Source organism: Hyperolius riggenbachi, chromosome 1, assembly GCF_040937935.1.
Source record: "Hyperolius riggenbachi isolate aHypRig1 chromosome 1, aHypRig1.pri, whole genome shotgun sequence".
Lineage (NCBI taxonomy): Eukaryota > Metazoa > Chordata > Amphibia > Anura > Hyperoliidae > Hyperolius > Hyperolius riggenbachi.
This window is the reverse complement of record NC_090646.1, coordinates 440042341-440114429: the sequence shown is the minus strand read 5'-3', so window position 1 is coordinate 440114429 and position 72089 is coordinate 440042341. Positions and strand designations below refer to the sequence as shown.

At 42.5% G+C, this 72089-nt stretch overlaps 1 protein-coding gene across 1 annotated transcript; it reads left to right on the top strand.

Annotated features, from left to right (window-relative positions):
- Positions 1–13466: 13466 nt before the first annotated feature.
- Positions 13467–69421, top strand: DIRAS2 (DIRAS family GTPase 2). Its single transcript, XM_068237898.1, has 2 exons — positions 13467–13696; positions 59533–69421. Exon 2 carries the CDS (start codon positions 59570–59572, stop codon positions 60167–60169), a length of 600 nt encoding a protein of 199 aa, XP_068093999.1. The 5' UTR covers positions 13467–13696; positions 59533–59569; the 3' UTR covers positions 60170–69421.
- Positions 69422–72089: the final 2668 nt, after the last annotated feature.

Here is a 72089-nt window from a genome sequence, read left to right as displayed (position 1 = left end):
TGGTGGTGCAGAAGTTCTTGCGCACCTACCAGGGGATGGGCGAACTGCTGGAAACGGCAAGGAACGTTGTGCGTCACTTCCGGCGCTCGGCTGCAGCCTATGCGAGCCTGGAAGACGTGCAAAAGGAGCTGGATCTGCCACGCCATCGGCTGATCCTTGACGTTCAGACTCGCTGGAACTCCACCCTGGCGATGTTGGAGCGTCTGGTTGAACAGAAGCAGGCTGTCAAACAGTACCTTGCCCTGGCCACTGTTTCCGCCGCTCAGAGAAGGGACAAGACCAGCAACATCCCGTCCATCGTCCCCGATGATGACTGGAGGCACATGCAGCAGGTGTGCTTAGTGCTGGCTCCCTTTCTGCAGGCCACTAACATAGTGAGCAGGGACCATGCTATGGTCTGCGAGTGGGTGCCCCTGGTTTGTCTGCTGAACAGGGCCCTCGATGCTTTGCTGGAACAGGGAGTGGCAGCCTTGGACCAGCAGGAGCGGCAAGCAGCTGCACAGTCCACCTCTGAGGGGGAGGAGGAGGAGGACTTGGTGGAGGTCCCTGACCTTGCTGCTGATGAGGGGGAGCAGCACAGTGCAGCTGAGTTGGTGCGGGGGTGGAGAGAGGATGAGGCTGACGAGGCAGAGGAGGAGGATGAGGACAGCAGCACTGCCGTCGATGTGCCAGCAGGCGTGGCCCGCCTCTTCCCAATGGCAGCGCACATGCTGACGTGCCTGCGCAGGGACCCCAGGGTGATCCAGATGAAGCAGAGGGAGGACATCTGGATCAGCATGATGTTGGACCCACGCCTCAAGGGGAAGTTGAGCCAGTTCCTGCCGCCTGCAGGAGGAGACCCAGCGCAACAAATAAGGAGCTTGCAGCAGGCCCTTGTTGAGCGCTTGGAGGAAGCCTTCCCCCAGCCTTCCACCCCCACTGTCCAGCAGCCAGCACAGAGGCAGCAGCAGGTGCCTGCATCCAGCAGCAAGCGCCCCACAGACCTGCTGTCTCTCAGCCACGAGCTCTACAGGACTGTAGAGGCTCCGGCAGCAGTGACTAGAGAGGAGGTGCATGCAGCAGCATCCTCCACCGGTCACAGCCAGCGCCTGACCCGCATGGTGGCTGACTACATGGGGTCCTACAGCGGGCTTGACAGCGATGCCCCTGTTGATCCCATGGAGTATTGGGTCAAGCGCCTGGAGATCTGGAGCGAGCTGGCGCAGTACGCCCTGGAAGTGCTGTCCTGCCCCCCTTCCAGCGTGCTGTCCGAGCGCTGCTTCAGTGCAGCTGGTGGTGTGGTCACCGAGAAACGCTCACGTCTGTCTCACAAGTCTGTGGACAGACTGACGTTTCTCAAGATGAACCAGGCGTGGGTGGAAGGCGAGTTCCTGGCCCCTGTTGTCGGCGAGAGGGGGACATGAACTGGCTAAGAAGCATCGTTAATGTGCCTTACCACCCTTTACCACCTCCTGGCTCCTGCTCACTAAGCCAGCCTGGTTCACTATGACTATTACGTCGCCTGCAGCCACACATTTTACACCTACAGTGGGCTGCTGTGTACTGCCCTTCTGCTGTCTGTCTGCGTTTCCCACTGCCAGGGTACACAGATTTACCTTCTGCTGCCACTCTGCCACCAGCTATTACGTCAAACAATAGCTATATATCTGTGTAATTTGTTTTACAAACAAAACCAAAAAACCATTAAAAAAAAAAAGGTTTAATTTTTCTGAGGTGCCCGGGTTGAAAACTGTGTTGTCCCAGTTGTGTATTGGACACGATGTGGGCTGCACAACCGCTGTCTGGGACCTCCTGTTGTGTTCATTTACGGCCTGGTATCACCGCTAGGTACCAGGGCTATTATGTCACGCTGCCTGCCTGCTGCCACACTCACACTACTCCTCCATTCCTCCTGATGCTGCTGTCTGTCTGTGTTTCCCACTGCCAGGGTACACAGAATTAGCTTCTGCTGCCACTCTGCCACCAGCTATTACGTCAAACAATAGCTGCTCACATAATTACTCCTCCATTCCTCCTGCTGCTGCTGTCTGTCTGTGTTTCCCAACGCCAGGGTACACAGATTTACCTTCTGCTGCCACTCTGCCACCAGCTATTACGTCAAAAAATAGCTATATCTGTGTAATTGGTTGTAAAACCAAAACTACAAAACCATTACAAAAAAAAGGTTTAATTTTTCTGAGGTGCCCGGGTTGAAAACTGTGTTGTCCCAGTTGTGTATTGGACACGATGTGGGCTGCACGACCGCTGTCTGGGACCTCCTGCCTGCTGTGTTTATTTACAGCCCTGGTATCACCGCTAGGTACCAGGGCTATTATGTCACGCTGCCTGCCTCATTGACTGCCTGCTGCCACACACTCATCCTCCTCCTCCTGCTGCTGAATTTACCTCCTGCTGTCTGTGTGTTTCCACTGCCAGGGAGCACATACAATGGCGCTTCCAACATGCGTGCGCCACCAGCTATTTGTTACGCTCAAAAATAGCTGCATTTCTTTAAAAAAAAAATTGAAAAGAGAAATAAGTGAAGAAGAAGACGATATAGAAGAAGATGAAGAAGATGAAGAAGAAGAAGATGAAGAAGAAGAAGAAGAAGAAGAAGAAGAAGAAGAAGGAGAAGAAGATGAAGATGAAGAAGAAGATGAAGAAGAAGATGAAGAAGATGAAGAAGATGAAGAAGAAGAAGATGAAGAAGAAGAAGATGAAGAAGAAGAAGATGAAGAAGGAGAAGAAGAAGAAGATGAAGAAGAAGAAGATGAAGAAGATGAAGAAGAAGATGAAGAAGATGAAGAAGAAGATGAAGAAGATGAAGAAGAAGAAGATGAAGAAGAAGAAGATGAAGAAGATGATGAAGAAAAAGAAGATGAAGAAGAAGAAGATGATGATGAAGAAGATGAAGAAGATGAAGAAGAAGAAGAAGACAATATAAAAGAAGAAGAAGAAGATATAGAAGAAGAAGATATAGAAGAAGAAGATATAGAAGAAGAAGAAGAAGATATAGAAGATAAAGAAGAAGAAGAAGAAGTATATACAGTACTGAACAAAATTCTGGACACAACTTCTCTTTTCACCTTTTTTTTTTTAAAGGAACATCCCCACATAATCACTTGCTGTTGTTACTTGGAAAAAAAGATGTTTCTTGCATCATTCACCCTCAAAACAAGTGTAGGAAGCTATTTAAGGCCAATTCGAATAGTCAGCTCGAATAATGAGCTCGAATACCGACTCGAATAGTGAGCTCGAAGTCCGAGGTCGAATCGAATAGTAAAATTTATTCGACTCGAATATTCGACTGACCTCGAATAATTTACTATTCGAATTCGACCAAACTCGAATTTTGAAAAGGGGTATTTGAGCACCACTACTCAGTATAGTTAGCCAGCTATAGGTGCGGCGCCCCCCTTGGAAGCCGGCGCCCTGAGCGACCGCTCCGGTCGCTCATATCAAGGGCCGGCTATGAGTCCCTTTTTGGAAGCTTAATTCCTCTGGCCCTCTTTCTTCCTCATTCCTTTGTCCCTCTTTCAGGATTTATGTACAGATCTATGTCAATATATGTAATTTTCTGCTAAAAATTTGTTTACTAGACTCTAAATTGTATTTCTCTCATTTGAATTGATATATTACTAATTTTCAAATGTTAAAATGAAGGAGAACTAATAATGATAGACAGGATCAGTGGGGCAGTGTGGTGTGAATTTTAAAACACAGGGGTATGAGAAAAGAGCTGCAACAAAAGAGGACTCAAGATATTGTGGTTATCGTGGTCTTAAAACCACTGATAACACCAGAGTGTTACTTTTTACCATAGGCAGACTTCAGAATCCACTGTCAGAGTGTTTCTGCGTGAAGTGCTATGTCCATGCCAGTAGGCTGAAGTGTGAGAGCTGTGGAGAGACACGAGTTATTTCACTCGGTTGTGGCAACCCCAAAGTCAGGGTCGTGCAGAGGATCCTCATGAGGGTAGTGTTCAAAAGTGAAAAAGGGACCCTAGTCAATCAATCAATTTTGATAAATTGTGTATGTAATATACTCCATCCCCAGAAAGCAGAGCTTCACACAGGTAGTGGTTGGAGTAACCTGTGGGCAGAGTTTCTCACAGCTGGGGGTGGGGATTTGTTTGCAGGGCCAAAGCGGCACCTTTATTGTAAATTAGAAAAATGGGAGTTGTCTGGGCACCCAGAGCCGCCTCCCTGCACATGCCTGCCCAAAGGTGTATTATACAAACGGTTATATAATTCTTCTAGCGCGCGCGCGTGTGTGTGTGTGTGTGTGTGTGTGTGTGTGTGTGTGTGTGTGTGTGTCAATGATACATAGCCTCCAGATCATCCACACTATGAGAAATACAGAAATGCAGTTGTTATCTGTGAAAGGCCAGCCTTTTCATTATAAATCAAACAGAGAAAAGTAAAGGCAGGAAAAAGATTCTGATTATACAAAATAAATCCTGTATTCATTGTAACTCAGCATCATTAGTATATTGAAAAGACCCTCTCATTCCACAGCCTCTAAAGGATCTATCAGAGACTGGCAAGAGCTTTGTGAAGTCACATGGGGCTAGATATAGTTGAAAGAGCTTAAAGTGGTATTAAATACTGCTTTTCAAACCATAAAAAAATCTTCATTGATTAGAATGTGTATAAATCATTCCGCCAACAATGAATAATAATTGCATGTTCAGGAGTATGTACTTGGTTGAACCTGCAGTCCCTTAGCGACCTATGCTGAGTAGGAGGAAGTAGATTTTTCAGCATTGAACCTTTTATTTGAGCGATTTAGGTGCGATTGGAATTTTTAATGCAGAAGTGAGCTCAAGATCGACGCTCTTCCAGGATGAATATAAAGAAAAGTATTCACCATGGTGCCAGGCTTCGGACACAGGAAGATGTGTTACAGGTACAGTACATTTATTATGAGGGCGCCAGATAATGTATTTTTGAAAGTCATCATATAAGGGGCTTGATTCACTAAACCGTCCTAACTCATAGCATGGCCGCGCTATAGTTTTATGCACGTTTTTGTGTATTTGCGCCCGTGATTGCTTGCAAAAATGTGCGATTGTGCACGAAAAAGGGGCCAAAAACACGCGCAAAAACGCTAGTGAATCAAGCCCATAGAGTTTGATCCCGCTTTAAAATTAGTTCCAGTCAAGGAGTAGTATAAACTACCTTTCGTAATGAAGGCAAAGCATTGGGTCTATATTAAAGGGAAATATTAAAGGATACCCGAGGTGACGTGACATGAAGACATGGGTATGTACAGTGCCTAGCACACAAATAACTATGCTGTGTTCCTTTTTTTTCTTTCTTTGCCTGAAAGAGTTGACATTGCTGAACATCACACTTGTTGGCTGCTCTACATTTAGATGATAAATGAGTGGACGAGGAGGCATCTAGCCTGTTCCATGGCTAGTAATATATAGGGGAATGTGCACACGCATGGCTCCAGCAGCCAGCATTCTAAAGCTACATACCTTGCGTCGCAGGAAGATGGATGCAGCAACATCTCCCTGCCGACAAGCACTCTGCGATCCATCTTCCAGCCAGAGGGTATGCGCAACGGGCGCGAATGAGACTTTAAGCGATTGAGGTACTTTGAGGTACTTTGCGCGGGAGTCGTCTGGGATCTTAAGAATGCTGAACGCCATTCATGTGGAATGGAAAAATCGTGATATGGGTATGGACCTTTAGCTTTTAAACTGCTGCTTACCTAGTGCTTAACTACTTTTGGATGACGCTAATTGAAATCTACGCCTTGTTTTGATGCTCATCTGGCTGGAAGGGCGTAGATTTCAACTCACTGCTGCTGCGTTCATCTGCCGTTTTTGTCGCTTCCGCCGATCTCGCTGCTGTCTCCCATCGCAGCTCACTCGCCCTGTCAGTCTCTATGACTGCAGAGGCCTGTGAGCTGGTCAGGAGCCGATTTCATTGGCTCCTTGCCGTGTCTATCAATGTAAGCAACTCCCATTGGCTTACATTGATCGACAAGGTCAGGAGCCAATGAAAGTGGCTCCAGACTGGCTCACAGAAACTCTGCCCTCATAGAGATGGCATAGTGGGTGGCCCAGGTTCCCGATGCGCAACAGTGACGGCGGTTGTGGCCGATATGTGTGGCGATTCGTCAGAATTCTGCATTTTCTGTACCGACCATCTCTGGTCCTTAAGGGGGCAGAGATCGGTGGTACTTAAGTGGTTAATAGAGTGCAGCAGCATTAAGGTGAGGATTTGCAATGTGCAATGTCTTGCAGTGCATCAAGTGTGGCATGATGTGAGCAGATTCATCTTCTAGCAGCTCTGTTCCTGACAAAGAACCTTGAGTCTCTAAGCTTACAAGTTACTGCACAGTGCAGGCTAGTTTAAAAAAATTGTGAGAATGAACATATCAGCAGACTCTGGAGCTTCGTCTCTCCTCTCCATCCCAAAATGGCTGCTAATTCTCCATCTCCTATTCTGCCTCTTATAAGACCAAAATCAGCCAAGCTGAAGGTGTGATATTTTCTCAAATATCACTGAGAAATTTCTATATATATATAATTTTTTTCCAGTTTTAAAACACCATTTAACTTCAGCACCCACTCATGAGTAGTAAGGGGGGTTCATCTTTCCAGTGATAAAGTAGCAGACCTCTGGCCTGGAAAACGGTTCTGCTATTGCCAGCGTATGACTCATCACATGCCAGCTGTGGCACACAGGCCAATAAACAAGTAATCTCATCTTGCACAGTTTACAATTGCATGAGTGTAAATAAGACCTTAAAGTACCACTGAATTGGGAAAAAATACTCACTAAAGCCCATAGTGAGAAAGATTGTCTTCCCCCTTAGTCTCTTTATGATTTGAGTGACACTGCCTTGTCACATCATCAAGCACCCAGAACCAGATGGAGTGCCAGCTTCATTATTTACTATGGATCCCTTAGTCTCTTGACACTCCTCATTGTCTTTGGATCCCTCCTGTTCCCAGCGCCCAGTCCTCTTCTCTGCTCAGACTCCCGGAAGTTCCTCTGAGCAGCGCTTGTGATTCTGAACCGTGTATGAGTGGGCTTTTAACAAATTAGATTTTATGCACCTTTATTTTTGGTTTATCAGCCTAAGTAATTGCAGTGTAGGCTTTTCTGTACTGTGGCAGCTAATGTTACAAAGTGGAAATAACAGTATCCCTTTTATGTAAGGGCTATAACAGCAGCACTGGTATTAACTGGGGTGGAGGGAAAAGAATAATGGAAGAACTTGTTATAGCTGTTGCCAGCCGTTCACACTGTAGTATGTTATTGGACACCTGGAGAGAAAGGTAACAATTTTCATGAAATGGCACAAACAGGAAGTGATGTCACAATACCTGAACATAATAAAAAGTAACATATAAATTGTATAGTCATGAAATCCTTAAGCTGTCCCCTGATGAAAAAATACATTCCAAAGCACATCTGCATTCTGCAAGGCAGTTAAAAAATGCAGGTCAATCATGGTTTAACCCCTTAGGAGTAGTAATAAGTGTGTCCAAAGTATGTACCTCACCTGTGCAATCTGGGCACATTACTAATTATTTGAGACAATTGTAATCATGACCTAATACCACGCAGTGCCTTGGAATAGGGAATTCCACTTATTTAGATCTAATGGAGTGTTTGTGTTGTACAATCCTATTTCTAGCTTCTTGAGTGGACAAAGAAAAAAACACCCCTTGAGTTCCGGTATAGGACAGGGAATTAAGATATGTTCAGATTTGCTCTTACAATCCTACTCCCAATAAGAGGATTGCAAAAGAAGGCCTGAAGCGGAGCTGCGGAGGAACATAAAATGTCTCAATCTATAGATATGCATTATACAACATACGCCAATGTTTTTTTGAATAGAAAAAAATGGAACAGAAATGAAAGTGACTTTGGCATACAAATGGTATATGTGTAGAGGCCTGGGCCCATATGCAATTACATTTTTCTCCAGAATTTTCTCCAAGGAGATAATTGTTCATCTTCTTTACAAAATAACTTTTCAGCAACTTTCAAATGAAAAAAGTACCAAAAAAAAGTAGGTGGAAAAGTACTAGTAAAACCGCTTTGAGTATTTTCTTGCTTGTTGAATTAAAGGGTAAAAGTTCTGAAAACATCACCTAGGAGGAAACTCATGAGAAAAAGTTAATTGCATATGGGCATTTCCATTGTTTAAAATGTTAGTCATAGCCTACTCAACCTCAAGCCTTCAAGACACAAATATCTAAGAACAAATAAATTACTAAATAGTTGGCAGGCATTTCCCAGAGATATGAGCACTAATACACTTTCACATCCAACTGTCCCAATTAATTTTTCTGTTATTTGTCCAAATAACTCCTCTGCAATTTCTGTTTTTCTTATCAAGACACTTAAAAAAAATAAAAAATAAGCTTTTGTTAATATTTGTTACTAAGACCAGACCGAGACAATTGGTATTTATATGTTCTGTTACTTTTTTTTTAGGTAAAATCATACGAATTATCTTGCTCTAGTCTACTAAAAGATGCTAACGGTTACCACAAGGAAATTCATAAACAAATAACCACCTAAAGGTATGTATACACATCATTAACTAAGGCATTTCTCAGCATCTCCTGATTTACTAAAGGTGCACGCCGGACTTTTTCAAACTACGGGTCATTTACTGCCAATTAGAATGGAATGCAACCTGTTTAGGATAGGAATATTAGCATGCTGCTGTGGGGTTGTCAAAACTTGCAACTCTTTCATACAATACTGAGAATTTTTAAAACAAGTTAATTGCAGTGTATTTAAAAAAGTATACATGCATAATAGGTGAACTGGTCACTATTCATAAAAGAGCAGAAGTGTAACTGAAGTCAATTTATTTACTTAATTTACTATGAAAGTCGTGGAAATTTATTTATTTTAATCGCTATGACTATTGACATGATGAAACTTAACAGACGGTGAGCAACCATAGCCACCGTGTGGGGGAGCAGGAAAAAATGGCGCAGGGGAAATAATGGCGCACCGATAAATGTATCAAAAACGCTATTTACCGTTTTAATGTTAATACATTAAAACGGTAAATAGTGTTTTAAGATACATTTATCGGCGGATCGGTGCGCTGTTAGAAAAAGCAGAGGGGCTTCACTACAGCTACAGCCTCACGTTCCCGGTAATCCTTGCTAGCGTCCAAATCCCTGGCAACAGAGGAATCCGAGGCAGCCTCTGCTACGGCAGATGTTTCCCCAGTCCGCCCGGCCAATAAGGAGCACAAAGGAGGAGGGCAGAGGCACAGACGTTCCACAGACACTTGCTACTACGGACACCAGTAGTCAATTACTATTTTCTAACAAGTTCCTGCAGCTCACTTAGCACAGCGCTAAGGGTACAGACTAGGGACAAAGTTTTGCAGGTTCGTATCTGCTCTTCACTGCCTTTTTTTTTTTTTTTTTTTTTAAGAAAACGGCACTATTGTAATATTATTGTAACGTTTTAAAATAAAAGTGTGACTGCAGAATAAGGATAAGAGATAAAGAATTGGTGGCTGCAAACTGACCAACAATAGCGGTGATTAGTCAGAGAAGTGACTTTTCTCTGACTAATCACCGCTATTGTTGGTCAGTTTGCAGCCACCAATTCTTTATCTCTTATCCTTATATTTATACATTTATACATTTATTGGTGCGCCATTTTTTCCCCTGCGCCATTTTTTACTGCATGCCCGTGTGGTAAACTGGAAAAGTACTAAAGTACTAACATAGCTGTGATTGAAGAATGATTTTATTACTATAATAAATGTGGGTTCAAACCATTTTAAACCAGCACTGCTATTTCCATACAATAGCCTAACCAGAGAGTTTAGCAGCGCTATTTATAAGGCAATGAAAATGTTTTCTGCTGCTTTGATGATTTTTTTTACTTTTCTAACTATAAACTGATGTAGTCAATGCAAGTAATTGTCTCAAGGCCTCACCTGATGCTCTTCGTTGACCCACTTTTTGCACTAGGAATAAGTATTTCTAATACATTACTCAGTATGTTAGGACTATGTAGATGCATAGATTAATATCCTCTAAAAAAGTGTTAGATGCTTTCAGCGCCATTTCTGTATTTGGTACCCCAGACAATGCACCTGAACCTCCTCAAGCACATGGGTGCCATGTGCTTGTGGGCCATGGGTGGGTACTGGTTGCCATGTGGGTGCTGGTACGGGCCATGAATGGATTCTGAATGCCATGTGGTTGATGAGTGCAGGTCATGGGTGGAAATTCCAGGTGCTGGGTGTGAGCCATGGAGGGTATATTGGGTGCCATGTGGGTGCTGGGTGTGAGACAGGAGTGGGTACCGTGTTTACATTTTCTTGCTGTTAGTGGATTAGATCAGTAATCCCTGGTGATAGTGGCAAAAAGAATAAAAAATGGAGGTAACTATTCAATACTCTGCTTTACTTCCCCAAAGATGATGATGAGCAGCAGTCAGGGGGGCAGCGATGCGAAAACAACAAGGCACAGGTCAGGGCTGTCTGTCTGATGTGCACCCATCTTCTTCAGCTTAGATGGGACACACTGAAGGAATAGGATGGAGTCAGCACTGCAGCACTACATAGCATGCCCCTTGCTTGTGATGGGGGGAGGGGCACACATCCGCTTCTTGATGATGGGGGCACTTCTGGCTTCCTGTACTGGGGGCACCTCTGGCTACTATTCTAGGGGTAATACCTCTATACTAGTGGGAACCTATAGTTACCTACCGTAATACTGGGAAAGGGCCTGCTAGTTACCTAAAACAGGGGAAATCTCTTTCTATATACTGGGGGCACCTCTAGCTACCTAATACATGGGGGCACCTCTGGCTACTTAATACTGGGGATGTACATCTGCCTAATAATAGTGTGTTACCTGTGATTATCGAATACTTAGAGAAACCTCTAAATGAATTTTACTAGGGGCACTACTAGCCCGAGCAGAAGTAGCAGAGAGTCATACTTTACCTGCCTCCAGTGGCGGGACAGGTTCTCCTTACTCCTTTTCAGTGCAGCTGTCTTACAGCCTATCACCTTGTGGCTCTCAATGTCTGTCACATGACAGGCAGAGATGGGAGCCACAAGGTGATAGGCTGCATGTCGCAGAGCTGAACTGAGGTGTGTGGAAAACCTGTTCCTGTGCTGGAAATTGGTAAAGTATAAAGCTCTGCCTTAAAGGGAACCTAAACTGAGAGGGATATGGATGTTTCCTTTTAAACAATACCAGTTGCCTTGCAGCCCTGCTGATCTCTTTGGTTGCAGTAGTGGCTGAATTACACACCTGAAACAAGCATGCAACTAATCCAGTCTGACTTCAGTCAGGGAACTTGATCAGCATGCTTGTTCAGGTGCTGTGGCTAAAAGTATTACAGACACAGGATCAACAGAGAGTCAGGCAACTGTTATTACTGTATTTTAAAAGGAAAAATCTATATCCTTCTCAGTTTAGGTTCCCTTTAATCAGGTGTGGCTGGAAGCTACCTAGTACTGTGGCTTACGAGGGAGGCACTTGACTTCCAGCTTAAAGGATACTCGAGGTGACATGTGACATGAGATAGACATGTGTATGTACAGTGCCTAGCACACAAATAACTATGCTGTGTTCCTTTTTGTTCTTTCTGTGTCTGAAAGAGTTAAACATCAGGTATATAAGTGGCAGTTCCTTTCTGAGTCAGAACTGGGTCAGACTACAGTGTAACCCTCACTGATAAGTAATTACAACTATAAAACACTTTCCTAGCACAAAATGGCTTCTGAGAGCAGGAAAGAGAAAAATAGGTCAATAGTCAATAGGTTTTAGCTCTGGCATACTTTAATGAACGTGTCATTGAACAAAAACAATAAGACATTAGGAACTTCAAAAGCAGATTTAAAGCAGAACTGTAGATACTATCAAGCACACTGTTTCAATTACCTGGGGCTTCTGCAAGACAGCCCAGCAGCCGTCCTGTCCCGCGCCAGTCCTCAAGGAGCCTCCTTTCTCCCACCGTCGCTCTGTTTCATTCCTCAACTTGTAAGTCGAGGCCAGCACAGTCCTGACAAGAGTATCTTTTCCTTGCTATTGCAGAGGGGAACATGAAGAAAAGATACGCAGGGCCAGAGCCGCGCAAGCGCAGTGGCCCGGCGGCGAAACCGAAAGCAGCTAACGGTGGGAGAACGGAGGCTCGTGGAGGACCGGCGTAGGGCAGGACGGCTGATGGTAAGTGAAACAGTGTGTTTGATAGGTATCTACAGTTTCGTTTTAAATATAGAATAAAACTGTACAATCTTAACCACTTCAGGACCATAGGCTTACACCCCCCTAGTGACCAGGCTATTTTTTTAAAATTTAGGGCTCTGCAACATTAAGAGCTTGCTGCAGAGCCATACAACCATATGAACACCCCCCCTCCTTTTCTGCCCACCAACAGAGCTTTCTGTTGGTGGGCTCTGATTGCTGCTGGGTTATTTGTTTATTTTTTTATTTGTTTGTTCCTTTTTTTTTTTTAATTACCTATTTTTTTTTTCCCACCCTCGATCCCTCCCTCTGCCAGCCAATCACAGCGATTGGCTGTCATAGGCAACAGTTTTCTGTCTGTGAACCTTGTTGCATTGTGGGAAATAACAGTTGTTTTCAACTGCCAAGCAACCAGCATCTCCCTCTGTGCATATGTAGAGCGATAAAAAACAAAACTAAAACTTTTAGCCAATCACAATGTTAGTGGGTGCGATTATCAATAATGGCAGTTAGTGCTGTCTAGTTTTTTTCATGTATGCCAGTAGTAAAGATGATCATGTGCAGGCTCATTGTTGATAACAACATAAACAAATTACATGGCAAATATCTATCATTTCTTGATCTCACTTCTCACATTGCAATGTATTGATTTATTTATTTTCCCCTTTTCGCTAGAGTTCCTCTCAAAATATTATTTGGGGTACACAACTGGCTACCTAATACTGGTAATGAGGAGCATGATTGTCTACCTAACGCCTGCTAGTACAGAGAACACTTAAATCTAGCTTTGCTCTGGGCATGGTGAAACATAAGACCGTATATATATATATATATATATATATATATATATATATATATATATATATATATTTATATATAATTTTCTGTGCAAACTCTCTCAATTTTCTATAAACAATGCACCTTCAATATTCATTTATTATTAAAACTTTCTCAGGTCTTCTATGCTTGTATCTAACCTGTCATTTAGAAGCATCAAAGTCCTGTGAGAAAAATAAAAAGACAGAAAGAAAACTAGGTGTTTAAGGCAACATTCAGGAGGTGGCACTTTAAATGCTTCCATCATCTCTTTGCAGTCGCCATTAGGAGAAGCAGCAGCAGAGGCTGGAGCCTGTCCATCCCTGAGCTCACACAGGCTGAAAAGGCACTGTAGCCAAGGTACAGTGGCAAAAGCAACAGCCAAGGCCCAGGCTGTAATAGACAAGAGGGGGAGGGAGAGAGAGAGGAGGGGGCAGAGAGAGAGAGAGAGAGATTGAGAATCAGGGAAGCCACAGAGTACAGCAAGCAGCAGCACACACCACATCCAACCAGTGCAAGGCAACAATCGTGAGCCCTGCTCACACAGTGCAGCAGATTGACCTGCAAATATCTGTCACAGAAGGGTCAGCTCCTTACCAACCACATCCAGATTGAAAAAAAGCATCTCTGCACGTATTATGACGGCAAGAAATTGAAGCTCTTCCGTGCTGTTTTGTTCCTTAGCAGGTAATTCTTCTGCATTTTTTCCCTGCATGACAGCTGTATTTCCTATGCAGTGCTTCTACAATACGCCGCCAGGATGCCGTTCATAAAATGATTCCAGCGTATGGAATTAAGGTCAGCAGCATCCACATCATTCAAAGCCTCTGTGTACTGTGTGCATGTCTCTGACAACATGCACATGAATGCAGTCATACATTATGGAATTGGATTGGAATGGATGCAGCAGGTGTATATAATCTTTGCAGCAAAATACTGTCCATGCAGGAAGGCTTGTTTGTTTGTAGATTCATATACTACCATACATGTATAGTTCAGATAGATTATACTAAGGTATGTGCTGGTTGTGCAAAAAAACAACACCTGTTTCGTAGGGAATTTTGTCATGTGGTAAGAAACACCTTTGTTAAATATTAGTGTAATGGACTTCTTTCGCTTTCTTCCTTTATTTACCTGTCTCCTTTTACCCTTATTTACCTCTCTCTCTCCCCCCACCCCTTATTTACCCTCTCTCTCTCCCTGTTTCTCTCTCTCTCTCCCCTCCCCCCCCCCCCATGTAACCTCTCTCTCTCCCTGTCTCTCTCTCTCTCTCTCTCTCTCTCCCTGTCTCTCTCTCTCCTCTCTCTCTCCCCCCCCCCCCCATTTAACCTCTCTCTCTCTCTCTCTCTCTCTCTCCCTGTCTCTCTCTCCCTGTCTCTCTCTCTCCTCTCCCCCCCCCCCCATTTAACCTCTCTCTCTCTCTCTCTCTCTCTCTCTCTCTCTCTCCCTGTCTCTCTCTCTCTCTCTCTCTCTCTCTCTTGTATGCTCAGCAGATAGCAACATTAAAAGGCAAATCTCACTTGTACAGAGGATATTTTCGGTTAATTTACTGCAATCCCGATTTAGAATCAATACTTTGCACAAGGGGAGCAAATAGATATCGCTGTATCTTATTTTGTTTTCAACTTTGAGTAATAAGAGCATCTCTAGTCTGTTTTTTTTTGGGGGGGGGGGATCTGGCCTTTGATTATGAGACTCCTTTTAAACATTTCCATTGATTTTCCCATCCAGATTGATTCAGAGAAGAGACACTCTGCCACCACCACATCCTTCAGATCAGCTCAACTCCCTCCATCTCAGCAAAAGGCAGTGAATGGTTACAAAAAGACAGATTAAACTTGGGAGGCAGCAGGGTTCTGTAGCTGCGGTTTATATAACATTATGACAGAGTACGATTGTGGCTTTTAGTGGTTTTTAATTCATAATTCAAAGCCTGCATCATTAGCACTGATGCTGAATACAATCAGTGGTAAAGAGATAATATAAACATAACAATATAACGTGAAGAAAAACTTGGTGATTAAAAATACATTTTTTTTAAATGTTTTTATTTTTCTAGAAAAAGAAACTCATTATTGCTGAAAATTTAGTTTGAAACATTCTGAAATATTGAGGCACCGATAAGAAAGCTTTATTGTAAACTATCTAAAATGTAATCTCGGTGTTCGTTCACACAGTGCTGAGCTGCTATTCAAATCACTGAGCCACTGGCAAAGCACAGCTATGTGAATAAGCCATGAGCATTTTCAATGCTGCAATAATGTATAAATATATTGGTTACATTATTAGCTTCCCATGTTATTGTTTCAAGATCCGAAATTCGCAATAAATATAGAAAATAATGCAAAAATGTAACATTCTGTGTGTTTATATTACAAAACAGGTGCAAGACCCATTGGCAGATTGCTGCTATCAGTTTATGAGATTCTGTGATTTTGTTTCCTGTATCATGCTGATTTGGCTGCTTCCTAAAGTTAGATAATCAGGACCTCTAGCAAGCTTACACTATATAATGCACACTCCGCCTCTTACTGTATGCATAAATTGAATTTAAAAATGCAAGAGTAATCAGTAGAGTGTGAGCAACATGAGCATATGATTACATAAAAATGAATATACAAAAATAATCATATAATAAAAGGAAATGGGAAGCAAGTTCTGCAAACTCTGGCCTAGTGCACACCAGAGCGTTTCGGCTGCGGTTTGCGATCCGCTTGCGGGTGAGGATCCGCTTGGGTAATGTATTTCAATGGGCTGGTGCACACCAGAGCGGGAGGCGTTTTGCAGAAACGCATACTCCCGGGCTGCTGCAGATTTTGGATTGCGGATGCGTTTCTGCCTCAATGTTAAGTATAGGAAAACCGCAAACCGCTTTGAAAAACGGCACTTCAGAGCGGTTTGCCAGGCGTTTTATGTTACAGTAGCTGTTCAGTAACAGCTTTACTGTAACAATACATGAAATCTACTACACCAAAAATGCTTTCCAAAACCGCAAAATGCTAGGTGAAACGCTACATAAAAATAAGAAAAAGCGTTTCAAAATCTGCTAGCATTTTCGGATCTGCTAGAGTTTTTTGGTGTGCACCAGGCCAGAGAGAATAAGTAAGTTGTGTGTTTAATTGGTTGGCTTGACAATACTCTTCCAAATGGCCACTTAAAGGGGTTCTATCTTTTGAGATAATGTTTACATTTCTTCACTGGGTATATTGCAATACAGTTAAGGTGCAAAACATATGTTATGGCAATATTAAACTATTGATAGAATACTGAAGCTCTAAGGACTATAAGGCTAATAATGCTAAATTCAGTAATTCAGTGATTTACATTATAATATGTTTAGTAACTGATAACTTTATTATTCATAGCAAGAGACATGATATAAATGCTTTTAGTTATAATAGCAGATGAAATGCTATCACTACCTGCAGTAGAAGCAAAGTTGTAGGGCTAATGTGAATATCTTGATAGCAGACATTGCTTATATATTTGGTTGGAGGGCAAGCACAGGTATGTGTGCAGAGTTCATTCTTGTTGTTAGCTCAGGCGTAATCGAGCGTTCTGATTTTTTTTCTCAGCCATGATGTACCTACGGTATGCATTTTCAGCATGCTTGAGTTACACAGGGACCCTTTATAAACTGGGACACACAATCAGGGGCGTAACTAGAAATCACTGGGCCCCCCTGCGAATATTTGGATGGGGCCCCCCATAGGTGCCAAATAATCGTAATGGGGCAGCGTTTCACTGTAAATTAATTGTAAAGTGGGCAGCATTTTACCAGACAATCGTAATGTGGGCCAGAAAATCGTAATGTGGGCAGAGTTCACCAGAAAATCGTAATGTGGGCACCAGTCACCAGAAAATAGTAACGTGAGCAGCAGTCACCAGAAAATTGTAACGTGGGCAGCATTCACCAGACAATCGTAATGTGGGCAGCGTTCACCAGAATATCGTAATGTGGGACAGAAAATCGTAATGTGGGCAGAGTTCACCAGAAAATTGTAACATGGACAGCATTCACCAGACAATCGTAACTTGGGCAGTGTTCACCAGAAAATCGTAATGTGGGCCAGAAAATCGTAATGTGGGCAGCGTTCACCAGAAAATCGTAACGTGGACAGCATTCACCAGACAATCGTAACGTGGGCAGTGTTCACCAGAAAACCGTAATGTGGGCCAGAAAATCGCAATGTGGGCAGCAGTCACCAGAAAATCGCCATGTGGGCAGCAGTCACCAGAAAATTGCAATGTGGGCATCAGTCACCAGAAAATCCTAATGTGGGCAGCAGTCACCAGAATATCGTAATGTGGGCAGCAGTCACCAGAATATCGTAATGTGGGCAGCAGTCACCAGAAAATCCTAATGTGGGCAGCAGTCACCAGAAAATCCTAATGTGGGCAGCAGTCACCAGAAAATCCTAATGTGGGCAGCAGTCAGTCACCAGAATGTCGTAATGTGGGCAGCAGTCAGTCACCAGAAAATCGCAATGTGGGCAGCAGTCACCAGAAAATCGCAATGTGGGCAGCAGTCACCAGAAAATCGCAATGTGGGCAGCAGTCACCAGAAAATCCTAATGTGGGCAGCATACACCAGAAAATCCTAATGTGGGCAGCAGACACCAGAAAATCGTAATGTGGGCAGCAGACACCTGAAAATCGTAATGTGGGCAGCAGACACCTGAAAATGGTAATGAGGGCAGCAGACACCTGAAAATCGCAATGTGGGCAGCAGTGACCAGAAAATCGCAATGTGGGCAGCAGTGACCAGAAAATCGTAATGTGGGCAGCAGACACCTGAAAATCGCAATGTGGGCAGCAGACACCTGAAAATCGTAATGTGGGCAGCAGACACCAGAAAATCGCAATGTGGGCAGCAGACACCAGAAAATCATAATGTGGGCAGCAGACACCTGAAAATCGTAATGTGGGCAGCAGTCACCAGAAAATCGCAATGTGGGCAGCAGTGACCAGAAAATCGCAATGTGGGCAGCAGTGACCAGAAAATCGTAATGTGGGCAGCAGACACCAGAAAATCGCAATGTGGGCAGCAGTGACCAGAAAATCGTAATGTGGGCAGCAGACACCAGAAAATCATAATGTGGGCAGCAGACACCTGAAAATCACAATGTGGGCAGCAGTGACCAGAAAATCATAATGTGGGCAGCAGACACCAGAAAATCACAATGTAGGCAGCAGACACTAGAAAAAAAAATGCACCTGTGAAAAAAAAACAATTCACTTACCTGACAGAAGTGTTCTCCTCTCCCAGCATCTGGCTCGCAGCTCCCCGAGTCCTGCAGCACATCTCCCGCGCTGACAGGCAGAGTGCAGGGCTACAGCAAGATGGCTGCCGAAGCCCTGTACTAGAGACACAAATAGTCTCCAGTGCAGGGCTTCTTCGGCGGCCATCTTGCCGTAGCCCTGCTCTGCCTGCCGGAGACTATGCAGGCTGCTGAAGCGGGGCTGCGGGGAATGAACTGGCGCAGCGTCTTAGACGCTGCGGCCAGTTGAGCACCTTGCTGGGGGGTCCAGAGCAGCGCTCCCCCCACGGACAGTGAGCGGGCCCCAGAGCAGCCCCGGGCGGCCGGGCCCCCCTGCGGCTGAGAGAGTCGCATCCCCGGTAGGTACGCCGGTGGTGACAGCCTTTCCTCCTCCGGGCCCCTGACTTGCTAGGGGCCCCCCTGCAACTGCAGGGGCTGCAGGGTCTATTCCTACGCCCCTGCACACAATACAATAAAAAGATGAAATTCAATGAAAAATCTAAAGTTTTTGTTTTTTTTTAGGATCGAGAAGTGTGATCAAATTTACTGTTTTCTGATCAATTTTTCAGAAAATTGAATTACATAGGATAGATTGTGAATTTTTTGATTTATAGACCAAAGCAATATTTTGAGGAATTTAGGATCATTTTTTCAGAAATGGGAGAAAATAAACAGGAACAATTGATCTTTATGCTGGGAATACACGGTTCGTTTTTGAGCCATTTAGATGGCTCGATAGACAATTTCCGACACATCCGATCTCCTGCCCGATCGTTTCGCTGCTTGATTCCGCATTGAGGACAATGGAAAAAGATAAGAAAAACTATGGAAGATAAGAGAATCGCCTGCGGATTCGAGCGGGAGAATCGAGTGGCAAAATGGAGCCGTGTAAGCCCAGCATAATCCTAACATCGATCAGAAAATATATAAAAAATTGTATGGCCGTTTTTACAGAGACTCTTCTTGCTTCCAGATTTATTTAAGAATGTAATAAAACACCTGCTAGTAGGTGATAGGAGTGTGCATCCCTCACATGAGACACACTGATCTGTAGCTAGTGATGTGGTGCTGGGGGTTGTCAGAACTTCACCAGAGCCAAAGCACTTTGGAGCCCTTTGTCTCAATAGACTGTCGGCCCAGATGGTGGGGGTCATGTGATGCTAGAGCTGAAGTCTGCTGGAGGTTATTGTGGGAAGGAGAGTTTTGCTGGGTGGAGGGGTCACAGGCAGGCAAGATCAGAGGGTCCAGGGAGCACATAGTAAAAACGAAATTCCTGGACATGAGCCTTAATCTGCCAGTATATTTTTAGCTTATGAAAAGAAGATGAGTATCCAGAGGATACAACATGCATGTGTGAAATATCATGTAAATTCCAAACAGAGAGTCCCAGATGAGATATTAACATGGAACTCCCTTACTTCAGGCAATGAGTATTTACTAGCAGTTTAGCAGAATTGTAACCTACGTTACCTAGATAATGCACGTCTAATTTGCGAGGTGCGCACTTCATGACTGAAGTAAGTACTGGTATAATTGCCATGTGCTGCCTGTGCAAGGCTTTTTTACTGCGGATCAGTGAATAATGGCGCACAGCGCTTATGCATAAAAATGGCGCCACATTAAAAAGATACGCTTATCGCTATTTATCGTTAGTACTGCATAATAATGGCGCACAGGGAAAAAAGAAGAAAAACGGCACACACTAACGTTATTTATCAATAGTGGCACACTCTAACGTTATTTATCAACAGTGGCACACACTAACGTTATTTATCAATAGCCCCCTACATAAGCCAAACTGCAGGCGTTATTTAACTGCAAAACGGTGAATGGATTTAATGTAACACTGTCAAGGTTAGGATTAGGCACCACTGGGGGGGGGTGTTAGGGTTAGGCACCATCAGGGGGGTGGTTAGGGTTAGACCCCACCAGGGGGGGTCTTAGGGTTAGGCACCACCGGGGGATCTTAGGGTTAGGCACCACCAGGGCGTCTTAGGGTTAGGCACCACCAGGGGGGTCTTAGGGTTAGGGATAGGTAAAGGGAGGGTTCTGTGTGAGAGTAGGGTTAGGTATAGTTACAGTACAATATACACCACCAGGGAGGTGGTTAGGGTTAGGCACCACCAGGGGGGTGGTTAGGGTTAGGCACCACCAAGATGGGTGGTTAAGGTTAGGCACCACCAGGGGGGTGGTTAGGGTTAGGCACCACCAGGGGGGTGGTTAGGGTTAGGCACCACCAGGGAGGTGGTTAGGGTTAGGCACCACCAGGGGGGTGGTTAGGGTTAAGCACCACCAGGGGGGTGGTTAGGGTTAGGCACCACCAGGGGGGGTTTATGGGTTAGGGGTAGGTACAGAGAGGGTTCTGTTTGTTAATTCTAAATAACAATAAGGCTTTAACGCTAAATAACAATAAGGCTTTAACGTTAAATAGCGAAAAGCGGCAAATGGATTAGCGGCAACACCGTGCGCCATTATTCTCAGGTGCCATTTTCAGATGTAAGCATTTTACTGACCTTGCGTGAATCAACCCATTAGTGGGCAATGCAAAGAGAATCTGGAAGTATATTTCCCACATGTGAAGCTAAATATTTATGCATTATAACCTGACTTTGAGTCATAAATGACTACTTATTTTTCTTTTACGCAGTGCAGACAGATTTTAAGGCAATTCAGAGAAAATCTAAAGCTATTTGTATGATTCATTGTTTACAGTATACCATACTGGCTAAAATTAAAGTGAAACTGAGGCAAAGCTAAGGTCAAAAAACAGATACAGTACTTAAGATAAGGGAAGCCTCTAGACCAGGGGTGTCAAACTCAAATACAAAGTGTGCCGAAATTATATACTGGGATCTAGTCGTGGGCCAACCTTAATGTCTACTGGCCACCTTCCTCCCTTATAAAGTTCCCATGTGTCTAATGGCCCCCTCCAACCCTCATACAGTTTCCTGGTGTCTAGTGGTCCTCACTCCCATATACTGCTCTCTGGTATCTAGTGGCCCCCACGTTCCCCTATATAGTTCCCTGGTGTGTAGAGGCCCCCACCCTCTACTATACAATTCCCTAGTGTTTAGTGCTTTCCCCCTGCATCCCGCATATGGTTTCCCTTGTGTTCTAGAGCTTCAACCCCAATATAGCTTCCCTGGTGATCTAGACTGGGCCAAACATAATGCAAAGTGGGGGAACTACTTGGGGGCCAAATTTAATGGCTCTGAGGGCCAGATTTGGCCCACAGGCTGAAGTTTAACTTGTATGCTCTAGATCCTCCTGAGAAGATCCTCAAGCAAATCTCCACATTCTCCTATAGACCGTAGCTGTTTGGGACCCTCCTGAAGATCACAACTGAGCTCCTCTTCACGCATGACCGTATCCGTGCCTGTGAAGTAGGTCGGAGCCGCTGGTGCATGTTTGGCTCTAGCTTACTGCGCAGGAGCAATTTGTACTAACAAAGGTTAAAGTACGGTCGCGCTCATGCATATAGAGGAGTGCTGTCAGAAATCCAACACGCACTTGTTGGATTTCTTTTGGGTGTCCACACGCAGCAAAAGTGGGGGCTAGAAGGCTGTGGGAATTCTCTGCAGGATCCGGAGGCTACCTTCTTCTTAAGAAAGTTTTAGGTATGCTCACATTTCTGTGCTGCAATAGACTCCATTGTCCCAACACCATGTCTACAGAGTGTTGCTGGATAATGCGCACAGGAACATGCGAGCCATGTACTAACCTTTTGGGTTGTTAAAATTTCTTGCACAGTGTACTGACACCACAAGGTGTATTCAGTAACCTACTATAAAAGTTGCCATGTGCAGAGAACGCATGCAAATTTTACCAGTAATTATGGCAGTAAAGTAGTGCATTGTGAAAATTGTGTGACCTGTTTTGCCTGTACCTGTATGTTCATGTGCAAATGTGCATGTCCAAAAATGTGCATAGTGTGAACTAGGCCTTATGGATCTATACCGATAAATTATGAGAGCTAGTATTGCTTAGTTCAGTCTAAAAAAATTACATTTTTCTGTCATAATAGTTTTAACCTTTACAGAGGAGCTCCTAAAAAAAACCTGATTTACATACATGCACTATTTCGTCATCCTAGTACGGGGGTAAGAGCATGCTGAATTTTTTTTTAGCAACTTCTCCGGGAAAATACAAGGGATAACATACAGGAAGCAATGTATTCAATTAACATTATGTATATATAGATATGTTTTTTTACATGCTGCTAAGTTACTCTCTATACTTTCAGAGTCTATGACTGAGATTGAGAATGCAGCTAATGTGTTTGGACACCACTCTTATTAGCTTTGTCTAATGTAGCTGCAGGAGGCTTACTGCAGGTGTGGGACTCTAAACTCTACTGAAACCTGAAGTTTGGCATGAAAGTCAGTTAACAAGTATTAAAATAATAAAAAAATGCCAACAACAATGGCAGCTTTTAGTGTTTAACTGTATAGGTCTGCCTTAAAGGGAAACTAAACTACAAAGGATATGGATGTTTCCTTTTAAACAATACCAGTTGCTTGTCAGTCCTGCTGATCTCTTTGCTGCAGTACTATCTGGATCTCATACCTGAAACAAGCATGCAGCTAATCCAGTCTGACTTCAGTCAGAGCAACTGATCTGCATGCTTGTTAAGGGCTGTGGCTAAAAGTATTAGAGACACAGGTTCAGCAGGAGAGTCAGGCAACTGGTATTATTTTAAAAGGAAAAATCCATATTCTTCTCAGTTTAGGTTCCCTGTAAAGCCCATTTCCAATAAAAAAAATTGCCACTCTTCCTCCCCTTGAAAACTCCAGTGGTGAAGCCAACCTTTTCTTCCTCGCTCCACTTACCCTCTCCCTACTGCTGTGTTAGTGAAATGGGATGGCACTTGGGCAATATCAGGAGCATGTCTGTGGGGAAGAGGAGGGATACAGCCATAAGGGTGGCTTATCAGATGTGGGTGTGTGGACATCCTGCCACCCCCTTCTGTTGTTCCCTACAAAAGGCAGGTGAGGGATGCGGACAGTGTCTGATTAGTGCTAGGAATAACAGTATTGCCTTATTCCGAGAGGGGTGATGTCACCCTCAAATTTAAGGCCCCCCATGGTTGAGTCTGAGGGAGGAGTAACACTTTTATGTTATTTGAGTGGTGGGTGGGAATAGAAATAAAACACAGATAGACTTTGGCTATGAGCTACAATTTAGGATGTTCTTGTCATCTGCTTGAGTTACTTCCTAATCATAGAAGTAAGTCATCCCTTTTCCATAGGACTTGACGGTTCTTCTGTTCTTCGGTACTATTAGTTTATGTATGTAAAATGCACTAGAACGTTAATGTGCTTGTGGCTTGGTATAGGTGAAGCACACAGCAGCAATGGTAGATGACCTTTAAAATAACACATCGGTTTGAATTTGTTTTATGACTGGGCTTAGCTAACAGGAATAGATTTCAATTTCCTTCACCTAGCTAGAGAGAAACAAATTAACTGCCACAGCAGCATTGTAACCTCAGCGAAACAATGAGCAATGCTTGTCCAGGAGAAGAGGCTTCTGGGAAAAAAAGTTTTACCTACCTAGTTCTTAGTGCGTGACACATTGGCAATCCCACTTAATTTCAGGAAATGATCTTACTTATCATGATAAACTCAATTCGAGTTTTATGGTGTAATATGCAGCCTAATCTTTATACTGTGCCCAAAAAGGTTGTGATCGAGAAAAATGCCACATTTTTCCATTTGCTATTTTGCCACATCAGGCTGCCAAAAAACATAAAATATACTAGAAATGTGATCATTTCCAAATCATCTAAAACCTTCTATGCATCTGAAATGAGCACAAAGTCAACATGCCAAATATTCATACTCTGAATTTGATGCCAAAATGTATTCCAAAGAAGTCGGGACAAGGGCATACCATTGGGTTACATTGGGGTGTATTCAGCAAGTACGTAGAACGTGGTACTCCAGGAGCAACAGGCGCATTACTTAGGTAATGTGGGTCTAACTAATTGCACAACTTGCACTATTTTACTGTCGGGAATACCGGTAAAATTGCAGTGTGCTTCCTGCACATGCAAACTGTACCATGATATACTGAATAACATTCCATTGTCACCTTTCTCAAATGTTATATTTTATAATACACTCAGGGGTGTACCTAGAGGGGAGCAGTCCCTGTGACTGAAGTGGGGCCCAGAGCTGGAAGGGGACCCCAACTACTACTTTACTCCTGATATAGGAGTCCATCCTTCAGATCAGTTGTTGTGGCTACACTTGTTATGGGTGTGAAAATCCCGATGGTCACACTTGTTTTATGACTCTTGCAAGAAGGGCCCCAGGCTGTGAGGGTCACAAGTGTTTGGCAAGGGAAGGGCTGTGAACATTGGGGGGGGGCATCAAAGTTTTGCTGGGGGGCCCATGATTTATAGTTACACCCCTGAATACACCAAATATTTTCAATGGGTGACCGTTTTGATGTTCAGGTTAGCTTGTTAGTAACTATAGAACCAAAATGTTTTAATATAGGCGCTAAATATTTTGCATAGTTATGCTAAATAAGCAAGTCCTTTGAGAAAGATGCCATCTGGATGGGAGCATATGTTGCTCCAAAACGTATCTATATTGTTCAGTATTTATGGTGCCTTCCTAGATATGCAAGCTATCCATGCCATGTGTACACGTTCTCTCCCAGATTGTCCCAGATGCTAGATTTTAAACTGATCAGTCCTTTCCTAATTGGTAAAGAGGCAGCCATGATTTATAGAAATAATGTAAAATGTGGATAGATTTTTCCACTTTCCTTCTACCCTTTTTAAATGAGCTCAGGAGCATAGAAGGCAATGGGATTTTTGGAGCATGTTTAATTTTAGCTATTTTTTTGCAGGCAGGGCCTGATTTCTGGAGATGCCATAAAGGCCCGAGCCTTGGGCAGCAGCTGGCTGAGGGGTGGCTGGACATGGAAGAGGGGTTGCTGCAGATGGAATACAGAGGTTGCAAATAAGGAGCAACAGATAGAAATAGTGAGCTGCAGCCCAAAGGTTTCATACCTGTAAATAAAGGGGACTGCTGTATATGAATTTTAGATATGGACAATGGGTCTGCACAGGGAATAGGAGGGGGTGCTGCACATGGACGGTGAGCTGCAAGAAGGTTGCTCTTAGGGGCACACAAAGTATAAATCCGGCCTTGTTTGCAGGATAGAGTCTTAGCTTGCATTTGAGGATGCATCAACAAACTGTTCATAGAAATTTTTGTTTTGTTTTGTTTTTTTATATAGGTTTAGATAGCATTTAGGTTTAGAATATAACCTCTGATGTTACTGTAATCTGAGCCCATAGTGTACCACAGACTAGAGCACTATACAAGCTGCACAATACCTTGGAGTGGCTTGTGAGTGCTGTAGGGTATACAAACAACACGACATTACTGTAGATTGCCAAGTAGCTGTACATGACATTTTAGAGAATGGACTAAACCATGCAGGTTTTCCATAGGAGCGCTATAAATTACCAGGGCAAATACACTGGGCTCTAGAAATTGCAGTGAAGCTATCTACCATGCTACATTTTAAGACAGAGGTCCATATACACTAAATATTGGTAACGGTCCTGAGCACAGGAAGAGCATGGCTATTTTACCATTGCTTACCCTGACTACTTAGCACATATTGTGCAATTAACGCAATCTACCTCACCTAGGAAATGCTAATTGTGCAATGCGCTATGAATGTAGTGGGCTTAAATAACAGTAAAATTGCCATACTTTCCTTTGGCATGGCAATTTTACTGATATTTCGTGAATATGGCCCATAATAACACACTATTTGGGAAGACTGGCTTGTTACCAGGTAAAATAGTAACTTGATCATGTAAAACACCATTTCTAAACACTGCCAGAGACATGACCATCACACCACTAATGATAATTCCAGGACCACTGTCTGTATACCATTAGAGAGATTACTATTTGAACATCAGGCGGGTCGGTACAGCCACCCACCACAATACCCTTCTGTCCCTCCTTATCCCACCAGCACTTTTTATTTTTATAAAGCGTTATCAGGCCAGTTTTACACCTGGCCTGTGCATTTGCCCCACCCAGTCGTATCGGACCACAATTCACAAAATATCAATCACATGGCCCTGTCGGCAAACTGCGGCGACAGGGTCTTATACATAGCATTGCCCCCTGCACCCCCCTTCCCGCCACACTGGACAGGAAGTACGTCACTGGGATTCCTGGGTTTTCCCATCGTATTCCCATTGTTCCGCGAATGTGTACTGCACCGCCACCACCAACAGATTTAAAATTCCTGCGTTCACCGCCTCGAAAGGTGGCTCAGTGGTGGATCAGGAACTTCCATCGCGACATGGCAATGTGCATGGCCCGTTGCCTTGCATTGCTGTTGCCTTACCCTGCGGTAAAACAGAATAAGGCAATACAGGTTTCCAAGGCAAGTGTAAGGCCTTGCTATATGTGATTCCGATTTTATTTTATAATATTTTGATTTTATTATATTTTTATACGATCTGATTTTTGATTCTGATTAAAAAACATAACAGCATGGAGTACGGAATCAAAAATCTGTTTGTATAAAAAAATCGGAATCGCATGTTGTGTGCAAGAGACCTATAAGAGGCTTGAAACCAACCTGAACAATTTTGCTGGCGTAATATCACAAAGTGAACTATCAGGCCAAGAATACTTGGTTCTAATCATTCAGCATCTCACATACTTTCAACCACAGCCCAATCATGCACCGTTAGCCTTTGTTTTCTGGTGACTAAACTGAGTGGTGGTGTGTCTCTTGATGGTGTTTCATATTTGGAACATTATAGACTGTAAACACCAATTAGGAAATGGCAAGTGAGAAAATAAAAAGTCTATGTAAACATTTATCTAAAATCAAATCTGTATAAATTCAAATTACAAATAAGCCTCTTATGCTGGAGAGCAAAGTAACTCGATAGGCTTTACCTTTCTTTCACTATCTCTTAATGACGTGTTTCCTTTTGCCATGCAGAAAGAATAAGGACAGTTGATCTGAAAATCTGATAAGGTTTTCATACAAAAAAAATCTGTTAAAATAAATCTGTTCATAGATTCTTTATCCATTTAATGGGTGTGGGGAATCTCAAAGAACTGGAGTTGAAAACCAACGCTATATAACTTGGACATTGTTTATACTTTACTGCTGGTGAATGCTGACTGAGCTTTTCCTAATAGTGCGGATACTGCAGTCTATAATACCGTACATCACCTTATCTCTGGCATCCTTTCACTGATCAATACTGAACAAGAATAGAGAAATAAAGAAATTGTAGAGGCATCTAATACTTCCCAGTGATTTGTGTGAGGTTTCCTGGAAGCCTTTTTGTTGTTTACTCTGACAGGGTTTATGTGCTCTTTCAGTGTATGTACTGTTATTCATTCAATGGTAAAAGTGATGAAAGGTAAGAGTAGGCGGTAACAGTAAATTCGGGCGCCTGAGGCAAGTGGACAAATCGGGCGCCGCCATTCACTCCCATAATAAATATCGTTTAATGGGCGCCCGACAGGAAAAAAGGGCGCCGGAGAAAAATAAAGTTTTATAAGCGGCGCCCGGAGATTTTTACTGTTTTATAACTGCTTCTCATGATTACACATTATTTTATGATTTATAATTTTTTAAACATTATTTTTAAACGAAAAACAGTACAATCTTTTTAAAAACATTATTTTTAAACGAAAAACAGCACAATATTTTTTTCACACGTTATTAATGCTTATCACAGGGGGGTCTTAGGTTTAGGCACCACCAGGGGGGTCTTAGGTTTAGGCACCAACAGGGGGGTCTTAGGTTTAGGCACCACCAGGGGGGTCTTAGGTTTAGGCATCAACAGGGGGGTCTTAGGTTTAGGCACCAACAGGGGAGTCTTAGGTTTAGGCACCACCAGGGGGGTCTTAGGTTTAGGCACCAACACGGGGGTCTAGGGGTTAGGGGTAGGTACAGGGAGGGTTACTTACTATTTTATTTTAAACGTAATTATACGTTTCACTTTTTAAACGGAAGATTAACGTTTTCACAATTGCCAATTTCATGCACATTATTTAATGATTTATAACTTTATAAAACATTATTTTTAAACGAAATATAGTACATTATATTTTTAAACGTTATTCATGTTTATCGTTTAAAACCCAGCGCCCTTTTTTCCCAGCGCCCCTTTTTAACGTACGCAGAGTAGGCATCCTTTTATGCTACCTTGTATGAAGGCTTATGAAGGGAGCAGGTTGTGTTTTTTCTATCCAGTACATTTACTCCTGATTTCAACAGCTGAGTTGAGCCACAGAGCCACAAGCTTGTGGTAAATAGATGATAGCTGATGAGCAAGGAAGCCAGTGATGCTTTGGTAAGGCCTAGTCAGGCATAGTCAGCCTCCCCAGACTCATATTTTAGACTGACTATGATAGGAATTAGATTGCGAGCTCCTTTGATGGACAATAAGTGACAAGACTGTGTACATTGTAAAGTGCTGCTTAAGATGTCAGTGATATATAAACACACAATAATACTAAAGTCCCCTGAGGTATTGTTAAAGGAAGTTTACGCAGTGTGATGCTACTCACTAATCCTCTCTCTCCCCTTCACATAGAGCAGAACATGCTGCTCTGCTGGAAGCCAAGCACTATAGGCCATAGTCACAAAATATTGCATAGCTCCCAACTGTCCCGCTTTCGGAGGGACAGTCCCTCTTTGAGAGCCCTGTCCCCCTTTCCTCCTCATTTGTCCCTCTTTCAGGACTTTGTCCCTCTTTCTATGTAAATATACATATTTCTCTACTAAAAAATGTGTTTGACTCTAAACTTTATTCCCATCCTTTAAATTGATATATTACTAATTTTAAAAGGTTAATATGAAGGAAAATGCACCAAGATAGAAAGGGCCAGTGTGGTTTGACCTATAAAACAACATATTTTTCTTATGAAATCTTTATGGTATGTGTAACTAGGGGTGTGCTGGGGGCGTGATCAGGGGTGTGGCAGGGGCATGGCTTAAGTGTCCCTCTTTCTCATCTCAAAAAGTTGGGAGGTATGAATATTGGTAAAGTTGCAGTGCTTAGGCAGCAAGCAGAAACTTTACTATTACTTACCCTGACTACATAGCATGTACTGCACAATTAGCACAACCCATGTTATTTAAGTTACACAAGCTTTGCTGGGGAAATGTGTGCTATACAAGAATCATAATTCATGGTACCCTAGCAACACTGTTACCTAGGTAATGCATTTTACGCTAATTACTCAAAGCATGCTTTGCAGTTGGCATAAATAACAGAAAGATTGACATGCACTCCCTGCATACTGCAAATTATATTTAGTGAATCGGGCCCTGCGTTTCTATAACTCTTGTACACAAGCTGCTACTGAAATGGTCACTAATGATCATTTTAGGTGACAGACGTTTTAAATGTGTAAATAGCTTTAGCGTGCATTTCCACTATATCCATTGCATTGAGGAATAATTCTGAAAATGAACACTTAGTGCATCAACCCCATAGTATGAATCAAGTATCAAACCTTGCTAACTGAAGACCAGCAGTGGTTGTCAGGGGGACTTCTCAAATCCTTTGTTGGGTCAGACTGTGCAATCTGGTTCTTTAATCATTATGTGAGCACAGCAAACTTGACAAACAAACAGCCCAAAAAAATGATTTTTAGTGATGGCTGTAGACATTTTAGAGATACCTGCGACATAGGGGTTGATTCACTAACCTACAGGACCTGCTGCGCAAAGATGGCCCACAGCAATTTTACCCATACCTACACCACTACAGTAGTGGGCGGTACATGGGTAATGCTCACATTGCTTTGAAGACACCTGTTATGCAAGTAATGTAGTGCACTTAACCGAAGCAATGTGAACATTACCCATGTGCTGCAGGTTGCGCTAATTTCCCAATGCGCATCTACTCTACTGGTGTAGGTACTGGAATTGCTTGCGCTACCTGCCTACAGCAGTCTTATCATAAGTTTGTGAATCATCCCCACGGTTCTTTATAAAGAAACAAAAAAGGTTCTGTTACAATAACTGACTAGGCTCCCTATCCTGCTCAGCAGGTTTTGCTGTAGATAACGTACATACTTGTCTTTCGAATTGGATTTCTTCTGACTTGAGAATGATGAAGTGGGTGTCGGGTCTGGGAAGCTGTAGCCCATTGTTTATAATTGCATTTTCTAGTGAATAAAGCAAATGTTCTGTTCTTGTTTATGCCACTGCACTTTGATCTTTGTGGCTGATAAATGCAGTATCTTTGAAGGACAACTAAAGTTAGACACGCGCAGCATCTTAATTTGCAGGCCACACAGAGCACTTGGAATGGAGCTCGCCTGTAATGCATACAGTTTTGCAGGAGCAATTTCATATAGTGTACTTTCTGATCTTTTATTTTATACCACGTAACTAACTCAGGCAAGCAATAGCAAACATACAGTATGTACTGTATATATATATATATACAGAAGATTTCCACCGAGTGTAGCTAGCTCCCTTATAAGTTGTTTGTAATGCACAACTTATCAGCCCCATGCTGCCATCAGAGAATCGTGGCTTTTAAAAAGCTCTGCTCTTCCCTGTGCAGCTGCCCATGCATAACTCTGATTAAAAAGTAGTCAGCCCAGGATGCCGGCTGACAGCTAACCAGGGATGACTGGGTTTACATTTTAGATATGTTGACAGTAGGCAGACTATGATCTGTTATTAAAGGATCACTATTGCAAAACATTGTAAAATGCTTGTGTATGCATATGTATAAAATGTACATTTGTTCCAAAGTACAATTCACCATAAATTATTTTTTTCCTATCTCGCTGTTACTGTAGGCATTAAAAATCTGACAGGTTTTGGACTGGTCTATCTCCTCCGGGGGATTCTCTGTTTTTTTTTTTTTTTTTTTTAAAGAACTTATTGAACAGCAGGTGATCAGTCCAACTTTCAAAACAGTGAGTAAGCAAGTAGTAGGCTGGTGGCATCCTTATATAGATCCTTCCTATATAGTGTTTTTGTAAATAGTAAAGCAAATACTGAAAATACCCATGAGGAGATCCAAAACCTGTCAGATCGCTCACATTTTTAGTGTCTACTGTAAGCGACCGCAACACAAGAGAAAAATAATTTAAGGTGCTTTTTACAATGATTTGCAAACCTTTCAAGCAATATATTTAGTTGAAAAAAAACAACATATCCAGTATTAAAACAGAGAAATATTGAGGTTTTTGAATTTTTCATCAAAATGTTTCAAAAAGTTGGGTCAGACTACAAAAAAGTAAAATAAAAATAAAAAAAGGACTACCAACACAAAACCCCCCAAAAACAACACCACCACCACAAACACCACATCTTATTATTATTATTACTGTATATCCTGCATCCCTGCACATAGCTGTCCCTGAGTAGGTTCAATGCCTCCTAAGGGGCAAACTGGTCAATTGCCCAGGCCTCGAAAACCATCTGCCCCCCCTTTCCCCAAAGTCTCCCCTAAGTGTATAGTGGTCCCTGAGGCCTCTGCAGAGAATTCGGTAGTAGAGAAAATCTCCTGTCCAATGGGCATGCTCCTCCATCAGTCTGCATGCTCCTTGTCTTCATCCCCGCTGGCTGTATCTTCTCAGGAACCTGGCGGAAAGTTATGCGAGTTATGCGCCAGGTCATTGAGAAGAGGAGCCAGCAGGGATGAAGAGAAGAAGCACACAGATTAATGGAAGAATGCACCAGCCGGACAGATGAATTGCTCCTCTGCTGTATTCTCTGCAGGGGACCACAATACATCTGGAGAGGTGGAAGACTTGCTGGGTCCACTAGCTTGGGGGGGGGGGGAAGCAGTCACAAAGAGTTCTAATGCTGCTTCTGGGGGGGGGCGGGGGGGGGGGCAGAAACAAAGGCTGCTTATGGGATGGGGTGTTGGGGGGTCCCCATGTTACTGTTGTCCAAGGCCCCGTTGAGCTTAGAACCGGCCTTGTCCCTGAGAAAGCTCTTTTTCTTGTGGACTCACCTCTCCAATTATAAAATGCATACCATAGATTGTTCTGTTATCTTATGTGTTAATCAAGACTAAGCTTTGTTTTAGGCATTGCAGATAAAACTAAGGTATTTATAGACGGAAGAAGGATTATTGCACCCCCTGGCGTGTTATTTTCTGATGTTTTTCTGTGTTGTAGAAGGAAGTTTTTCCCATCTGCATGTTAATTTGTTCTTGGATTTGCCACGAGTTACAATGTGTTGTCAGGTAGGTAGCAGACATATGGCAGTGGAGTTTCATACAAGACAAAAAAGCAGCTTTTGTTGCTAACACAATTAGACTTTGTGTGCTTATGCTTTAAAACTGCAAAAATTGCCCAAAGATTTATCAGAGAGCAAAAGCATGTATTATTGCCCCTCTTTGATTAAAAGTTTTAATTTATTCCCTACATTAATTCCCTCAGTAAAAGTAAAGCTCACTTCACTTGCTTTGAAAAGCTGCAAACCAGTAGCTCTCTGTTTGTGGACCACCATCAGCAGTATTAACATTGAAAATGGCAGGTATTTGGAACGAACATCGCTTTTCTTCACTATTTACTATTGTGATTGCCACTGTCAAAATGTCAATTTCCATTGGCCCTTCGAAACTGGTGATCACTGATCAGATCAGCCCAAAGCAAAGGTGCTGAAAGGATACCAGTATTTTAGAAACAAATACCAGCATTTTTTTTTTTTGATGAACAGTTTGCTCATCCCTTTAAAAATAAACAAATAGCAAGCCGAGATTTTTGTTACAAAAGATTTCCAGCACAGCATTTGCAAAACATTTCATGCTGTGTTTTTAGATTGCTGCAAGAATTCTACTATGACACTACAGACAAATATAGCCAAAGTGACTTCACACTTTCTAAAGGTGCTGGATTATAGGTTGCAGTTTCCTAATCAGATCTATGTTATAGAAACAGGTCCAGAAGATATAGCTTTCTTAGTAATGTCAGTCTTGAACTGTAGCAAACACTTTCTGTGTTGTAGAACAATACAGTATTATATATAAGCAAACCATTGCAAATGAGCAGCAATTTCATGCAAAATCAGTTTGCCATTGGAAAGTACTATTACAGGTACACAAAACTTTAATGTAACTAATAACCTTCACAAGTATTCATCATTACTGGCATCTCCCCAGTGGATATGGAAGACCTCCTAGAGTTGTACACTCTTTCGCTGTGTACTCTGCATGGGGATGAAGGTGCCCTCTCTGACTACCTATTCTGAGGGGGGTGCTCTCTAGCTACCTATACTGGGGGAGGTGGCTTTCTCAGCAACCCGTACTGGCGAGGGCCTCTCTGGTAAATTTATTGGGCAAAAGGGAAGCACAGTTGGGCTACCTACACTGGGGGGGGCACTCTCTGGTTACCTATACTTGGGGGCCTCCCTAGCTATTTATACTGGGGGTGGGGCACTCTCTGGCTACCCACAATGGGAGGGGGGGCACTCTCTAGCTACCTATACCAGGGGGCACTCTGTCAGAAACAGAAATTTTGGTGCCTTTTATCCAGGTATGGGAAGAAATTTAGCAAGTGCCTGCCATTTGAAGCCACATTTTGAATTCTGGATGACCCTGGCACCCGCTATTTATTGAGCACCATGGGTGCCTACATTTTTGTCCTTAACTGCTTTTTATATGGTCGCCTATGGTGGGGCAATTGTGACAGTTAAGGTTAGGTGTGTGTGGGTGGTTGTTATTAGGAGGAGGGGGGTGGTTAAGGTTAGGCATCTGGGGGGAAGTTAATCTCCTTAGCGATATTGACGGTTATACATGTCAATACAAAATGCTGTGAACAGTATTGACATGCATACACGTTGATGCTCTGCTGCACTGTATACTAGACCCTAGCTAGAGGCATTTTGCCAAGTTACAGGAAAAAAAAGTTTATGAAAATTAATTGGATCATATTTTGCACAGAAATCCCAGGAAAATTGAATGCCAGGGAGGTTAAGTTTAGGCACTGGTAGTGGGAGGGTCCTGTGTAAGAATAGGATTAGGTTTAGTTGTAGTAAAATATCGGTATTTACCAATATTTTACTATCGTAATTAGCACTGCAAGAGTAGACTAGTGGTAAATTAACTGCTATTGTACTGCCAGCTATTTCTGGGTACCCGATTTTTCCGGGCACCTTTTTTTTCATGTACGCCTCTCTGGCTACCTATGCTGGCGGTCTGATTATTTTAACATAAAGAGAGGTTCATAACTGGGGAAGAGTTTGTGTGCATGGATAGGGAACTGGCTAATGGACAGAAAACAAAGAGTTGTGGTCAATGGATCGTACTCAAAATGGGAGACTGTTAGCAGTGGGGTCCCACAGGGGTCTGTACTGGGTCCAGTGCTCTTCAATTTATTTATTAATGACCTAGTAGATGCAGTAGTGAGCAATGTTGCTATTTTTGCAGATGATACAAAATTGTGCAGAATCATCAACTCTCAGGAAGATAGTGTCATATTGCAACAGGATCTGGATAGGATGGCTATATGGGCACATACATGGCAGATGAAATTCAATGTTGACAAATGTAAAGTCATGCATTTTGGTCGTACCAATGGTCTAGCACCATACAAAATAAATGGGATACAGTTGGGAACATCAAACTTGGAGAAGGACTTAGGAGTACTCATCGACAACAAGTTAAATAATCGTACTCAATGCCAAGCCGCTGCAGCTAAAGCAAACAAAATTTTGGGATGCATTAAAAGGGAAATAAAAACTCGAGATGCTAGCATAATATTGCCCCTGTTTAACTCTCTAGTAAGGCCACATCTGGAATATGGAATTCAGTTCTGGGCACCACATTACAAAAAAGATATTGCAGTTTTAGAGCAGGTGCAGAGACGAGCTACAAAATTGATACGTGGGATGGAAGGTCTCGCTTACCAAGAAAGGTTAGATAAACTGGGTTTATTTAGTCTAGAGAAAAGACGCCTTAGAGGAGATCTAATTAACATGTATAAATACATTAGAGGGCAATATAATAGCTTGGCGGATGAGCTTTTTGTCCCTAGGCCTTTTCAAAGGACTAGAGGACATGAGCTGCGCATGGAGGAAAAACGTTTTAGCCATTTATTTAGGAAAGGGTTCTTTACAGTAAGAGTGGTTAAGATGTGGAATGCATTGCCACAGGAAGTCGTTATGGCAAACTCTATACCTGCATTTAAAGGGGGCTTAGATGCTTTCCTTGCGTTGAAAGACATCCATGGCTACAGTTACTAGGTTATGCCTAATGATGTTGATCCAGGGATTTTATCTGATTGCCATCTGGGGTCAGGAAGGAATTTTTCCCATTTGGGGCTAATTGGACCATGCCTTGTAAGGGTTTTTTCGCCTTCCTCTAGATCAACAGGGGTATGTGGGGGATGGGCTGGAGTTGTACTTTGTACTGGTTGAACTCGATGGACGTATGTCTTTTTTCAACCAAAATAACTATGTAATAACTATGTAACTATGTAACTATAATAGAATGTGCCGTTTGGGGACGGGTGGCTGGGGTAAGCGTCATTACTTACCTAAATACTTAATCTCCACTCACTATCTCCCAGCATGTATTGCAGTGGTTTGTGCGCAGCTTTGCCGGGAACTTCAAAACACAGCACAGCTGTTGTCTCTGTTGGGAAGTATGGTGGATCCTATATGGACGGGGGGTCAGAGGAGCAGCACCTCGTAGATAAGTAATGATGCCACCCCCTCCAATCTATTTCAAACTTTCGTTATTATGGGCAGGTTAATTTTATATATTTTTTTGTTCCAAGTGCAGAGAGCCATCTTTATTCCCTTATAATCAATGCTAGTCGCCTGGCTGTGAAACTTTTGGCTTTAGTTGTTTTTGAGTCATGCACTTGCAACAAGCATGCAGCCAGTGGAGTCAAAGCACCTGATCTGCATGCTCATTCTTGGCCAGTAACTTAAGTGTTAGAGGTAGAGCATAAGCACAAAGGTCAGGCAGCTGGCGTTGGTTACAAGGGAATGGAGATGTCATCCTCCATATTCCTCTCACTTCAGGTTCCCTTAAAACAAAGTTTTGCTCTTTACAACCAACATTTAGTGAGCCAGCATTTTTTTTTCACTTGCGTTCCAGAAGTAAAGCCAGGGCCACATTCTTGGGAAGGCCACAGAGGCCATGGCCTTGGGTGGAAAAGGCAGAAGGGTGGCAGGACTCGGGAGAGATGAGTCACATATGAAAAGTAAAACATGTCTCCTGGTTCACAGCTGCCCTGCTTTGATTTGAACATAGTGTCTACAGCTTGAATACAAGAGTTCCCTGCATTTAATCTCTCCTGCTGTCTCAATTTTCATGTCAACCAGTTGTCAGGTTTATAAATATATTTGTAATATCTAACTCTTGTCTACACTAAGGCCCTTTGAACATGTCGGGTGAGGTTATTGATCAATTGCAACCTGATATCATGAATTTGTTGGACTAAGAAGTGGGATGGTTCCTGTTGATTAAGCAGGACCAGCAATCTGTGGAGTTTGTATTTGCACGGTGGCAAGCAGCAACCGGAAGTCATATAAGTCTATGGCGCTGCCGATAGTTTAAACTGTTCGCCACTCTCATTCATGTTGCATATTTTGACAACACATTTACGTGCAATTCTAACATCGGCCATAGGAAGTGAACGCTCGAGAGCCTACTTGGATTGCAGCCAGAAGGTAGATTACCACGCATTGCCACGGTTGTTTTTGACGTTGCGATGTGATGGGATAGCACCGCAGCAAAACCTCCGGTTTATAGTGTGAAATCAGCCTCAGGCTAATTACTGTGAGATCCAGTAACAGTGGTCATTAGAGATCATCAATAATATACAAATAATTCTGGCTTGCATGCAAATTCAATTCAGATTGTATACAGCTTGGAGTTACAGCTTGTTTCCTATTGTTTGTGTGTAGTGGGGGTTGGAATTTTGGTCAGGGTTGTGTAACCTGCATGTACTGCAGGAAGTACTCTGCAAGCATTATAGCAGATGAACACCATTGCAGCACTCAGAAAAATAGCTGTTTTTAATGGAGGTCAGTAGGGCGGCATCTAATAGCAAGCATACTTTACAACAAAATACACAGCTGAGCTGAATGCACTGCCCTTGGTATGCTCTTAATAAGCCTCCCTGACAGAAGGTGGCAAGTATTATAAATAGATCAGGGAACAAAGGAATAGACTGTGAACAGTCTTTTCACTCCAATTTTTTTTTAAGTCTAGCACTAATAACCATACTGGAACATCCTACTAGATCATACTGTGCCATGTGTTAAGGAAGCAGATCTGTTTTAGTAAAGTGGGGGTTAACTGGCAAGCTATGCCGCTGCAGTTTGTGCATTTTTCAGTATCAGTACGGTGTTTTTCAGTATCCGTGTGTTTCTGTCATTAAAGTGGATCCAAGACCAACTATTGCTGCCTTCATTTTTTAGCCCCTTATATAAGCTCTTTAACCTACTGGAAGCTTCACGTCACTGAAGGTTCTTTGTTTATTTAGTGAGATATTATATATTCAATATTGTCATGTATCCAAACACTCAGGGTGAATGGTGATATAATGTGAAGAGAGTTGTGGTCATTTGCCGTCTCGCTGCCTAGTTACAGCAGACATGAGCTCTAGGCTATAAAGTGGTGAACATATGTTACACTTGATTTCTGACGACAGTAAATTTACAGCTTGTTTCCTTACGCAAAAGCTTCTGTGTGGCTATAAAAAGACACCAGTGATTTCACCAATAGGAAGGCACCGAGTTAGCTACATAGTAATGGTATTCAATGTTGCAAACAATTCATTGTCTGAAAAAATAGTAAACAAAAAAATCCAGCATTTTCAACTGTCCTCTGTGAGGTGATAAACTGTAACCTGTGGAAATACTGATGATTCAAGTTGCTGTGCTTTTGTACAGAAGTAAGACTTATTTTTTTTCCTGTGATTTGAAAACTTAACCACTTGAGGACCTAGCCTTTACCCCCTCTTAAGGACCAGCGCTGTTTTTTCAGATCTGTTTTGGGTGGGCTCTACAGCCCCCAGCACAGATCAAATGACAGGCAGAGTGACCAGATCGCCCCCCTTTTTTCCCCACTAGGGGGATGATGTGCTGGGGGGGTCTGATCGCTCCTGCATGCTGTGGGTGGTGGGGGGGGGGGGCACCTCAAAGCCCCCTCCACCGCAAGATTCCCTCTCTTCTCCCTCCCTGCCCGAGAGATCGGAGGCTGCACAGGAACGGATCTGTCCTGTGCAGCCTCTAACAGGCTCCCCGCTGTCATGTGACAGCGATCCCCGGCCGCTGATTGGCCGGGGATCGCTGATCTACTACAACGCTGCTACTGTAGCAGCGTTGTAAAAATGTAAACAAAGCTGATTATTTCCGCTTGTGTTTACATTTCAGCCCGCAGGCTATTCACGGAGCCCCCTGCCGTGAAATGACAGGAAACAGCCGCTCACGCGAGCGGCTGTTTCCTGATTAAGTAGCCTGCAGTCGGCGACGCAGATCTGCGTCGCTGGTCCTGCAGCTACCACTTTGCCGACGCGCGTTATGAGTGCGCGGTCGGCAAGTGGTTAAGCCAGTTTTACACTTGTTTTTTGCGTTGAGGTGCGATGTGATGCCCCTGCTGCATCCCCCCCGCAACAAACTACAATCACATGACCCTGGGGTTGAGTGCGTTGACAGGGTCATATGCATAGCTCCCCCGCTTAGTGATGTAGTCCCTGCTGAGTAGGAAGTACACTTGTCAGCCGCGATGCAGTGTGCTCCATTGTTTACCTGCATCACCCATAGACTTCTATTACCCTAAGTGTCAGGAATATATTGGGGTGCTTATGATGTAAGGATAATATTTTCATTTTTCTGTCTACTGGGTAAAACCTCAGATGTGTATTAGGCTTGGGTGTAATTGGTCACCTGGCCAGAGTAAACTAAAATCTAATGTAATTCGGTATGTAGATGTCCATTACCTCTGCCCCATTGTCCAGCAGGGGAAACTGTGTCTACTGCTAATTAGCTGCCAATTGAGGAAGAATAGGCTGCCAATTGAGGAAGAATAGGCTGGCTTTTGAGTCTGGTGTCAGCCATTGTCCCATTGTACAAGGCAAGCCTGCTAGAGTCTTGGGGGCAGGGGGAAGCTGACACCTGAATGTTTGAAATGTATTTGACAGCCTACGGGAAATTATGGAAGGGGTGAAGTCCTTTTGATACCATTTTCTACCTGTGGAAATTGAATTATTGGTGGAGGTGCAACCTCCTTATCTTTGATCAGCTAGGAAGTACTGTCAACAATGGGGTTGTCACCTGTAACTTGGACTAGGGAAATCTTTTCATGTATGTGGGCTATTGTACATTTTTCGCAGGTGGATGTTAGATCTCTGGAGATCCAATTATGACTGAGGATGTAATTAAACCTAGCTTCCCCCCGTCCACACAAGCTTACAGCCTCGAGGCGAATATTTCATTATAAAAACCAGGGGACATCTACCTCAAATCAGTTCTCTTCTGACGGTAGTGGCAGCCGGTCTCCTGGCCCAAGCTAGTGAACTCCTGGTCTAACCAGAATTGTGTCCGTCCACAAAAGTCCAAGGTTCTTCTATCTGGATTCCTGTATTTTTGGTAAGCAAATTGCTTGGTGTTGTATCTTTGTAACCTGTTATCTTTGTAACTTTTATCTTGTAACTATTTTTACTTTGTTTTTTGTAATCTTTTTGTATATATTAAGCTCTGCACTGTTCTATGGCTTTCTGGAATATTAAATTATTATTTAATAAGTTTGACTTCTGCCGTACTAAACTAACACTCATAGCCTAGAAGAGACTGAAGTGTAACCGTGTATAAGTTCATGCCTAATTGTACGCTTGAGCAACACTACCGTATGAAATTGTAATTGCATTGTGTGTGGGGGCGTTTGTCATATGTTGGCCTAAGCGCGCAGCTGACCCAACGTACGAACAACGCCAGTGCGAGTAGCGACAGCAGAGTGGCTAACAGTATCGTTCGGAACGACTGTTAGTGGGTCTTTGCTTCACGACAGTGTAAGATTGCAACTGTGTGTGTGTGTGGGTGCGTGGCGTTCCCGTATTTGGCCTAAGCGCAAAGCTGACCCAAATACGAAAACGCGGAGTGCGCGCTGAGGACTCGACAGCAGAGTGGAAGTGTCTAGCGAACCGCTAGTGGTGGCAGTGAGAGGTGTTCTGAGGGGTCCCAGCCTTGTTTTAGCTTGACTAAGGCTGCTTCCCCTCTCAGTCTGGTCAAACCCGCAGTCGGGAACCGTATACGCAGGCGTGCCGCGGGCCGGTTCCTGACATTAAGCACCATGTGCTAAGTATGGTGCTTGTGGTAACGTAATGCGGGCTGTGCGTCGGGATTGTGGCAGGTTGGAGACTTCCGGCCCATCATGACGCTGCGCCATAAGTGTGAATGGCTCCATTCACTTTCATTGCCATTGGGTCAACCTGCAAAAAAAAAGGGGTAACACAACCCACACTTGCAATGCAAGAGTAAAAGGGGCCTTAAACATACTTGTAATGGGGGTCGGCGAGCTAGATACTTACCTCAGTAGTTGGAAGGTCTTTGATTCTCCAAAGGCTTCTGGGATCCTCACTGGTGCTCTAAACCCGCAGCTCAACTCTGGTCCCCCACCTTTCGCGTCCCTACCTCTCCCTCTAGATTGTAAGACTTCGGCAGGGTCCTCCTCCTTGTGGGACTCCTACCTGTTCACACACCTCCATTACCGTACATCCATGCTATAGATTTGAGTGAACTTGACTTGCCTAATCTCCATGCTCCCATGCAGTGACTGACTAAGCATTACCTTGTATTCATACTGTGCTGCGTGATCTGGTTTGCATGTATTCCTGTATTGTCTTATTGCTATATTATGTCTGTAACCCTAACTAATGTCCAGCGCTGTGTAATATGTTGGCGCTTTATAAATACAATACATAACCCACCATTTTATGCAGTGTCATGCTTCATCTTCTGGCCTTGCTTCTGCCCTGCTTTTTTACTTTGCGCAAAAGAGCTTTATTCTACTGGGTATGCACGGCCCTCACGTACCTTATTCACATATGCCCAGTCTGGATATGCTTGTCCGCAGCATTAGCACGGCCAGAAGAAACCCATTCAACAAGATTTTAATGAAAAGGTTTAGAAGGACCCTGCGCTGGAACAGTGAGCTATATGAGGACATCCCACTGCTGAGTAAGGTATCTAACTTTTCCCCCTAACGTCAGGTTTACTTTAAAGTGTATCTGAACTGACATGTGACCTGGGGGCATATTCACTAAGGGCTCTTTCACACTAGAGGCAGCAGTAGAAAAGGCCAAATCGCTGCCTTTGGCTGTCAGCGTTTTGGTGCGTTTTGAAGACATTTTAACGCCAATACATGATATCAATGAAATGATAACTGCCGCGGTTAGCCCTAAAAAAGCGCTTGGGAGCTTCAAAACGCAACGCTCAAAAACGCAGCGTTAAGTGTGAAAGGTAAAATGAAAGTCTATGGACTTTCATCTTACCATGGAAAATGCCAACTATGGCCGTGGCGGTAAAACGCCGAAAAAGGCCTCTAGTGTGAAAGAGCCCTCAGCAGTTTTAAAATCTAGAATAGCGTAATGCGTATTACATTAACAGCAAGGTGCCTTGAACTACTTTTACTGTTTATCACTGTTTCTTTGTGCTGTAGGGTTTATTGTAATACATTTGCAATTGCAGCATATTAAACAAGGCATTCAACAGCATTGTTGCTTGTCTCTACAGTGTAGCTGTAAGCTACCTTTTACTGTTCATAATTGCCTTGTGGTCTGGAGCTTATTATACTTTGTTTGCAGCATATAAGACCAGGCACTGAGCACCACTGATACATTGCCAGATACAGTAGAACTGTGTTCTACAATACTGTTTATTGCTGATCTCTGGGGCTTATCCAAAAGCATTTATACCATATTGAAACAGTAAAAGCATATGGACTGTTGAATTTAATAGAGTTCATTTCTGCCTGTCACTACATCTTTTTGTTATCATTGTCTAAATAAGTGAATAAAATAACAGAGAACTTGGTGTACATATATGCAGTAACAATCTACATCCACTAATAAAGAGAGTTTGTCATTCCTTCTGTTTCTGGTTTGTCACAACAAACTATTATTAGAGATGGGTGAAATTCTGTTTTCATCGTAACTCTACAGTTCATTTGACAACTTACATTATGACTTTCAGCTATTCTGATTGAAATGCAGTGAAGTCTGTGGGTTAGTTATATTGGATTTCATTCTGACTTAATTGCAAAACTCCAAACGTTCTATTGTTACCAAACTTGCTATGGAGGTTGGGGCACCTGTTGAAAAATAATAATACCCATATAGTTTAACCCATTATTGTGAATAGTATTTGAATTACCTAAAACAAGTTGTAATCTCCCTTATTACTAATAATCCCATACCAAAGCCTCTGGAATCAGGGTCCCATGACCTAAGTTCTGGAATAGGAAACCCTCAAGCTGCCATTTGACCAGCTAATTCATACAAACCATCAGAACACTGCAAGAGATATGTAAGAATCATTGCATTCCAACATGAACAGTAAGTTATTCCTGCTACGGACCCTATTCCAGGAAAGACTAGGCACAGGGAAGGGCTTGCAGGAGCAAATATACTCAAGGTTGGAAGTTATGGCACAACTCTGGTAATTTGGAGAGGATATATAAAATCAACTACATACCGGCAGCCATTATGCTTTTTCATTTACCTAAATTATATAATGTACTAATTAAGAAGAAATGTATAGCTTCCCAACAAACCATGTGAATAGTGCATCTCCTATACTTATGCTCTCGTAAGACTAAAATTGGGATTAAAACAGATCAGAGTCCACCAATATGGAGTCTAGCCCAGGCATGGGCAAACTTGGCCCTCCAGCCAATCCCACAATGCATTTGCTTTTATGAGTCATAACTGTGGCTGTCGGACTCTTGCAATGCATTGTGGGACTTGTAGTTCCTCAACAGCTGGAGGGCCAAGTTTGCCAATGCCTGGTCTAGCCCCTGATATAACCTATATATATCTGCTGGGGCAAATTGTCCCAAAATCTGTTTTGGATGCAGCTCTGCTTCCAAATAAATAGCAACAGTTTTATGGAAAAGTTCTCCAGTGACATTGTGGTGATGCCCAATATTGTTACTTACCTATCGGTAGTTTCTACCTCAACTTTGTGTGCTTCAGGTGTGCTGTGAATCCTTTCAAGGTACCAGTTATCTGTTACTACCAAAGCAGTATTTCTGACTTGACTTACTTCACTAAAAAATCCTAGAGGTAGTAACCTACAAATACCTTTTCCCCCTAAATAGAATGTTGTTTTTTACGTTCATCTTGGTGCATTAGAAAAACTTTTGGTTGACCGCTTGTCTCTTCTGGTTGGGTGGGAGATAGCTGGTAACACCTGCACCTGGCAGAAGATCAGGGAACAGTGCCAGCATGACCTCGCTGGCCCTTGATCTGCCTGATGTGTGCAATCTTCTTAACGGGGAAATCCCTGTCTCGGTTCAGCCTTTACTATGACTGAGCAGCTGCTAACGTAATTCAGGAAGGATCAAGTTAGCATTATTTCAGATTCGGTTGAGTCTCTGCCTCTCCAGGAGTGACAGCAGAGCACTCTGGATAAAGCCAATCACGCTCAGCAGTCTTATGGGAACCCTCATGGGTGTTTTGTAGAGCCTGTAGATCATTTTGATGCAGTCCAGGCAGAATTCACTGCTCATTAACAAAATGCAGTAAAAAAGAAATAGTACCAGGCCGGTAGCTCACCTGGTAACACTATGAGACACCAAAAAGTAGAATTAAGCAAATAAAAAATAATGATATTAGGAGCTCAATATAATATCTGGACCAAACTATATATGCATCACAGCTTTATTAATTTGCTAAGAAGCAAGTGACACTTTCACTTAAATGTATGATAAACAGAATAATACAATAACATAAACACACTCTAAAGAACACTGCGATTAAAAGTAATAATGTTCTCTTTTGTGGGAATTTCATATAGAATGGAGACCTGCATTGCTTTTGTTTAAAACAATCTTTCTTGAACCTTTCGGGTGACAGTTTACCAATTGCTGTAAAGATAGTTTGGCAGCAAGTCAGACATACTGCCATTTGAAGATGGTAGGGGGGTGAACAAGCGGAAAGGGCAGCAGATACTTATAGCCAGCCATTAAGGATTTTTCACCTGAAGAAGAAGCAGGAACCAATGTCAAGGACAGCTGAATACATGATATAGCATGTCACCTGAAAGAATCATAAAGTTGTAACGATCTGCTAGTGTGTGAGCACTAGCAGACAGACAAATATCAGACGTTACATAAATGGGAAATATCCACAGACAGTGTCAGTAGAAGGCAGCACTAACACTGAGTACAGATAATGAGAATGGTCAGGCAAATCAGGGTCGGTAACAGATCTGACAGAGACGGTACAAAATCGGCAGGCAAATACAACGTTAGTAAACAGGCAGAGGTCGGCAACAATCAGATATGCAAAGGTACAGAATCGGCAAGCAAAAGCTAAGTGAGTGTTCAGGCAGAGGTCGGCAACAGATCAGATTGGCAAAGGTACAGAATCGATAGGCAAGGCGTTGTCAGAGGATCAAGCAGAAGTCAAACACAGTATATCAATCAGTAATAATAATAATAATAATAGGCTAGCTGGTATGGAATCCCCGGGGTCCTGCCGGTTCAAGCCACACACAGAACTGACCAAGGTCTGAAGCCTTCACTGCAAAGTGTTAGCTAGAGCAGACCGTGAGCAAGTGTCAGAACAGAGCTTAAATAGCTCGGGTAAGCAGGAGAACACGCCCCAACGCCGCCTGGCCAATCCTGAAACCGGAGGTGGAGTCCTGCCGGTCAGCTGACTCACTTCCTAAGAGCATAAGAGGAGCGACGCTGCCAGCGCATGTGTCCGCCCTCATTTTCATTCAGAGTATCATGCGGCCGGATCTTCGCAGACACGCTGTTGACATCATCCCTCCCACTGTGGCTGGCCGCACCAGAAGCCTCAGATGCGCTGCCAGCGGGGAAAATAGCAACTGAGCTGGTAAGCACAGGATTACTGACAAAAGTATTCTGTGATGTGAGATCCAATTTGCAACTAGCAGCAACATCAAAGGTCCTAACCAAACTTTAGTGTTTGTTTAGTTGCATTTGTATCTTATGCTAGATCTCTCTAATGTATGGACAATCGCAGATGTACCTAATCCAGTGCTTCTCAAACCTTTCCTCGTGACTCCCCAACGGTGCATATTTTGTATTTGTGCATAGGTGAGGTTGCCTGCAAAACATGCACCGTTGGGGAGTCACAAGGGTCCCTGCCTGAAACCTATTGTTAGATGTGAAGATTTGATGCATATCTAGAGCAATGGGTAGCACAGTGGTGTTATGGTTATCACTCTCGCCTTACAGCACTGGATCCCCATTCGGTTCCCAGCCAGGGAAATATCTGCACAGAGTTTGAATGTTCTACCTGTGTCTGCATGGGTTTCCTCCAGGCATTCCTGTTTCCTTTCACATCCCAAAAACATACAGATAAATTTGCTTCCCCCTAAATTGGCCCAAGACTACGATAAATACATTACATGGTATAGATATATGACTATGGTAGGGATTAGATCAGTGGCGTAGCTAGAAATTATGGGGCTCCATAGCAACATTTTCATGGGGCACTAGGCACTCGGCCCTTGGCACTCTTGAGCAATGCCACCTGCCCCTAATCTATGGATATGAGTTTATTGAGCAATTTACATTCCCGTCAATGTACACTGTGTATAGTCCTTGAGCTAAGAGACAAAGGGCTTGATTCACTAAGACAAGTAACGTGCCTTATCAGAGTTAACACTCCTTATCAGAGTTAACACGCCTTATCGGAGTAGCATAGTGAGTCCAATTCACTTTTTTTGCGGGTCCAATCAGTTTAAAGGACATTATCCCCGCACTTTGATTGGCCCGATAGGCTGCCTGTCAAATTTCCTGTCAAGTGACCGGCAGCCTATTAGGCCATTTAAAGTGCGGGGATAATGTGCTTTAAAGTGATTGGACCCGCAGGGGCTCAGGGCAGGACGAGTGGGGCTCTTGTCATTGCCAATTAGATGGCATAAGTTTGTAGCACTCGTTGTGCTACTCTGATAAGGTGTGTCAACTCCGATAAGGCATGTTAACGCTGACAAGCCATGTTACAACTCTGATAAGGCATGCTATTTGTCTTAGTGAATCAAGCCCAAGCAGTGGAAAGTTAATAGTAAACACATCAAGTACAATCTGGGCCCCCTCTGCTCCAGGGCCCCATATCAGTTGCTATGGCTGCTATGGCTATTGCTACGCCCCTGGATTAAATTGCGAGTCCCTGTAAAGGAGAGTTAAGTGACAAGACAATATACTCTGTACAGCACTGGCAAAGATGTTGGCACTATGCGACAATAAATGGTCTAAACTCATACCAAGTTTAGCTTTTGAAACCAGTGTGTTTGATCTCTTGCTTTGCAAGCCAAATCTGTGTTTGGAGGAAGCACCTGTCTACTCCAAGTCACATTTTTTTACTAAGCGTTTGTACTCCCCTCCAAACTTACATAAAGGAAGCTCCAAAAAGGGAAGGAGCTTGTTAGAAATAAAAGAGCAAAATTGGGTTGTAAAGTTAGCCCTCATTTAGGTCAACCTCCCCAGTGTCTTAATAAAAGAAATTAAAGAGCAGTTAAAAAAAGTTCATATTGCAAGCAGAGCATGGTTATAAGCGGTACACATAGCTTTTATAAATACACTGGGGAGGGAAGATTTACATTTGAAATGACACAGAAGAAATGAACTGCTGAAATGCAGCTGTAATGTTGGTCACAAAAAGTTAATCTCCCAGCAGTAAAGGGAAAAGGTGGTTTGGGTCTGTGGAAGATTATGTGCTGAGTAATGAGTGGCAAAAATAATTTCTCTATAACAGCTGCATCAAATTGTGCAAGTAATGGCATAATACCCTGTACCCTATTCATCCTTAGTAACAATGAAAAAAGCCAAATGTAAAATAGGTTAAATCTGATTGTGGAGGACTGCAGGGTACAACCAAGTGCGACAACTAGCACAGCGGGTCAAATTCACTGAACATCAGGGAGAGCACGACAACCTAGCACACATTGCTCAGTAAGCTTATTGCTAGTGTAACACACACCATGCAAATTGTGTTGTGCTTGTGGGCTTATGCCTCTCAACTACCTGCAAAGGATTCAGTCTTTGGTAAGATCCCTTAAAACACAGAACAGCTGCTCCCCCCACTCAGTTACTGAGTGTAACTTTCACTGGCATGGGATGTGTATAAAGATTGCCTATATCAACCTTTCTTTCAGTATAACACAAGTGACAGTGACACACAATATGCAGTATGCCTCACAAATAACTGTGGGAAGACCTCCTCTAATGAGCATAAGGAAGGACATGGCAGTTTAAGAAACTCCTGCCAACCTTTTTGCTGAGTGGGTGGTATGAATCACTGCTTACTAACCCTTGGTGACAGAAGTATTCCCTGTTTGGTACTGCAGGCGGAAAGTCAGTGTAAAGTGCCAGAATTAGTAATTGCTTGCTGATACGCAGTTTTTAACAGGTCTGTCCTTCAGAATAACACCTAGGGATCAGGCACAGGCTTATTACAGGTCTGAATCAGACGTTGGACAGCCATTGGTCCAATGTAAATTCCTGTCACTGCTGCTTATCAGGGCTGGGACCAACAGGAGCTGTTTCAGCCATACTTTGGAGTTGCCAATCATTCCAAAGGCAGTAATTGGGGTAAATTCGCAGGAGCAATTTCCCCAAGTCGTAATTAAGGGTCCTGCAGCATTTTTGGAGCATTTGCACATCAATACAAAGTATAGGATCGCTGAAACATCAATTTTCAATCGTTGTACAAAACAGTTTTGCTGCAATTCTACTTCTCTGAATCACAAAAATCAGGAACAATGTGAAAAGGGTACAGACTGGCACTAGATGTGGGTGGATAAGCCCTGGGTTCACTGGATTATGTACTCCATACTCAACGTGCTCTCAGAAACACACGCTTGCAATTGTAAAAGAAGAGAGGCAGAGGCACAGTTGTAGCAAAGTGAGGTACCTTTAATCTACAGTGTACTGTCACGCAGAGTTACGGTTGGGGCGAGGAGATGCCTGACAGCTGTTTCGCTAAGAAAGCTTCTTCAGTTCCTTATTTGTGCCTCTGAAGAAGCTTTCTTAGCGAAACAGCTGTCAGTCATCTCCTCACCCCCACTGTAACCCTGCGTGTCAGTACACCGTGGATTAAAGGTACCTCACTTTGCTACAACTGTGCCTCTGCCTCTCTTCTTCTCCAATTACAAAAAACAGGAAATCGCAACCCTAACCAGAAAATGCAGCAGAAAATTTGCTAAAATCTCTACAAAAAGCGCTTAGTGATTGCGCTTTGTGATTTCTAGTGGGCCTCGGCCCTTAATGACTTATTATGGAATTTGGAGGTTGGACATTGAAGAGGGGGCTTCAGCTCATGGAACTGGAGGCTTAAAATGGAAAATAAAGGCTGAAAATAGGAGTCTATATATGGAAGAGGGGAACTGCTGTTCAAGCAGAAGATCAGCATATAGAAGAGAGGAGCCACTGGAAGGGATACTTCACTATATAATTGGTGCTATACATGGAAGGCTTGCACATATCAGATAGGGATAGCTGCAGCACATGGAAGGGAAACGTCTATAAATTGGGTTGTCTGCACAAGAAAAGCAGAGGAAGAAAGTTGGCTAGAAGTGTACAATGTTTAGGAGAACACAGTGTAACCTAATGTCACTCTGACTGGCAGAAGTATATGATTTTTTTTTTTTTTAAGTACAAGTTTTTTGCCAGGAGCAATGAAAACTTGATAATGGCCCTGTGGACCTCTCTACCAGCTCACAGCAAACAACCCTACTGACTTTATTGTGTAAGCAATATTAATGAATAATATGCTCTATTAGCGCTGAATGTAACAAAGGTATTCCTGGGAATCTATGTAATGTGCAAAACAATTTCATGACGTTGTATTGGACTAGGCACTCAATGAAATTAACATATACAACTTAATGACATATTTTTGTTTTCCAAAGCCCGAAAAAGTTACTAATATTACTTGTGTCTAGCTCTATAGGAATGCATTTCTGTTGCAATGTTTGAGAATCCAAATGATGTAGGGGAGGTTTCATAGATTATATATATATATATATATATATATATATATATATATATATATATATATGTGTGTGTGTTGTGTCTAGAATAAATTACACATCGCTGATGATACATCTGAGGAGTTTGAGCAAACTCATCAAACCATAATGATGATGATGTTCTCAGCACCAGCCCGAGCATTTTTAGCATTATTACGGCATGAACCCTTTATGAAAGTTGATGTGTACCCCCTTATTGTGGGCAACATTATCTCTAGAGATTGCCCGAACCGGGTTCGCAAACTTCCGCGAAAGGTTCGGTTCCCACAAACTTTCACGAACCGCAATAGACTTCAATGGGGAGGCGAACTTTGAAAAATAGAAACACTTATGCTGGCCACAAAAGTGATGGAAAAGATGTTTCAAGGGGTCTAACATCTTAGTTTTTGCATGGATGAGTTGGATAGACGCCAAAAGTCCCGGGGAAAAATCTGGATTTGACGCAAAGCAGCGTTTTATGGGCAGAAATCACATTGAATGCTAAATTGCAGACCTAAAGTGCTTTAAAACATCTTGCATGTGTATACATCAATCAGGGAGTGTAATTAGAGTTCTGCTTCACACTGACACACCAAACTCACTGTGTAGCGCACCGCAAGTGACGGCCGTGCTGGACTGGTGTGCACCATGGCGAGAGTGCAGGCCATGGCGGTTTTCAAGCCCATATGGTCGGGCTGAGGTAGCTGAATGACAGAACAACAGTGACTGAGTGTCCAGCTGATCGAATTTGGTCTGTCCACAATGAAGCAACGACCTTATTATCTTCTTGCATGTAGGTAGGCATAGGTAGGTGCCCCAGTATAGGTAGGTAGGCATAGGTAGGTATCCCAGTATAGGTAGATAGGCATAGGTAGGTGCCCCAGTAGTTAGCTAGACATAGGTAGGAGTCCCAGTATAGGTAGGTAGGCATCGATAGGTGTCCCGGTATAGTTAGATAGGCATAGGTAGGTTCCCCAGTAGTTAGCTAGGCATAGGTAGGAGTCCCAGTATAGGTAGGTAGGCATAGGTAGGTGTCCTAGTATAGGTAGATAGGCATAGGTAGGTGTCCCAGTATAGCTAGATAGGCATAGGTAGGTGCCCCAGTAGTTAGCTAGGCATAGGTAGGAGCCCCAGTATAGGTAGGTAGGTGTCCCAGTATAGGTAGATAGGCATAGGTAGGTGCCCCAGTAGATAGCTTGGCATAGGTAGGAGTCCCAGTATAGGTAGGTAGGCATAGGTAGGTGTCCCAGTATTGGTAGATAGGCATAGGCAGGTGTCCCAGTATAGGTAAATAGGCATAGGTAAGTGCCCCAGTAGTTAGCTAGGCATAGGTAGGAGTTCCAGTATAGGTAGGTAGGCATAGGTAGGAGTCCCAGTATAGGTAGGTAGGCATAGGTAGGTGTCCCAGTATAGGTAAATAGGCATAGGTAGGTGCCCCAGTAGTTAGCTAGGCATAGGTAGGAGTCCCAGTATAGGTAGGTAGGCATAGGTAGGAGTCTCAGTATAGGTAGGTAGGCACAGGTAGATGTCCCAGTATAGGTAGATAGGCATAGGTAGGTGCCCCAGTAGTTAGCTAGGCATAGGTAGGAGTCCCAGTATAGGTAGGTAGGCATAGGTAGGTGTCCCAGTATTGGTAGATAGGCATAGGTAGGTGTCCCAGTATAGGTAGATAGGCATAGGTAGGTGCCCCAGTAGTTAGCTCATTTGCTCTGATGCTGTGTGTATATCAGGAGGTCTGGTAGTCGGGTCGGCCGACTTCGGGTCGTCTTCTAAGGGTCGTTTTCAAAGGGTGGAAATTAACCAGAATTTACCAGAATTCAACAACAATTCAGCAGAAATCAGCTTTACACCAAGGCAACTTCCTCAATCTTTTAGCCTCACCTGCATTCCTGATTACTATCCAAACCTTACACACATTGCTTCCTCTCTCCTACTCCATGCATCTTCCACCGTTCTCTACACATCTACCTCTGTCCAAACCACTGCCAGCCTCCTCACCACACAACGTAATGTACCCCTTCCCCCCTGTCCTTTCTCTGGCTCACCCACACTTCTCCCACCATATTCCTACCAACCCTTTGCCACCCCTCCACCACTACCACATGCTATTCCTCCACCTGCTTCTCCAGCTGGTCCCAGTACTTTCTCCCTCCATCCTCAACCCACCCACCCCTAGACCCCCACTGGTCCCCAAACTCCCAGCCACCCCCATTCCAGCCCCTCCGCACTCCTCTTGCATCCGCAGACCACACCATAATAATCTCATTCCCATCCATACAACCCCCAGGCACTCTCTCCCTCTGTTTTGTGGTCTATGGAATGCCAGATCTGTCCGCAACAAGCTCACATCCATCCATGAGCTCTTCCTCTCCAAATCCCTCACCTTCCTCGCCCTCACAGAGACATGGCTCACCCCCTCTGACTGTACCGCAGCAGCTGCGCTCTCCTATGGGGGACTGCATCTCAGTCACACCCCCAGACCTGACAACAGGTCTGGAGGAGGAGTGGGTCTGCTTCTTTCCGCTCCCTGCACCTTCCGGGTCCTATCACCGCCCCCTTCCCTGCACTTCTCATCCTTTGAGGCCCATGTAATCCGCCTGTACCAACCTCTCCCAGCCATCATTGCGGTCTTATACCACCCCCCATCTGCTCCAACTTCACTCTTCCTGGAAAACCTGGCCTCCTGGCTCCCCCACATCCTGTCATCTGACCTCCCCACCATCATACTCGGGGATTTCAACTTACCTATCGATGAGCCTATCTCCACTGCTGCCAAGCAGCTACTCTCCCTCACCAAATCCCTTGGTCTCTCTCAGCACACAAATTCCACCACCCACCGTGCTGGTCATAATCTTGACCTCATATTCTCAAAGTCCACCTCCCTCAGCAACCTGGACATCGCACCTTTCCCTATCTCTGACCATCACCTCCTCACCTTCACCATCTCCCCACCAACAACTTCTCTCCCCACCCCTCAGCCTGTCGATGGCAGAGAGACCTACGTAATCTCAGCCCAAATGTCCTAGCAAGTCCCCTTCTCTCCCTCTCCTCCCACCTACTTACCCTTACATGCCCCAATGAAGCGGCTGCACATTATAACCTTGCCCTCTCATCTGCTTTAGATCAAGCTGCCCCCTCAATCTTCCGCCCTATCAAGCCCCCCAACCCTGGCACAACACCCACACACGTAACCTCAGGAAAGAAACTCGAGCAGCCGAACGGAAATGGAGGAAATCACATCTCAATTCTGACTTCCTAGATTACAAGGCCAAACTGTTACTCCTCCACACTGCCCTCTCTGAGGCTAAACAAAGGTACTTTGCTGCACTGATTGGAACCCAAGCTTCCAACCCTCGACAGCTTTTTGCTACCTTCAATTCCCTCCTCAACCCCACTCCTCCCCCTCCCAGCTCCTCCCTCTCAGCCAATGACTTTGCCAACCACTTCACCACTAAAATTGCAACAATACGCAATGACATTTCCCTCCTCCATCCCTCCCTTCCCAATGCCTCTCAGGTTGTCCCCTTGCCTTCCCTCCCAGCTGCTCCCCTGTCTCATCCACCCCTCGCCTCTTTTGCTCCTGCCACCATTGATGAAGTCAGCCTGCTGCTAGTGGCTCCCCCCCCCCCCCACATCCTCTCCCTGTGATCCGGTACCCGTGAATACTCTTCGTCCCCACTTCCCTGACCTGGCCCCAGTCCTCACCTCTTTGTTCAATCTCTCCCTTTCCACAGGCATCTTCCCCAAAGCATTCAAACAGGCCACTGTACTTCCCCTGCTGAAAAAACCCTCACTCGACCCATCCCTACCCTCAAACTACTGCCCAATCTCCCTCCTTCCCTATGCTTCTAAACTCCTCGAACGCCTAGTCCACCAGTGCATTACCCAATACATCAACACCAATACCCTACTTGACCCCCTATAGTCTGGATTCCGACCTGCACACTCAACTGAAACAGCCCTCGCCAAGGTGGTCAACGACCTTACCCTTGCCAGGGCCAAAGGCAGTTATTCCATCCTGCTCCTCCTTGACCTCTCTGCAGCATTTGACACTGTTGACCACTCCCTCCTCCTCCAATCACTACAGTCCATGGGCATCCATGGTCTTGCCTTGGCCTGGATCTCCTCCTATCCAATCGCTCCTTCACCACTTCCTTCAATGGCTCCTCCTCAACCCCTGCCCCCCTCTCAGTTGGGGTCCCCCAGGGCTCTGTTCTAGGCCCCCTTCTTTTCTCCATATACACTTCCTCAATTGGCAAGCTTATCTCCTCCCTGGGCTTCAATTACCACCTTTATGCAGATGACACTCAGATTTACCTCCATACCCCCGATCTCTCATCCACCACCATAAACAACGTCTCCTCGTGTCTCTCAGCAATTTCCTCCTAGATGTCAGCTAGGTTCCTAAAGCTTAACCTAGACAAAACTGAGCTCCTGATCTTTCCACCCCATGCTGCTGCACCCATCCCAGATTTCCACCTCACAATTGACAACACAACCATTGTCCCTACCTCCCAGGCTCGCTGTCTGGGTGTCACCTTGGACTCTGACCTCTCCTTCATCCCACACATCCAAAACATCACCAGAGCCTGCAATTTCCACCTCCGTAAAATCTCCAAGATCCGCCCCTTCTTAACCCCGGACACGACCAAACTGCTCATCCGTGCCCTCATCATCTCCCGCCTTGATTACTGTAATTCCCTCCTTTCTGGCCTCCCCCTGAAACGCACTGCCCCCCTTCAATCAGTGATGAACGCGGCTGCAAGACTCATCCATTCCTCACACCGCTCTGCATCCACATTTCCCTTTTGTAAATCCCTGCACTGGCCCCCTATCCGTTTCAGGATAAGTTTCAAGATTCTATGCCTGGCGTATAAATCTGTGCACAAAACCTGCCCTACCTACATCTCGGAGCTTGTTCACAAGTATACACCAGGTCGCCCCCTCCGTTCCTCCAACGACCTTCGCCTCACCACCCCACGCATTTCACACTCCCATGCCCGCCTGCAGGATTTCTCAAGAGCTGCCCTCACCCTCTGGAATGCCCTTCCACCACCCATCAGACTTGCTCCCTCTTTCAACACATTCAAGCAAGCCCTCAAAACCCACCTCTTTATGATGGCCTACCCACCTCCTACCACACAGTAACTCTCTAAGGAATATTTAACAGCCCCCCCCCCCCCAGTGTTTCCACCCCTCCCTTTAGATTGTAAGCCTCTGGCAGGGTCCTCCACTCCCTAGTGTAATCTACAGGATCATGTGCTCCTGTCCTATGACAGCCTGTACTTGTATTACTGGGCCTACCTAACCAGCCCATATTGCATGATCATGTATTATTATTATTAATAATTTATAAAGCGCCAACATATTCCGTGGCGCTGTACAATGTAAGAAAACAAACAAGGGGTACATAATGATACAGACAATGATATACATGAAATATGAACACTGATACAAGATACAGCACTGCTGATTACAACTTGATTTAACATGATGACTAAAATGTATACATTTCTAACAGTGTGCAAGCAATTGAATTAATAACATTCCATGACACAAAAGGGTGAGAGCCCTGCCCTTGCGAGCTTACAATCTAAAGGAATGGGGGGTGTTTTGTACAATTTGTATGTATAACTTTGTTCTATGTGTATAACCCTATGTATGTCATCCTTGTATCATTGTATATATTTATTGTCCAGCGCTGCGTAATATGTTGGTGCTTTATAAATACAATAAATAATAATAATAAGCATAGGTAGGAGTCCCAGTATAGGTAGGTAGGCATAGGTAGGTGTCCCAGTATAGGTAGGTAGGCATAGGTAGGTGTCCCAGTATAGGTAGATAGACATAGGTAGGTGCCCCAGTAGTTAGCTAGGCATAGGTAGGAGTCCCAGTATTGGTAGGTAGGCATAGGTAGGTGTCCCAGTATAGGTAGATAGGCATAGGTAGGTGCCTCAGTAGTTAGCTAGGCATAGGTAGAAGTCCCAGTATAGGTAGGTAGGCATAGGTAGGAGTCCCAGTATAGGTAGGTAGGCATAGGTAGGTGTCCCAGTATAGGCAGATAAGCATAGGTAGGTGCCCCAGTAGTTAGCTAGGCATAGGTAGGGGTCCCAGTATAGGTAGGTAGGCATAGGTAGGTGTCCCAGTATAGGTACATAGGCATAGGTAGGTGCCCAAGTATAGGTACGTAGGCATAGGTAGGTGCCCTAGTATAGGTAGGTAGGCATAAGTAGGTGCCCTAGTATAGGTAGGTAGGCATAGGTAGGTGCCCCAGTAGCTAGCTAGGCATAGGTAGGAAACTCAGTATAGGTAGGTAGGCATAAGTAGGTGTCCTAGTATAGGTAGGCATAGGTAGGTGTCCCCATATAGGTAAGTAGGTGCCCCAGTAGTTAGGTAGGCATAGGTAGGTGTCCCAGCATAGATAGTTAGGCAGGGCCTGGCTGGGACAGTAATAGCAATTACCAAGGTCCAGCTGCAATAGATAGGACTGTATAATACAGTGTCAGTGGGCAACACAAAAAAAAACACATCAGGAGAACATTAGCTCTCAAAAGAGCTGTTGAGGGGTGCTATTTTAGCAATAACAATCAGCCAGGAGCAAGCTAACAAGCCTACAAGAGCCTAACTAATATTTCCCTATGAGAGTCTGCCAGCAGCTGTCCCTTCACTAATTAATGCAGGCACACGAGTGAGTGTAATGGCCGGCGCTGCCTGCCTTTTATAAGGGGGGGAGTGGCTCCAGGAGAGAGTGTAGCCTAATTGGCTACAATGTGCCTGCTGACTGTGATGTAGAGGGTCAAAGTTGACCCTAATGGTGCACTATGGGGGGGAACCGAACTTCCGGAAAAGTTCGCCTTACATGGCGAACGCGAACCACCAGAAGTTCGCCTGGAACCGTTCGCCTGCGAACCGTTCGGGCCATCTCTAATTATCTCAAGTATCTCTTGAGGCATATCCATTTTTAGCTATATTGAATATTTTAGTATACATTTTTTAAATGTTTCTTTTTACATTACTTTAAAATTTGAATGAAGCTTATGGTGGGTTGATTACCTTCCCCATAGACTCCTGACGCAGCTCGTTGTCTCCGGGTCCCTTTCATTGCTCATCACCGGTCTTTTAAGTATGCAAATTAATCCTTCCATAGATGACTATTTTGAAAGTTCCCCCTGACTGGCAACAAGCGATTCAGAACTGTGCAAGTGGGAGTTCCGAACTGTGCTTGCCTGCACAGCAAAGTAAACACTAGTTTATGAGCGCTTTCTTTGACTGTGCATGTGCGGTCCGAAACTTGCACATGCTCAGTTCAGAATTGCTCACCGGTGCTCAGTGGCACTTCTGAGAGGCATGGGATAGAAGACGGGAGCGGGAGGGTTCCCAAAGACAGAAAGCAACGGAAGACTAAGGCGGAGGTAATCTAGCCCACCATGGAATTCATTCAGTATTTTTTCCCTTTATTTAAGGGTACTTTGACTTACAATTGTTATTCAGTCTTATTTATACACGCTTAATCCTATTTTAATCCTAAAACGTTATGCAATCAGTTTCCAATGACAAGTTAAAGTAGCACCTAAACCTAACTAACCCTACTACCCCCAGAGGTACATGTACCGCCTGTTGAGAACCTAGGCCCTGCGCAAACAACTCCATAGCCTACCCTAACATTAACCTTGTCCCTTGATCTTTCCATAACCCCAACCATTCTGCTTCTCCATTCCAATGTTTAACACTAAAATTAGTCGACTTACTAACCTCAATCCCCCAACATTTCCAATGTAAACCTTTGAATTAATTTAACTTTAATTCATCCATTAACCCTTTCTGTTAAGCAGATGATCCATATCATGAGATCTCTCTCAGGCTCCTCAAAGCCTCATGTCTAACTTGGATTGTGGAATGAATCAACTGGGTTTCAAATAATTCCTATGGGGAAATTCGCTTTGATGTAAGAGTGTTTTGGATTACTAGCATGTTTCTGGAACAAACTATGCTTGCAAACCAAGGTTCCACTGTATTCTCTTTCGGGATGCAATATTAATACATATTTTCACATAAAAATGTGGGAATAGAAAGCTGGAAGAAAACAGCGGTAGGTGGCACATGTGTAACTGGGAGAGGCAGTGCTTTAAGTGGTAATGACATGGGAGTTGACCTAGTGGTGATGTTGAGAGGCTCCTGGAAACAAGTGCCTCTGAAACAGTGACACCTAAAGGTTATTATTATTATTATTTTGTATTTATATAGTGCCAATATCTTCCGCAGCGCTGTACAGAGTATATGTTGTCTTGTCACTTAACTCTCTCTCAGTGGGGCTGACAATCTAATCCCTACCATAGTCATATGTCTATGCATGTATCGTGTAGTGTTTGTATTGTAGTCTAGGGCCAATTTAGGAGGAAGCAACTTTTCAGTATGTTTTTGGGATGTGGGAGGAAACTGGAGTGCCCGTAGAAAACCCACAAAGACAAAGGGAGAACATACAAACTCTGTGCAGATAGTGCCCTGGCTAGGATTTGAACATGGGACCCTACGCCGCAAGGCACAAGTGCTAGCCACTACGCCACTGTGTGCCAACTGGCCCAGCTGTTGTATCCTGGTGTTTCTAGATTAACTGAGTGTCCCATCTACAGTATATGTACCATGTGCAAGTCCTGTGATGCAAGTATTTTTCTTATTGCCTTTGCTGGTTTATGAAGTGTGTATGTGTACTATAGTTAGTTATTTGTATGGTTCAAGGAAGGAGATGGTGCTATGTACATAATTAATAATTATAGTATTTCTTAGAGTGCTTCGTTTCACAAAAATAGCTAAATTGGTGTATGTAGAAATTGTCATACTGGCATTACCACTAGGAGTCCTATTAGTCCCCAGCCATCCTTTCCTTCTATATTGAGCCTATCCTCTCCCCTGGCATCACAGACCACAGTGGATATTCAGTTGCCACCCTTTACTGGCTGCTCACTGGCTGGTACATATATATATATATATATATATATATATATATATATATATATATATATATATATATATATATACAGTATATATATATATATATATTCATGCATTTTCAATTTCAAATTTAAGATACAGTTGTAGCTGAAATTCCTCAACTTCTTATCTGCACATCACTGTCGTGAATAGATGGTGAGAACGAGAAACCCACACAAATTCAAGGATGAACTGAAGCTGACACATTACTTGTTTAAAGGAAAAGGGAAATGAGCTAGCTGCTTTGCTCGCTACCAAATCAGTTCAATATAACATTGTATCGATCAACTTTTTTCTATTTTTTTATTTACGAACAGACAAATTATTTAACTTCCGTTGTATAACCAGCTTGCCATGTCCCTCGATGATTACATCATAGAGTAATGTGTGGCGAATTCTATTGCTAAGTATAGTTCTGAGTGTTTGAGACTCAATGCTCTGTAGGTACTAAAATAATTGGTCAGCTAACAAATTATACAGGAGTCACTAAATACAGGGCCCAAATTACTGTTCCTAAGAAATAGCAAGTTTTTTACTCTTTTAAAACAACTAATGGCTTGTTCCTTTATACTGATACTGATAATGCACATTCACATTGCTGATGTACAGATCAGAAGCTGAGGAAAGTCAAGTAGGGCTTGGGTTGCTCATCCTGAGTAGCTATGAGTATGTAGCTACTCGGAAAAAGACATTTAAATTGGCCAGTGCTGACCACGGGAGAGGGGGTTTTAACTTACCCATGTCACCTGGATCCGATACGCTCAACTTGTGTTCCACGTCACTCCCACACTTTCTCCTTCAACCCAGAATCCTGGCGGAGGAATTGGTAAGTTAACACCCCACGCACGGTCAGCACTAGCTAATTTAAATTTCTATTCCGAGTAGCTATGTACACGTAACTACTCAGTATGAGCAATACTAACTATGGAAACATGAGGAATAGTGTCATTAAATTGCCATTAAATTTCCTCTAGTAGTCCTTTAAATGTCTCATTCCATTAACTATGTTTTTAAAACAATTCAAAATGCAAAGTATTAATAATGTTTCCTTGTTTTTTGTAGGTCTTTTTTTTCTGAAGAAACCTAACTGATTTCAAAAATGCCAGAGCAAAGTAATGATTACAGAGTAGTGGTGTTTGGAGCAGGAGGAGTGGGCAAAAGTTCTCTTGTATTAAGGTTTGTGAAGGGCACCTTTCGAGAAAGCTACATACCAACGATCGAAGATACCTACAGACAAGTGATAAGCTGTGATAAAAGCATATGCACTTTACAAATTACAGACACTACTGGAAGCCATCAGTTTCCTGCCATGCAGCGTCTGTCTATATCAAAGGGGCATGCCTTCATTCTGGTTTATTCCGTCACCAGCAGGCAGTCACTGGAAGAACTGAAGCCAATCTATGAACAGATTTGCCAGATAAAGGGGGATGTTGAGAGCATCCCTATAATGCTGGTTGGAAATAAAAGTGATGAAACTCAAAACAGAGAACTGGAAAGCTCAGAGGGAGAAGCAATAGCAAAAAAGTGGAAATGTGCCTTTATGGAGACTTCAGCCAAGATGAATCACAACGTGAAAGAGCTGTTCCAAGAGCTGCTGAACCTTGAGAAACGCAGGACTGTGAGCCTCCAGATAGATGGGAAAAAGAGCAAGCAGCAGAAAAGGAAAGAAAAGCTGAAAGGGAAATGTGTGGTCATGTAAAAAGCATCCTGGGGATAATGCCACACCCATTACAGCACCAAGCTGGAGACAATAGCATGTTCAGCATTTAGCAATGCACTCATTTTAACATCTGGAACTAAATGGCACACGACTTATAGTTACATCATCTCAAAAATAACCACAGTTAAAAATACTGTACTTATTTAAGGTCAATTTGATTTCCGTTTCACGATTGTTAGTGTGATGGGACTGTCATTTCCAGCATGTTAATTGCGAGAAATGCTTCTGAAAAAATATTTTTATATATATACATATAAGGAAACAAAGTATTACATTGCATGCAATGATCATGCATTGAAATATAAAACACAATGAAATACACCTGTGTGGTGTTTGAGCACAGGAATATTGCTTTCATAAGCATTAATGCATTTGGCTATACGTTCCTAGGAAATGATCAATCTCTAACCAGGATTAAATTACTTGGACCATTCTTGCATGATAGCCCATGCTCAGAAATCAACTTTGTCTATATCCTAAAATATACATGGAGAAACATGCTTCAACAAACTCTATGGCACTGTTTTGGATAACAAGTTTACAAAATATATTCACGTGTATCATAATTATCAGTAAGTATGAGGTTTGCTGTTTAGACAGCAATCAAACCAGGTAGCAGACAATGTGACTGGTTTCAAAAATGGTGAAGTATCAAATATGTCTGATTACTTGATGTCATAATTGACTAAGAGAGAACCGTTTTTTTCTTAAGCAAAAAAGAGTCGAGGTTTTTTTTTTTTAAATAAAGAAATATTTTTGTTGTCTCATTATCACTATCCAGATATCCAGATTATACCCACCATATTCAAACCTGGATTGTAAAAAAAAAATTGACATTAGCAAAAAAAATATTTGCCGCAGGCAGCATTTCATTCTTAGTCAAGTTATTTGCTGTAGATTTTATAACTGACCCTAGCGTTAACATTGGATTAGTACTGAGAATCCATCACCTATACAGATAAAAAATGTAAATTTTAACTATTTATATCCATGCAATGCTGTATAATATTCTACAATACATAGAAACAAATGGGAAAACTGTACAAATATTTAACAGTGGTGTGTACCTATGATACTTTAAATATGTTTTACTATTATTTTAATAACATTATTTATTTATATATGGAAATACTCAAACCCCCCCCCCTCCCACCCACCCACCCCAAAAAAAGCAAAAAATGTGAGAAGAGCACATTTGAGTTTTACAATGACTGTACCCAACACTTTGCCACACTCACATATTTTATGGGCAATGCATCTTTGGCAGTACAAAATTGCACTTGTTTAATAGTAATTCATAAAAAGCTTTCATGAATGCTAGAAAATGTTATACTTTAAAAATAGGTTGTTGATTATAATATCAAATCTAATTCTGATTCCATGCATGCTCTATGTCTGACTAGTCTTAATCTACGTACACAAGTCTAACAAAGTGCACAACTAACACCACTAAATGACCGACACCATGACAAAACATTTACACTACTTGCATTTTCCGCACACCAACCAACTGAATGAACAACTCATCTACATACTGTGCACACATAAAAATGATCGAACTGCACGACATGGCCACATTCAAAACAAGTATGTCATTCAAACTACATTGTACATGTGGCAAACTGCACAATATCAGCTGAACAGTCATGTGAGTTGATCCGCCAGATCAATCGGGCCAACTGCCTGTTATCAGTCACTCGTCTAGTTGTTTACACATGCATGATTTTCGTCCAACAGACCAAAATTAGAAAGTTTAGTTGAGCGTGTGTACAGGCTTTAGTAATTTCATTAAATGCTGACATCATCACTTTTTTTTTAAGATAGTTGCTTGACTGCCGATTAAGGAACAAGTTAATCAGGTTTAGTTTATGTCAGCTGAAAAGGTTTTTGTTACTTTGTACTGTTGAGCTGTATGTGGTATAGATAAGTAGCACCAGAAGGAGTACTTACAACATGGTTGCTAGGAATACCACATTATGATCACCTAATGTAAAGTCTAAATATGGTCTTTTCAAAGAACACTGCCAAACCCTAATGTTAAATGTCTATTTTTTGGTGGTAATAATAATAATTATAAAGACTGCTTTTCTTACTGTCAGGTAGCGAGGCAGAGTTGACAGTGTGTAGAGCAATGTCGAGGAGCAGACCATAGTAATAGTAACCATTGCATTGACAACTAATCTTCTTAACCTTCCTGTTATGACAAATGACCTGAAGTAGGCCATAAGACTCCTAACAAACAAACACTGTGAGTTCTGAGTTTGTTTATTCCAAAGGCAGGGAATGTCAAAATTCAGGGTGTACACCTACATCTGATATAAGGTAGACACAAATGATGAAGTTTGGATGGTTGAAATGATCATTTGTGATGGTTTTGGCCATCGGCTTCACGTCAGCATAGGCATCCCCTGTCTAATGCAACCATGAAAGCATGGTGATAAACAAGAGCCTATGGCAGGTTTTCTTAATCTTCAGCTGATTGATTTGTCCTTGATTGCTGCAGGGAAATGTCTTCTCTTCTCTTCATAGGACAGCACATGGCACTCGGTCCAGCTTGAATGTGTGTTTACTGTTACTGGCCCAGTTTGTGCAATGCCTGCTAATATTGCCATGCGCTCCCTGCGATCAGTAATTTTACCAGTTTTGCTAATTATATGACACACTGCTGTACATTCAGATTGAAAACGTGGCTCATTATTCCTAATTGCTTTCCAGTCCCCTTACTAACCACTGTTTTTTATTTTGTTTTAAGCTTCCAGTTAGAGATAAAATAGTAATTTTAAATGGTTCTTTCTGAATGTAAAGCAGTTTGAGATGTTGTAGAATGGGAAAAACTATTAAAATGGAAACATTTCGCAGTATATGGGAACTGAGCTTATTGCAAATTTTTCAGTTGATGTCTCAACAACCAAATACATTTGTAAACTTTAGTATACCACAGTGATATTTTTCTATGAAAACACTTAGAATCTGTAGAACCTGGAATTTGACCACTTAGTTGGATCTACTGCTTAGTTGATGTTGGTGATGGGACATTGGGGTGAACGCAATAAACCGTTACATGAAATGCATTACGCTCTACTCATTGTGCGTAAAGGTGTCCGTTAATGGTAGACTCTACCAAACATGTATTATTCTTATTTACTATGGACCATTAATGGCACAAATCATGGATGAACAGTAGTTCTGTCGATTGTTCCGTTAATCCGAATATCTTAACAATTATTTTAGTCTCATCAGACTATTATTTTCTCTTCTGGTGGAGGGCCCGAATGATCCTTCTGATCAATCATTATGATCGTGTTGGAAGGTCGATCACTCTGGAAATTGAATCGGTAATGGGCACCTTAAGACGCTGTTTATTGCCTACATCCCATTGTTACTTGTTACAGGTGTGTTTACCCAGAACGTGTTTCCGTAGATCACTAATATGATTGAATGCCAATCAGTTAATTGTTCACTCATTCATTAGGAATCCAGTGTCACACAAAAGGTGCGTACGCACCTATAGTCTTTATTGTAGACACTGATATGGGGTTATTGTTTATTTGCTGTACGCCTTGTATTTTAGGACGAGGTAGTGCTTCCATTAAGGGGTCAGCAAAGCGCGATTTGCTTAGCTGCTGTTATACTGATTTACATCTTTGCTACCAAAAGTACTATCAATGTTTAGTTTCAGTTTATTGTAAACCACATTTTTCAAGTTTAAAGTGCACATATATTTATCCTAAAATGTGCTTAAAATTGATCCTTGCTCAATAATGCAATATACTTGCACTAGTGATTTTTTCTGTTCGATGTACAGATATGTAATTTGTAGAATAAAAACTGTTAGTATACTAGCTGTAGGGGGGGCTGATCCCTATTTCAAAAATGGGCTCCTAAAATAAACCTTTTGCTTCTAAAGTGTTTTCTTCCCTTGTTATAATTTGTAGTCCCGCATGCCTTACTATACCTTGTGACCTGCACTTCAGCACACACAGAGCACACTGAGTGCAGGCTACGCACAAGGCTTTATTTGTTTACTGTAAGCAATAGTAGGGACATGCCAGTATCTAAAAATAGGACTAAATCAATTATGCAGATGTTTTGCATTATTGATCAGAGCCATATTTTAAGACTTTGAGTGCACTAACCATTTAAGTGGAAGTAAATTGAGTTATTCTTGGAAAGTTTACGTAGGAGAAATGTCTTTATGTTTCGCAGTCCTGGTAATGGCAGATGAGATAATATGTATAGATTGGTGATGTATTACACAACAGAGGACATTATTAGATCATCTATAGATTTATACAGTATAGTCGGAATATAATGATAGACATTTAAGAGTTGAACACAATTCTTGTGCAGCTTCTCTAAGACACACCTATGTGTGTTAGGAGTAAATATGGTTGCCTTGTCGTGTAATTGTATATAAAAATACATCTAACAGTGTATTTAAACCATTAAAGGATAAGTAAACTTACAATATAAATATGCTAATCAGCTCTGATCTACAACCTGATAAGTAATGTGAACAATAGGTATTAACTATAATCTCCTATGGGTTTTATTCACTAATCTATGTGTTGAGTTGTGCAATTAGCAAAACCTGCAGAACATGGGTAACGTGTGCATTGCAATGGTAAAGAACATCCCGTTACTTGCGTAAGACGTTACCGTAGCAAAGCAATTGTTACTCATTTAAGAAGGGTTATACTAATTGCACAATGTGCACTACTTTAGTGGCATAAGTACTGAAAAACATTCGTGTTGGTGTTCAAATTCGGGACGATGTGGTTTGGTACCTGGACAGATGCATTTAGCAACATTTCAGCACAGGACAGGGTGTGTTTCATTTAACTTCTCCTTTCAGCTTGTTCGAGTGCAGAAGCACATGGTGCCGAATTCAAACACCAACACTAGTAAACGTTTACCATAGGTTAGTGAATCAACCACCATAAGAAGAGACCTTAAACATTGTGTTTGTATATTAATTATGTTTACAAGCATATCATTTTTGCAGCAGCCTCCTGTACATCAAAAAAGAGAAGAGATGGTCCACACTTGTCCAACGAGACTACTTTATTGCTGGAAGTATCCAGAAATCCATGTACATCATTCAGTTCTTGTACATGCAGTCTGTTCAGAATCAGAATCATTTTATTTCACCAAGCATGAGGGGTCATGCCCGGAATTGTTTTTGGCACAATACAATAGCTCAGAAAGAATACATAGAGAGAGACACACAACAGACATCAGATTAACATTACATTGTAATACACATCACATTCCCAGTGTGTCACTGAGATGTCTAATAGTTAGTCTTGTGGGCTGGTCGGCTGTTCAGCGGTAGCGCCGACAGCCTCGCCGTTCGTTAGAGCTTGCTTGATGGCAGAATGTGGAGGGAGTTTAGGAGGCTGACTGCCGAGGGGAAGAACGAGTTCCTGTGTCTCGTGGTCTTAGTGGAGATGGCTCGTAGTCTCCGGCCCAGGGGCAGGATGCTGAAGTAGCGGTGGCCCGGGTGTGAGGAATCATTTGCAATCCTCAATGCCCTGGATTTAAGTCTTTTGTTGTATAGTAGGGCAAGTGAGTGGAGGGGGCACCCAATGATCCTCTCAGCTGACCGGATGACTCTCTGTAGTTTGTCCCTATCATTGACAGTGACGCCAGCATACCACACCAAGATGGAAGAGCAGAGGATCGACTCAATGGTGGCGGAGTAAAAGCTGGTTAGAATTTCTTGAGTCATGCCGAACTTTCTCAGCTGGCGGAGGAAGAAGAGTCTTTGTTGGGCCTTCCGTTGAGTGGCAGTGATGTTGGGCTTCCAGCTTAGGTCACAGGAGATGGTAGTACCTAGAAACCGGGCGCAGGACACTCTGGTTACCTCGCTGCCACCAATGTAGATTGGAGGAGGGGAGGGAGCAGACCTCCTGAAGTCAATGATTAACTCAACGGTTTTTTCGGTGTTTAGCAGACATCTCCCTCTAGCTCGCCTACTGAATAACCCCTTGACCTGTAAATTGGACATTTGTCTCTTTCATATATTTATTTAAGTGTTTATATAGCGCCGACATATTATGCAGCGCTGTACAGAGTATATTGTCTTATCACTAACTGTCCCTCAGAGGGACTCACAATCTAGTCCCTACCATAGTAATACTGTATTTCTATATATTTTATAGTGCATGTATCATAGTCTTGGGCCAATTTTAGGGGGAAGCTAATGAACTTATCTGTATGTTTTTGAGATGCGGGAGGAAACTGGAGTGTCCAGAGGAAACCCAATCAGACACAAGGAGAACATACAAACTCCTTACAGATGTTGACCTGGCTAGGATTCGAACCGGGGACCTAGCGCTGCAAGGCAAGAGCACTAACCATTACGCCACCGCGCTGCCCATATATACAGGCCTTTCCTTATCTGTGCAGCAGGGGTTCATACAGCAGTATGAATTCATATACAAAGAGCAAAGATCAGACCTCTTCTCCAGAACAAAGGCATTTATAAATATCCTTTTAGAGTCAGGCAGTCTATTATAGTCATTGCAACCATTGCATGCCTTGATCCCAGCCTTGCTTTCCATCTATTGGTATCAGGTGCATGAAGTTCCATCTATACCTACAAATTAATAATACTTTTAAAATTTGCAAATGTTCACAACAGACACCTGATAGTAGTTTGCATTTTAAGGGATTACAATTTTGTTGTGTTCCTCAAGACACTATACATTGCCATTCAGTAGCTTGTAAATATTTAGCCAGAAGCTGCAGAATAGTTTATAACTAAAATGAAAGCCTACAATTGGGTCTGTATTCAGTTTGCATAATGTATGATTCATGCAACAAAGCACAAAACGATGGCTACAATTGCTCTGATGACTCTCCATGAAGAGGAAACAATTATTTGCACTACCTTTTCCATTGTTCTTCATTACACCAATTGATAAGTTTATATAATACTTTGGTCTTTCGGATGCTCCTCTCTTGTATATTGTCTTCAGTAGCAACTGGTTTACACTTCCTTTCTGTCTTGTGCCTATCCCATTATCACTGTGTTTTCTGGAATCCTAAAACTGTTGCAACTAAACATAGATTACACCCAAAATAGGAACACATAAAACTTGTAAATAAGAAACTGATTAGGAAGCTATTTTTCTTGCACACACACTGGAGATCTCAGATTCACAAGACACTTCCAGGCACGTCCAAATGCTCTCTCATTACAAACATATACGGTATATATGCATTTAACTTACTAATTGTGTGTTAACAGAAGTTCACTTTCAGTGGTCTTGCTGGAGGGCATATTTCAAAGCACAAAATTGTGACTAAAAAGACTTTAACAGGCTGTATTTATATTGTACTCTTACAAAGCATGAATCAACTATCCTAGTTCCAGTGGATACTGGTAATGTGCTTTGACTCTTAATGACCGGAAGATACTGACTTACAACAAATGGAAGTGAAACATTTGCTTGGAGAAATAAGTTACAATCCTTTTCTCATTTTACAGTTGGATCCTGGTTGGTTGTCGCAGTAATGCTAACTGGTTCCTCTAGGTAGCTCATCCACTTTAGCTCATATTTTCCTTGCACTTTTTGTCAGTCCCAATGTAATTTTTGGTGGCCACAGATATAATACTTGGTTGGGTTATATCCACATTAAGCAAGAAAATGCTGAATGTAGCAGCTCTCAGTGAATAGATGGCTATTTTTATACTTATGAGTTGTGCTAAAGTGATGGAAGACAAAAACAATACATATGTTTAAGCATTTTCATTTTTTACACTTCTAATTTCATACAGAAGGCATACCATTTATGTGCAATAAGTTACTGTTCAGTCCCACCCTAAATGCACAATGTTTTCAGTGCTGATATGATGGCACCCACCCATAGTCAGGGGTGATTGGTGTATCTCAGTGTAACAGCTCTAACCGGCTACAACGTGGTACCACAAAGTAAGTTAGAAATGCACAAGAGGTCAGAAGTAACCATTGACAGATAGAGGGTATAGTCAGTCAGCCACACTATATTGCACTAAATACTGGCATTTGACAGATTGGCCCAAATGCAATTAACGTTTTCTCCTAGGAGTAAATTTTCATATTGTATTTAAAATAATTTTTCAGCACTTTGCAATTGAAAAATTACTAAAAAGTAGGTGAAAAAGTACTGACAACATTATTTTGAGTATTTCCCTGCTTGTTGGTGGTTTAAACTGTATTGTATTGACAAAATTGAAAATTTCACCTAGGAGACAACTCAGGAGAAAAAGTTTATTGCATATGGGCCATTGCCTTTAAAAGATGAAGAAACATCGTTATTATTAGTTTGTCATTGTATTTTCTGTTTAGGTATCATATGCCTACTAAAAAAAAAGTATTGAAATATTTTACCAGCTTGTAGGAAATATTGATTACATATTTATTTCTATTAATGAGTGATAGATTTTAAATGGAGAATTTATTTTCAAATTTGTTTTCAAAAGTCAGCAATTGCATTATTAACAGCAAATAATTCAAAGAGTTAGTAATGGCGTGGACCTCGGAATCTATGTATAAATTAAAGTATGAATTAACATATCTTCAACAAAGCAAAAAATATACTGTGTAAAAGTTTCGGATGAAAGCAAAAATGTACTCGTTTTCATATGACATTTTTATGTCCTATGTATTAAAGCCATGATCTGTAAATTGTCTTGCATGAGTATAAGCAAGGCCAGTAAGCAATACTACATATGAATCAGTAATTCCTATTTTATACCCTTGTATGGTTATTGTAGTTTTTTTGAGTACTATTTTGCATAGAGTATGCTGGTCAAAATGATTGTTATGCTCTCATTGGTATAAAAATGCTTATTTTGGTAGTAAAAAAACAAAACAAATTGTAGAAAACAAATTGTAGAAAATATAAAATAATATACAGCTTTAATATATTTTGTTTTATTTTTTATTTTATTTTTTATTTCTGGACTGTATGAAAAGGTATACAAGGCGTAATATGTATATAAACCATTGAATATATTGAATATGTATGGTGAATGGCTAATTTTAAACACAAGAGCATGATGTTTATTATATTATACTGTGTAGCATTCAAGTTGTATCTATTGTTGAAATGTCATCTATTTTACTCGAAATACAGATAAAGAATACATCTGTGCCTACGTTTCTATGTTTCCAGTGCTGTTATGAATATAAAGAGTCATATAAAAATAAAGTTTTAAAATGCAAAGATACAATTGAATACACTGGTGTGCTTTTAAATGAAAAACCTGTTTTATTTGAATTGTAACATTTCATATCTATAAAAAAAACCTTGGGCAATGGAATAATGATGCCTTGAATAATCATTTCAGACCACCTTGTTTTCCTCGCTCTGTAAAGTCAGGCTTGTGTGCTTTGTATGATTGGGATATTCATGCCTTTGACTTTCTATTTATAGAATAGAACTATGATGTATCCTTACCTTGCATTTTGATAAAGACTTTATTCTCAGAATGTGGGGTAAAAACTGAATTGTGTTGCTATCAACACTAGTTTGGTGTCTCCTGTCATCTTCAATCCCTTTTCAATCCTGTTAATGGACATCTGGTGCAATGCGTTCAGCCCCAAGGACAACTACACACCTGTTGTATTACAGGACAGGAATGATTAAGTCAGAGAAGCGGTGAAAAAATAAAAACTCAATTATTGCCATTTGCTAAGAATCAGACCATACAGTGCACAGTGACAATAGGGTATATGTACTAAGCCTTGTTAAAGCAACACTATTAATTAAAACAACTTTTTTTTTGGCGTGAGCAGTGCGGCAGCCCCAGGACCACTCCAAGCCAATTATTGTGAATGGCTTCCTATGGGGTTTGCAGGAAATCGCATGCGCCGATGCACGCGCATCTCTGCTCTGATGACGGAGCTCCGCTCTGCCTTCAGTCTCCCAGCAGTGATTGCTGTGATAGGCTGAAGCTGTCGGGGACAGGGAGGGAGGGATGTTAAAATATAGAAACAAAATAAGGAAATTTAATAAAAAAATAATAAAAAATGTTTTATTAAAAATAAATAAACATTCCTGGTGGTGATCTGATCCCACCAACAGAAAGCTCTGTTCTTGGGGAGAAAAGGGGGGGGAGGGATCACTTGTGTGCTGAGTTGTGCGTCCCTGCAGTGAGCCCTTAAAGCTGCAGTGGCCCAATTTGTGAAAAAAGCCCTGGTCACTAGGGGGGTATAACACCGCGGTCCTTAAGTGGTTAAAATCATCCTTCATTCCTCACACAGCGTGTGTCACAACATGCAGAAGAGTCTGATGAGGAGGCTGATCTGAAGAGGTAACAGGTAGCTAGATGTGCTGTCATATTACTGTAATACAACTAGCAGTCAGAGAGATGACGGACTACTGACTGACTGACTGGCTGATTGTGATGTTACACTCCTGGCTGCATCTACTTCTTAGGCTGCTGTGTGCTGTCCATGCTGGGAGGGAGAGACATACTGATAAACATTCTGATAATGCCTATGTAAACAGTCAGAGAAGTAAGGAAAATAAACACACATTGCTGCAATTGTTAACCCCTTACCACCATCTGAACAACCCCCCTGTGCAGGAACACGTTCTAGTCCTGCAGAACCCAATGCTTTTTGTATGTAAAACTGACAGGATGATTTTACAGCAGAGAGGCAGAGCTTTTTGAAGAAATAAATTGTGGTAATGTGTACCCTAACACACAGCATTAAAAAAAAGTTGTTTTAATCTATAGTGTCCTTTTAAGTTGAATAACAGGGGAAAGTATTACCGCACAATGAGTAGAGCAGAATGCACTACATTACATGCAATGCATTATGTTCTACTTGTGCGTAAGACTTTATGCTTGTAATTCTGCTTAATGCAATTTAGTGCATACACCTCTCTGATAGCTATGGTTACTGTGACCACAAAGAGCACAGCCAAGGGCAGCAGATTCTGGATTATTTGTATTCTACTTACCGGTATTTAAATCTAGTGATGAGCAAGACTTTTTGCATAATCATAATTTTGCATGTTAATTCAAGGTAAAATTACATTTTGCTAAGTAAAAAAATATTTTTACCTTAGATTTTTTTAAATCCATTTCCTCAAAAACTACAAGATATCTTTGAAAGTTTCCACTATTCCCCTTAATATTATAATATAATTATAATTTAATTGAATAATTATAATATAGTTTGGTGCATTGCTATTAACTGCTCAATTTGACCAAATTATGCTAATTATGGAAAATTAAAAATGGATTACACAAATAAACCATTGGATTTCCTAATCGTAACTACATAGATATGGCCATAAATGAAAAATGTTTAGCAATATTTTGTGTAATCATGGTTAGCAGATTATGATAATCACTATTTAAATCTAAACTCCAAAAGTATTTTAAAATGTTTTAACTGAAGCACTTTTATTGGTATGGCTCTTCAGTGTCCACCTACCCTGCCATTTTCAATCACAGAAAAGGCAGTTCAGCCACTTTGTCAATGAAGTCCTCTTTAATCTTTCTATTGGGTCTACTAGAGAAAGCAATAAAGGGTGTGCTGGGGTTGTCACTCTACCCAGGCTTCACACACCTGGTCCTCAGGTTCACAATCCCTCGGTGGCTCACCAGTCCACAATAGAGCATAATCTATATGAAATGAAGGAGGCACTCAACAGGCGATATAAACTTGGGTTTATCTAAACAGTAGTGTTTTGCTGCTATTAAGTTGAATGCAATTTCTCAAACTATTTTTATGGGGCATGAGAAGTTAGATCCAATTTCACACAGGGAGACAGGGCCAGATTTAGGCCAAGGCCATCTAGGCCATGGACTAGATCACCACAGGAGCAAGGGCACCAAAGCAGAAGGCTGAACTTATGCAGCATTTGAAAACTTGCAAATGTTGCAATGCAG

Excerpts from the sequence above, each read along its gene's own strand:
- DIRAS2 (XM_068237898.1), top strand. The coding sequence starts at position 59,570 with ATGCCAGAGCAAAGTAATGATTACAGAGTAGTGGTGTTTGGAGCAGGA.